We start from the raw sequence: 72089 nt of genomic DNA on the forward strand, positions 1-72089 counted from the left end.
CATTATGGAAAAGCCAGTTACAGAAGGTAGTGCATGATTCCAACCTATATGAGAAATCTAAAATAGATTAATAGAAACAGAGAGTAGAATGGTGGTTGCCAGAGGCTGAGCGAAGTTGCTCTTCAAAGATCTAAAGTCTGAGTTCTGTAAGATAAATAAGTCCTCGAGATCTGCTGTACAATGCTGTGCTTATAGATTACAATCCTGTATTGTAGACTTTAAATTTGTTAAGAGGGTAGATCTAATATGAAGTGTTCTTGCTATAATAAAAACAAATTATGCTTGAAGTAATGTGATTTGGCACAACAATTACATTAATTATTCACTAATATTATTGTCTATCAGTCTGCCTTCGTTTTCTGAGATTTTATCTTGATGGGCCCAATATATTCTTTTAGGGGTACTTTTTAACTCAGGTAGTTCCTATAAACAGTGTTTGGTAATAAAAATTAATATAAAATTTTTAGAGGGCAATTTTCATTTTTAGAAAAGTTCATGTGTTCCAAGACTAACTAGTTTTAATTCTAGAAAAGTTCATATTTTCCAAGACTAACTAGTTTTAATTCTAGACATTCTAAATTTGTCCCCGAAAAACAAACTACTCTATGCACAAAGTTACCCTAAAAAATGAAAAGGATTTCAAAATTAAGTATTGTATACCTTTGGAGTTTTCATTTGATGGTTTGCTCAATTCTTCCCTTGCTTTAGTATGTATACATTTCAATGTATTAATGGTTGCAAGTTCCATTTTCAATAATTGCTATTTCCTAAATCTTAAAACGTGGAACTATTTGGCACTATCTGTTAACAGCTTGGTTGAATATTGCTGATTAATTTTGAACCAAACGCAACCAAAATTTAAAGGTTCTCAAACAGTATAAAATCAAACTGGCTACAGAAACAAAGATAATAATTCCACTGAATTTTGTTATATTCACTATTAGCTCATGATGAAAACAATGGAATTTCGGTAACTCTCCCTGGGTATATATTTTAATTAAGAAGAATGCAACCTTGAAAAAAAATTGTAGATTTTTTTGTTTGTTGAAATGTTTAAGAAGTAACACTGAACTCAGAAAGATGCATTCTTGGAAAATCTGATTAAAGTACATGCGTGTATATGAAAAGTATTCTATTTATGTTAGTTGTCAATATTTAGATAACAGGTTATTTTAATGGACATGGGCATAATATATTTTACATTTTTATTAGGTTATTTTTTTCCAAAAACTGTTTATTTTTGAGAAAGAGAGACAGAGGGCAAGCAGGGGAGGGGTAGATAGAAAGGGAGACACAGAATCTGAAGCAGGCTCCAGGCTCTGAGCTGTCAGCACAGAGCTGGACACAGGGCTGGAACCCACGAACCGTGAGATCATGACCTGAGCTGAAGTCGGATGCTTAACCGACTGAGCCACCCAGGCACTCCTAACATTACTTTTTGCATATGAATTTTCAGATGGAAACATTTTGTGTTTAAAGTTTGCTTATAAATAATAAATATTTCAAAAACACTTAAAGATTAAAGAAAAAAAAAAAAAGCAGAAGCGTGGAAAGAATCCAAGGGTCCAAGGGAAACCACACCAGGGAGAAGAAAAAGAATTTGTCTATAAGACCTAAAGCCACCGGCCTTCAATAAAGAGGCCATCATGCCTCTCTGCCCTATACCAATGGGTAATGTGGGAATTACAATAGGGGAAGGACAACCAGCAGTAGGAGATCTCAAGTTTCTCTTACTGCACCATATATATGTATGTATATATTTCAGTATATGTATATCTCAGCCATGTATATGTGAAAGAGGATTCCGAAGATTCATAAACATTTGGACTGGTTCACTTATCACATCTAAAGCACCAAAACACTTAGGATCTAATAGATCCTGAATTTGAAATATGTCGTAGAGTACAATGTGCGCAAGTGACCCCCTGGTATCGTGCAATTCATTGGACTTGTTAATTACTCCTCCTCTGACCGGAGGAGGTAAATTGTCTGGGGGTTGTGTGTGTGTGTGTGTGTGTGTGGAGGGGTGGTGGGGGAGAGGTGGGTGGCAGGTGACGTGTGTCTTGCACTCCCCCTGGTGGTTAGAGTGTGTTACTAATGAAACTTAATGCTCAACTTTAACCCCAAGAAGATGAAGAACATCCTTATAGTATTTATGAAAACAAACAAAAACGTGATTAGGTATTAAAAAGGCAGAGCATAGGGGCGCCTGGGTGGCTCAGTCTGTTGAACGTCCGACTTCGGCTCAGGTCATGATCTCTCGGTCTGTGAGTTCGAGCCCCGCGTCGGGCTCTGTGCTGACCGCTCAGATGGAGTCGGTTTTGGATTCTGTCTTCCTCTCTCTTTGCCCCTCCCCCACTCACGTTCTGTCTCTCTCTCTCTGTCAAAAATAAGTAAACATTAAAAAAAAAGGCAGAGCATAAAATTTCTATCAGTCAGGGCTAAACCTGGTAAATTACTAAATTCAAACAATGGATTTTTGTGGATTTTCAGTTTGCTACTAAGATGGGTTTATTATTGAATCTTTTTGTTGTTGTTTGATTATATTAAAACACTAGGGGTTACATTTCTAAATATAACAGTATCCAGAGAATTTTTCTTGTATTTGCTAATCACTTTCAAACTCCTAAGGCATTCATGAGCACTCCTTTTCCAAGAATTTTAATATCTTACTCTTCTTTAAAAAAATTTTTTTTAACGTTTATTCATTTTGAGAGAGAGAGAGAGAGAGAGACAGTGTGAGCAGAGGAGGGGCAGAGAGTGAGACACAGAATCTGAAGCAGGCTCCAGGCTCTGAGCTGTCAGCACAGAGCCCGATGCAGGGCTCGAACTTACAGACCGCGAGATCATGACCTGAGCGAAGCCGGATGCTCAACCGACTGAACCACCCAGGTGCCCCCTAATATTTCACTCTTCTTTGTCTCTGTTTTATGTAGGGCAGTACGGAGCATGTACAACAGTGCTCTAGTTGTTTCTTCACTTTACTCAGAGAACAGTTGTGTGAATTGGATGGGATGTGAGAGTTCTTATAAAGTTGTCTCAGATATTCAAATATACTATGTCGGAATTGTGTCTGACTTATGTGTCTTAGGGGTCCCAGATGGAGACTAGGATATGTGACATGCTGGTGGGCAAAGAAATTCTGAGTCAATTTATATCAGAATATTGGCTGGAGATGGTGGGCACGTGTGGGTAGCATCATGGTGGTGAAGATAACAGGGCATCTGTTTCAGATACTGATTACCTACCCACGTCATGTGGATTCATTTTTAAATCTTATAAGCAGAGGGGCCATATGAAGAAGGTGAAGGGCTCTTTGAGATACAGGGCATAAGCCATGTTACATCTGTGCCCAGGTAGTGAAGCAGGATAATGGGGATTCTCCTAACTTCTACTTGGGATATGGCTTCGTGTCCCTCACTATAGCAGATAACATCAGAGCACAGAGCAGCATATCCAGCATCTCAGTAGTCTGCTGTTTTGGGATCATGGAAAGACACCAAAAGCTTCTTTGTCACTTACATCCACTTTCTTACAGAGGGAATAGTCTGCAGTGACAATGAGAAAGTTGTGCTTTCGAGCCTCTTCAAAAAAGGCATAAATCAGCAAAGGGCACCCAGAACCAGATAGTATTAGGTGGAAGTTCATACCTACACATGAAACATCTCTTGGGGAATCCAAGAAACACTTGGTAGTAATTGCATAGGAGAGTGAGTTAATGGTACGTGTCTGGGTGAGAAAGGCAAGTGCCAGTGACGTTTGGAATTTTATTGTGACCTGCTTTGTGTCCACAGACTGGTGAGGTCAAGAGGACATTGGGTCCCAACTCCTACGTGTAATCCTGCATGCAAGAGAAAGGGTAGAAAAACTAGTGGAAACCCTTTTTATGGACATTTTGTCTATAGTTCATGCATATTGCATTTCAGTTAAAAAAAAAACCCATTTTCTACAAGGCTCTTTGTCTAATATCCTGAGAGTATGGTATCATCATGGCCAACTCTGTCTAAGAATAATGGTTGTTAACAAAACATAAAATAATACAAAGGTTTTTTTTTTTAAAGCTGTGAAAGTGTAGGACAAAGAGAATGGTCATAAATGATAATGATTATAATGGTGACCACTGTTTGAGAGTACTTCTACAATAAATGTTCTTTTAAAGGTTTATTTATTTTTGAGAGAGAGAGAGAGAGAGAGCGAGCATGAGTAGGGGAGGGGCAGAGAGAGAGGGGGACAGAGGATCTGCACTAACAGCGCTGAGCCCGATGCGGGGCTTGAACTCATGAACGATGAGATCATGACCTGAGCCCAGGTCAGAGGCTCAACTGACTGAGCCACCCAGGCACCTCTGTGGACTGTACAATTTAACCAAGGCTTTTTTTCCTTTTCTTTTCTTTCCTTCCCTTCCCTTCCTTTTTTTAAGTGTTTATTTAGTTTGAGAGAGGGAGAGAGAGAATCCCCAGCAGGCTTCTTGCCAACAGAGCAGAGTTCCACGCAGGGCTTGATCCCATGAACCATGAGATCATGACCTGATCCAAAATCAAGAGTCAGATATTTAACTGACTGAGCCACCCAGGCAGTCCTTTTCTGTTTTTTTTTTTCTTTTTTCTTTTAGAGTCAGAAAAAGACAAGAGATATTTAGATCACAAACGATTTAAGTGACTGAGAAAAGAACTAATAAATCTGACTTTTACCACAACAGCTGGGAGCTCTGATTTGAAAATCTTCCTTATTGTAAGTGTGTGTGTGTATATATATATATATATATATACACATACACTTCATCCATTCATCAGTCAATGGGCATTTGGGCTTTTCCATAATTTGGCTATTGTTGATGATCCGCTAACCTTCTTGAAAGTGTTCACTATGTTTATATTTTCTTTATGTATGCACACTATTTCACCTGCTTTATTTTGGCTTTTACCCCCCAGATTCCATTAAACATTTTACCAAAGTTATTCATGACCTGCCCTTCTTATGTTCCTTTTCTCAGCCAACATCTCTACCTTTCACTTGGGTTTTCTTTTTCAGTGACTTTTTTTTTATTGAAATGTAATTGATACACAAATTAGTTTTAAGAGTACATCATAGTGATTCAATGTTTTTATACGTTATGAAATGATCCTCATGACAAGTCTAGTTACCATCTGCCACTGCGCAACATGGAAGGCTTCATGAACTTGGATGTCACCCTCGTGCAGGGACCACGCAGATCCTCTTTGCATTGTTACAGTTTTAACACATGTACTGTAGGGGCACCTGGGTGACTCCATCGGTTGAGCGTCTGACTTTGGCTCAGGTCATGATCTAATGGTGTGTGAGTCTGAGCCCCGCATCGGGCTCTGTGCTGACAGCTCGGAGCCTGGAGTCTGCTTCGGATTCTGTGTCTCCCTCTCTCTCTGCCCCTCCCCACTCATGCTCTGTCTGTCTCTCTCAAAAATGAAATAAACATTAAACATTTTTTTAAAAAGTATATGTGCTGCCAAAGAGAGCGCTCACTCAGGTTTATAGACACAGGCTTGATGGCATCCTGAGTCTTCCCTCTTTTCTCCTCACTTCTCGTACCACATGAGATCTAGGTAAATAAAAGAGGTGGAAACTGAATCTCTTGAAATTTTCAAGCATGCCTAACAAGAAGTTAAAATGCTCTAACTTTAAATGTCTTATTACAAGTAGTGATGCTTTATTACCTATTATTTCATGTAGAGACGGAGACAGCAAGGCTCAGATAAGTTGTGACGTGGTCAAAATCACCTGGAAAATAAACTGACTTAGTCAAGACTAGATTTGGAAACCTCTGGATCCTACTTAGGTAATGTTTCATGGTTTAAAGCTATGAATGTGCGAGGGTTTATGGATTCAATTTTTTTTTTTCTAGATGTAAGAAGAACTTTTTTCAGTTCGGTATGGTCATTGTTCATCCTGTTGACACCGTCTCACGTTTCTGGAATGTCAACATGGCACAGTACTCGTGCAGAATGAATGTGTTGAAGATAAGAAATGTGTGATGTACTAAGCACTAATGTCAGGTTATCCTTAGTATCAAGGACATGATTCTGTTTATTGTCTCTCTCAATACTTCTTTCACCTTTTCATTTCTCAAACTATAAATAAAAGGATTCAGGAGAGGGGTCACCACTGTAATGAGGACAGCAGCTACCTTGTCAAAATTCAGGGAATAGTTCTGATTGGGTCTCACATACACAAAGATATTGCTCCCGTAAGCAATGGAAATGACCGTGATATGAGAAGCACAGGTAGAAAAAGTTTTTTTTTTTTTTTTTTTTAATTTTTTTTTTTCAATGTTTATTTATTTTTGGGACAGAGAGAGACAGAGCATGAACGGGGGAGGGGCAGAGAGAGAGGGAGACACAGAATCGGAAACAGGCTCCAGGCTCCGAGCCATCAGCCCAGAGCCTGACGCGGGGCTCGAACTCACGGACCGCGAGATCGTGACCTGGCTGAAGTCGGACGCTTAACCGACTGCGCCACCCAGGCGCCCCAGAAAAAGCTTTTTGACGGCCTTGGGCCGAGGGGATGCGCAGGATGGTAGAGATGATGTAGGTATAGGACGCAGTAGTGAATGCCAGGGAGCTCAGGATGACAAGGGCAGATAGGAGAAAGTTGATCTGCTCAATGAGGTGAGTATCTACACAGGCCACCTGCAGAAGAGGGGCAATGTCACAGAAAAAATGATTGATTTCTTTTCCACAGTAAGGTAGCCTTGTTACTACAATGGTTGGTACCAACACAGACAGGAAGGCTCCTACCCAGCAGCTCAGAACTAGCAGGAGGCAGGTCCTGCTGTTCATGATGATGGTATAGCGCAGGGGGTTACAGATGGCCACGTAGCGGTCAAAGGACATCACTGCTAGGAGGATAAACTCCACTGTCCCCAGAAAGAAGTAGAAATATGTTTGAGTGATACAGCCAGCAAAGGATAGGGTTTTCTTCTCTCCTAGGAGGCAGGCTAGCAACTTTGGTGTAACGACAGTGGTGTATAAAATATCCAGAAAAGACAGATTACTGAGGAAAATGTACATTGGGGTTTGCAGGTGATTATCAGTCCATATTAGGAAGATGATGACAATGTTTCCTATTGCTGTTAATGTGTAAGTCAGCAAAAGAACCACAAAGAGGAGTATTCGAAGCTCCAGGAGAGTAGGAAAGGCGATCAGGGTGAATTCAGTCACTGTGCTCCAATTTCCCATGGGCATGGCTACACAGCAGGCAGGGTCTCCCTTAAGAAAGAAGAAAAGGAAGATCAGCTTGGGAGATCATTTTACAAATATCTGTTGAAAATGTGTTGTAGAGAGTGCCTTACATTGGGAGATGGGTCAGGGGTTTAGCCCTTGATCAGAAAATCATTCTTATGCATCCTAGGGAAAGTCAAAATACCATTTAGACACAACTTTTTCCATAAAATGAAGGGAGAAGACTGGATTAAAAAAACCTCTAAGCTTCCTTCCAGTAATGAAATTCTATTTAGTCTCATTAAATGAAACTTCTCTTCAGTGCAGCCAGCTTCATGTTCCCAGTTAAAAATACGCTATAAAGTACTGACTCACACTTTAGCTAGAACTATTTTTTTGAAGTTTACAGTCACTGAGAGAGAAATCCTTTAAAATACTTTCTAGCTTTTTCTATAACAAATTTTCTTTCACTTTGACAGTTGATAATGATGACCTGCCATGAGTAAGAGATAAAGATTGACTCTCCCTGCCTCCGATACTTGGTGATTTCCAGAGTCTCTCATTTTTGAAAGTCTTTTCTTTACACAAGTAGATTTATGGAAACAGACAAGAAATATCTGAAATGGACAATGGTTCAGGCTTCCTGTTAATCGCTTTAGATGACACATCAGAAGGGAATACTGGATATTTTATCTTTAGGTTATATTCTGTGTCCAAAACCTACCTTCTACAAATTCTGTGAAGTATGTAATAATATATACATCAAATATCTGGCTGATTATTATTTTTTTATTGAAGTATAATGAATATACAATGTTATATCAGTTTCAGGTTTACAACACATTGGTTCAACAATCCTATATATTACTCAGTTTCACCATGATAAGTGTAGTTACTGTCACTATACGTTATTGCAGTATTATTGACCATATTCCCTATGCTGTACTTTTCATCCTCATGACTTATTTATTTTATGAGTGGAAGTTTGGTTCTCTTAATCCTATCTATCTATCATCTATCTGTCTATCTGTCTATCTATCTATCTATCTATCTATTTATTTTTAGCGAAATCATATGGTTTTTGTCTTTGTCTGACTTATTTCTGGCTGATTATTTAAGAGGACGTTATACAATGTGATAAAACCAGAGAGGTACACATTATACACAGGATGGTAAAATGGAGGTAATTTAGCTTACTTCATTTACTTGATCGGTTGAAATCATCAAACTGTACATCAAGATCATACAGTTGTTCTTTATGCCAGTATCTGAGATGTGTTCTTTGGCACAGGTTAAAAGCACCCATTTCAGGTTAAAAGCACCCATTAAGTTCAATGCTTTCCTTGTCTAAATTTTACTTAGCTCTCCCTTAACAGATAGGTTAGAGCCGTTCCCCTCATTTTCCTTTTCCCACCTCCCCTCCTACCCCATCTCTGAGATAAAAAAGTTCCTATTTCATTTTTTATTTGAAGTCCTTCCCATGACAAAAAAACCCTCACATTTTTTCCCAGTGCAAATAACTAGAGCATGCAAATGCAAAAAAAAAAAAAAATTATAATCTGCAATCAAACCTGTTAGGGATACAGTGACCAGATTTTGGTGAATGTATTTCCAGGCCGTTTCAAAATTACATCGTATACATATATATCTAAAATAATTGATGCTGACATACTATTTTGTAGCTAGCTTTTCTTATTTTTCTTTTTTAATAATAATCATTCATCTTTTGGGGCACCTGAGTGGCTCAGCCGGTTGAGTGCCCAACTCTTGATTTCAGCTTAGGTCATGATCTCACTAGTCATGAGATTGAGCCCCGCAACGGGCTCTGTGATGAGTGTGGAGCCTGGTTGGGATTCTCTCTCTCTCTCTCTCTCTCTCTCTCTCTGTCTCTGTCTCTCTCTCAAAAAAAAAATCATCTTTCCATGTCAATTACTAGAACTCTACAAAATCATTTTCTAAATGTTTATCTTTATTTTTGAGAGAGAGAGTGTGAGTGGGGTAGGGGCAGAGAGGGAGAGAGAGGGGGGGACAGAGGATCAGAAGCAGGCTCTGCGCTGACAGCAGAGAGCCCCATGTGGGGCTTGAACCCACGAACTGTGAGATCACGACCTGAGCTAAAGTCGGACACTCAACCTACTGAGCCACCCAGGTGCCCCTCTATAAAATCATTTTCTAAAATCAGATTTTTTCGAGGGACAATTGATACACAAAGACCTACCCATAGGGGTGCCTGGCTGGCTCAGTCAGAAGAGCATGTGACTCTTGATCCTCAGGGTTGGGAGACTGCGCCCCACACTGAGTGTAAATATCGCTTAGAAAGAAAATCCTAAAAACATAACAACCACAAAAAACTGCACATATTTAATATGCATACTTTTATGAGTTTGGACATATACAAACACCCATGATATCATCACCACAGTTAAGGTAACAGACACATCCAACACCTACCAGAGCTTCCTCTGGTAAAAACGCAACACATTTTTAAGGGTTGTGTAGTGTTTGATTCTATGGATGGGACTGTGAGATATTTAGCCATTTGCTTAGCTTTGGTAATTTAGGTGATCAGCATTTCATTCCCACATAGATAATGACTGAATAAATATTCTTGCACATAAATCTTTGTGCAGCTGTTTCATTACTGTGTAGAATACTGTTATTTTCCAATAAGATACTTGTTCTATTTCTATCATAATATTAAAAAATCCAAAAAAGATTTATTCCCATAATATTAGATTTTACCAGCTTACTGGAGTAGCGGGGCCTGTAAAATCACTTATAGATCTCTTTCCTGGGTTCTTTTTCTGAGGTAATCGCAGTACATCACACCTAACTCTGGGTAGCTGATGCCTCAGCGAGGGTAAGCTGCTGTGCTCTCTCTTGCTCTTTTTTTCAAAGCCTCCTTTTGTGTTCTGGACTTCAGTATTCTTTATTTTTTTAATTTTAATTTTAATTTTTAAGTAATCTCAACACCCAGCGTGGGGCTTGAACTTCATACCCCGAGATCAAGAATCGCATGTTCCACTGACAGCCAGCCCAGTGTCCCCGGACGTCAGTATTCTTATCAGAAAAATTAAAATGTTGGACCATACATTTATAAGATCCATTCGGTGTCTTCAAGTCTTATTTCCAGTTACTTTTCAATTTCCTTCCCCACCTCAAAGATTCTAACTTACTCTCCAGTAAACAAGCTCTCAAATGATTCTATAAATTACCACACAGAAGTGGATAATTATGAATACCTATACCAACACTATAGCATGTGAAATCTTGAGTGAACTTTCTGTCGGAGGTACTGTGTTTTCTGTTTTGTGTGTGTGTTGCATTATTATTTCCATGAGGTTGTTCAACAGGCAAATGATAGTTCACACTTTCAGATTCAAGTGTTAGATAATTACAACATTCAAAATGAGCTACTGTGAGATTTAAATTAAGTCATATACATGATGATAACAGATTCTTGCTAAAAAATATGTTTTTGTTCAGAAAGGATTGGGATAAACTTAAAGGAGATGAATAATTACAGCAAACTGTTTCTTGAATGAATAACGATAAACTATGGAAAGTTTAATTGGGACTGAGGGATATTTTTCATGCATACTTAATCGGAAGCCCCCAGATTTGCATCCGACCCCACTAAGAATATGACAGATCAGAGAGGCCACACGCAAGAAGATATGTTTAACAGAAGTAATATATTAGTAATTAAAAGATATGTGGAAAAGTATACTTACATTTCCCTGATTGTATAGATGATGTAAGATTCTCCCAACATGTTTTGTACGTGCAGACATAGTGAGAAGTTCAAACTTCGATTATCATGTGTGAATGATTTACTCCAAATATTGCACTTTGAAACTTTTCTTTTGCCAGTTCCATTTCTAGCTCATAGAAATACCTCTTAAAGATAAGATACAATTGACTAAGTCACTGAACCATCTAACCCAATATGTGTCCTGCTGATTAGCATCCTAACCACATGCCCATCCAGTCACAGCTCGGATGCCTTCAGTGACTTGGAAGTCACTGTCCTGCTTTAGCCCTGGCTGAATGAAAAACTCCTGTCTTGAATGGAAAACTGTAACTTCCAAACACACGTTCATGTTCTGACCTTTCCAACCAAATACTGCCCCTTTCCGCCATGGCAGGTCTTAAACACCTCAACGATCTAGGTCTCTTCCTTGCCCTACAACTTCCTGGTGAGATCCACACCACATGATTCTAGAGTCTGGTTTTGCAGATAGAGAATGTGGTAGTAAAGCATTAAGAGTCTTGAAAATCTTGCAGGAATGAATCAGCTCTACTGGGGTAGATCCTCCCTGACTCCATTAAAACAAATTAGCCCAGAAAATCATTGATTCTCAGTTCACAGGTATTTTTCCCCTTGCAAGAAGGCTATTTTTGGCTCTGGTTAATTCTCAGTCATTCGAATTATTTAGTAACTGGGCTGTTTTGAAGAGAGAGACTCCTACAACTAACTGACTTAGATGTGGCTGACTCAGAATCCTTACGGCATCCTTGCTAAGTGACAGCCTAGGGAGGGGAACTTAGTATAGGTTTTGGTATCTCATTCCACCTTCATGGTTACTAGAATATTAAGTTTTCCACTGAAGATTTATTTTGCTAAATGGTCTTGAATACTCTAAATCGCCAAATTCAAGTATTTGAGTATTTTTTTTTAAGTCACCTTGTTCCTTTTCTCTATAAAGTTTCCTTTATTCTATGAACTTTTTTTTTCATAAGTGGATGAGCTGTGTGTTTTCACAGGCTCATTTGCCTTAGAGACTTAGATGAAAACAGCTCTTGGGGATATGGGTCAAAGGAAGTTAATTAATATTGTTATAAAAGAATGTTGGTTTTGAACTACCTAATCACAATTACAAAGTTTTAGAAGGTGCCAAATAGTCCTGTTAGTGGCTCCTCAGGGATTTCCCCAGGGGTTTTGCGCTATCTACTTAAAGGAAAATGAATACTTAAAAAAACTTTTTGTCTTTTTTAAGTTATTGATAAAATAGAAAATGTCCTCCAGTAATAAATATTCTAGAGTTTCAGATGCCATCCAATACCTCTGTCTCGTATCAGCGTAGGATGTTTTAAAAATGTTTTTATTTAAAATTCCAGGGGCGCCTGGGTGGCGCAGTCGGTTAAGCGTCCGACTTCAGCCAGGTCACGATCTCGCGGTCCGGGAGTTCGAGCCCCGCGTCGGGCTCTGGGCTGATGGCTCGGAGCCTGGAGCCTGCTTCCGATTCTGTGTCTCCCTCTCTCTCTGCTCCTCCCCGTTCATGCTCTGTCTCTCTCTGTCCCCAAAATAAATAAACGTTGAAAAAAAAATTAAAAAAAAATAAAATAAAATAAAATTCCAGAGAGAGACGTAGCAAATTCCATTATGCTTTTCATTCCTGTCATGTTCCTGTTCAGAAAGAGAAGCCCTTGGAGCTGAAGTCAGCCCAGCTCGACTGTGTTCGCCCAACCTCCTGACTTTATCCCCAGCTGCAAGCTTGCCAAAAGTATCCACTGTATTCCCTAATATTTATATTTTTCCAATGAAAATTCCTTTAAACATTCCCCTCTTACCCAAAAACCTAGCACCTTTTTATCGTAACATAAATCTGACTTTCACTGGAGGATACCGATTGCCCTGTGGCTCCTACAAGCGTGTGCGCTCTCGTCCCTTCCTTGTACCAGAGGGCAAGGGGTGCAGGGCTGGAGGACGGGCTCCGTATTATTGTTGCTATTGTTGGTGGTATTTTTTGGCTCCCAATTTCCACTTTCAAATCACCATTCCTCTGGTTTTTGATAGAACTTCTCCAAGGCTCACATTATACAATCCTGTAAGCTTTCTTTATTTCTGCGGTATATTGCCTGAGTTTCAAGAAAGAAGCGAAGAACTTCCGCGAGTGTTCAGAGAAGACAATGAGGGAGGAGTCTTTTATTTTATTTTATTTTATTTTTTATTTTTTATTTTTTTATGAAATTTATTGACAAATTGGTTTCCATACAACACCCAGTGCTCATCCCAAAAGGTGCCCTCCTCAATACCCATCACCCACCCTCCCCTCCCTCCCACCCCCCATCAACCCTCAGTTTGTTCTCAGTTTTTAACAGTCTCTTATGCTTTGGCTCTCTCCCACTCTAACCTCTTTTTTTTTTTTTTTTCCTTCCCCTCCCCCATGGGTTCCTGTTAAGTTTCTCAGGATCCACATAAGAGTGAAACCATATGGTATCTGTCTTTCTCTGTATGGCTTATTTCACTTAGCATTACACTCTCCAGTTCCATCCACGTTGCTACAAAGGGCCATATTTCATTTTTTCTCATTGCCACATAGTACTCCATTGTGTATATATACCACAATTTCTTTATCCATTCATCAGTTGATGGACATTTAGGCTCTTTCCATAATTTGGCTATTGTTGAGAGTGCTGCTATGAACATTGGGGTACAAGTGCCCCTATGCATCAGTACTCCTGTATCCCTTGGATAAATTCCTAGCAGTGCTATTGCTGGGTCATAGGGTAGGTCTATTTTTAATTTTCTGAGGAACCTCCACACTGCTTTCCAGAGCGGCTGCACCAATTTGCATTCCCACCAACAGTGCAAGAGGGTTCCCGTTTCTCCACATCCTCTCCAGCATCTATAGTCTCCTGATTTGTTCATTTTGGCCACTCTGACTGGTGTGAGGTGATACCTGAGTGTGGTTTTGATTTGTATTTCCCTGATAAGGAGCGACGCTGAACATCTTTTCATGTGCCTGTTGGCCATCTGGATGTCTTCTTTAGAGAAGTGTCTATTCATGTTTTCTGCCCATTTCTTCACTGGGTTATTTGTTTTTCGGGTGTGGAGTTTGGTGAGCTCTTTATAGATTTTAGATACTAGCCCTTTGTCCGATATGTCATTTGCAAATATCTTTTCCCATTCCGTTGGTTGCCTTTTAGTTTTGTTGGTTGTTTCCTTTGCTGTGCAGAAGCTTTTTATCTTCATAAGGTCCCAGTAATTCACTTTTGCTTTTAATTCCCTTGCCTTTGGGGATGTGTCGAGTAAGAGATTGCTACGGCTGAGGTCAGAGAGATCTTTTCCTGCTTTCTCCTCTAAGGTTTTGATGGTTTCCTGTCTCACATTTAGGTCCTTTATCCATTTTGAGTTTATTTTTGTAAATGGTGTGAGAAAGTGGTCTAGTTTCAACCTTCTGCATGTTGCTGTCCAGTTCTCCCAGCACCATTTGTTAAAGAGGCTGTCTTTTTTCCATTGGATGTTCTTTCCTGCTTTGTCAAAGATGAGTTGGCCATACGTTTGTGGGTCTAGTTCTGGGGTTTCTATTCTATTCCATTGGTCTGTGTGTCTGTTTTTGTGCCAATACCATGCTGTCTTGATGATTACAGCTTTGTAGTAGAGGCTAAAGTCTGGGATTGTGATGCCTCCTGCTTTGGTCTTCTTCTTCAAAATTCCTTTGGCTATTCGGGGCCTTTTGTGGTTCCATATGAATTTTAGGATTGCTTGTTCTAATTTCGAGAAGAATGCTGGTGCAATTTTGATTGGGATTGCATTGAATGTGTAGATAGCTTTGGGTAGTATTGACATTTTGACAATATTTATTTTTCCAATCCATGAGCAGGGAATGTCTTTCCATTTCTTTAAGTCTTCTTCAATTACCTTCATAAGCTTTCTATAGTTTTCAGCATACAGATCCTTTACATCTTTGGTTAGATTTATTCCTAGGTATTTTATGCTTCTTGGTGCAATTGTGAATGGGATCATTTTCTTTATTTGTCTTTCTGTTGCTTCATTGTTAGTGTATAAGAATGCAACTGATTTCTGGACATTGATTTTGTATCCTGCAACTTTGCTGAATTCATGTATCAGTTCTAGCAGACTTTTGGTGGAGTCTATCGGATTTTCCATGTATAATATCATGTCATCTGCAAAAAGCGAAAGCTTGACTTCATCTTTGCCAATTTGGATGCCTTTGATTTCCTTTTGTTGTCTGATTGCTGATGCTAGAACTTCCAGCACTATGTTAAACAACAGCGGTGAGAGTGGGCATCCCTGTCGTGTTCCTGATCTCAGGGAAAAAGCTCTCAGTTTTTCCCCGTTGAGGATGATGTTAGCTGTGGGCTTTTCATAAATGGCTTTTATGATCTTTAAGTATGTTCCTTCTATCCCGACTTTCTCAAGGGTTTTTATTAAGAAAGGGTGCTGGATTTTGTCAAAGGCCTTTTCTGCATCGATTGACAGGATCATATGGTTCTTCTTTTTTTTTTTGTTAATGTGATGTATCACGTTGATTGATTTGCGAATGTTGAACCAGCCCTGCATCCCAGGAATGAATCCCACTTGATCATGGTGAATAATTCTTTTTATATGCTGTTGAATTCGATTTGCTAGTATCTTATTGAGAATTTTTGCATCCATATTCATCAGGGATATTGGCCTGTAGTTCTCTTTTTTTACTGGGTCTCTGTCTGGTTTAGGAATCAAAGTAATACTGGCTTCATAGAATGAGTCTGGAAGTTTTCCTTCCCTTTCTATTTCTTGGAATAGCTTGAGAAGGATAGGTATTATCTCTGCTTTAAATGTCTGGTAGAACTCCCCTGGGAAGCCATCTGGTCCTGGACTCTTATTCGTTGGGAGATTTTTGATAACTGATTCAATTTCTTCGCTGGTTATGGGTCTGTTCAAGCTTTCTATTTCCTCCTGATTGAGTTTTGGAAGAGTGTGGGTGTTCAGGAATGTGTCCATTTCTTCCAGGTTGTCCAATTTGTTGGCATATAATTTTTCATAGTATTCCCTGATAATTGTTTGTATCTCTGAGGGATTGGTTGTAATCATTCCATTTTCATTCATGATTTTATCTATTTGGGTCATCTCCCTTTTCTTTTTGAGAAGCCTGGCTAGAGGTTTGTCAATTTTGTTTATTTTTTCAAAAAACCAACTCTTGGTTTCGTTGATCTGCTCTACAGTTTTTTTAGATTCTATATTGTTTATTTCTGCTCTGATCTTTATTATTTCTCTTCTTCTGCTGGGTTTAGGCTGCCTTTGCTGTTCTGCTTCTATTTCCTTTAGGTGTGCTGTTAGATTTTGTATTTGGGATTTTTCTTGTTTCTTGAGATAGGCCTGGATTGCAATGTATTTTCCTCTCAGGACTGCCTTCGCTGCGTCCCAAAGCGTTTGGATTGTTGTATTTTCATTTTCGTTTGTTTCCATATATTTTTTGATTTCTTCTCTAATTGCCTGGTTGACCCACTCATTCGTTAGTAGGGTGTTCTTTAACCTCCACGCTTTTGGAGGTTTTCCAGACTTTTTCCTGTGGTTGATTTCAAGCTTCATAGCATTGTGGTCTGAAAGTATGCATGGTATAATTTCAATTCTTGTAAACTTATGAAGGGCTGTTTTGTGACCCAGTATATGATCTATCTTGGAGAATGTTCCATGTGCACTCGAGAAGAAAGTATATTCTGTTGCTTTGGGATGCAGAGTTCTAAATAGATCTGTCAAGTCCATCTGATCCAATGTCTCATTCAGGGCCCATGTTTCTTTATTGACTGTGTGTCTAGATGATCTATCCATTTCTGTAAGTGGGGTGTTAAAGTCCCCTGCAATTACCACATTCTTATCAATAAGGTTGCTTCTGTTTATGAGTAATTGTTTTATATACTTGGGGGCTCCGGTATTCGGCGCATAGACATTTATAATTGTTAGCTCTTCCTGATGGATAGACCCTGTAACTATTATATAATGTCCTTCTTCATCTCTTGTTACAGCCTTTAATTTAAAGTCTAGTTTGTCTGATATAAGTATGGCTACTCCAGCTTTCTTTTGGCTTCCAGTAGCATGATAAATAGTTCTCCATCCCCTCACTCTGAATCTAAAGGTGTCCTCAGGTCTAAAATGAGTCTCTTGTAGACAGCAAATAGATGGGTCTTGTTTTTTTATCCATTCTGATACCCTATGTCTTTTGGTTGGCGCATTTAATCCGTTTACATTCAGTGTTATTATAGAAAGATACGGGTTTAGAGTCATTGTGATGTCTGTATGTTTTATGCTTGTAGTGATGTCTCTGGTACTTTGTCTCACAGGGTCCCCCTTAGGATCTCTTGTAGGGCTGGTTTAGTGGTGACAAATTCCTTCAGTTTTTGTTTGTTTGGGAAGACCTTTATCTCTCCTTCTATTCTAAATGACAGACTTGCTGGATAAAGGATTCTCGGCTGCATATTTTTGCTGTCTAGCACCCTGAAAATCTCGTGCCAGTTCTTTCTGGCCTGCCAAGTTTCAAAAGAGAGATCAGTCACGAGTCTTATAGGTCTCCCTTTATATGTGAGGGCACGTTTACCCCTTGCTGCTTTCAGAATTTTCTCTTTATCCTTGTATTTTGCCAGTTTCACTATGATATGTCGTGCAGAAGATCGATTCAAGTTACGTCTGAAGGGAGTTCTCTGTGCCTCTTGGATTTCAATGCCTTTTTCCTTCCCCAGTTCAGGGAAGTTCTCAGCTATGATTTCTTCAAGTACCCCTTCAGCACCTTTCCCTCTCTCTTCCTCCTCTGGAATACCAATTATGCGTATATTATTTCTTTTTAGTGTATCACTTAGTTCTCTAATTTTCCCCTCATACTCCTGGATTTTTTTATCTCTCTTTTTCTCAGCTTCCTCTTTTTCCATAACTTTATCTTCTAGTTCACCTATTCTCTCCTCTGCCTCTTCCATCCGAGCTGTGGTGGTTTGCATTTTGTTTTGCATTTCCTTTAAAGCGTTTTTCAGCTCCTCGTGACTGTTCCTTAGTCCCTTGATCTCTGTAGCAAGAGATTCTCTGCTGTCCTGTATACTGTTTTCCAGCCCAGTGATTAATTTTATGACTATTATTCTAAATTCACTTTCTGTTATATTATTTAAATCCTTTTTGATCAGCTCATTAGCTGTTGTTATTTCCTGGAGATTCTTCTGAGGGGAATTCTTCCGCTTGGTCATTTTGGATAGTCCCTGGTGTGGTGAGGACCTGCAGGGCACTTCCCCTGTGCTGTGGTGTATAACTGGAGTTGGTGGGCGGGGCCGCAGTCAGTCCTGATGTCTGCCCCCAGCCCACCGCTGGGGCCACAGTCAGACTGGTGTGTGCCTTCTCTTCCCCTCTCCTAGGGGCGGGATTCACTGTGGGGTGGCGTGGCCCGTCTGGGCTACTTGCACACTGCCAGGCTTGTGATGCTGGGGATCTGGCGTATTAGCTGGGGTGGGAAGGCAAGGTGCACGGCGGGAGGGGGGGCAGGCTTAGCTCGCTTCTCCTTAGGTGATCCACTTCAGGAGGGGCCCTGTGGCAGCCGGAGGGAGTCAGATCCGCTGCCGGAGGTTTGGCTCCGCAGAAGCACAGAGTTGGGTGTTTGCGCGGAGCGAGCAATTTCCCTGGCCGGAACCGGTTCCCTTTGGGATTTTGGCTGGGGGATGGGCGGGGGAGATGGCGCTGGCGAGCGCCTTTGTTCCCCGCCAAACTGAGCTCTGTCGTCCGGGGGCTCCGCAGCTCACCCTCCCTTTGTCCTCCAGCCTTCCCGCTTTCCGAGCAGAGCTGTTAATTTATGACCTCCCAGACGCTAAGTCGCGCTTGCTGTTGGAACACAGTCCGTCAGGCCCCTCCGCTTTTGCAAGCCAGACTCAGGGGCTCTGCTTGGCCGGCGAGCCGCCCCTCCGCCCCGGCTCCCTCCCGCCAGTCCGTGGAGCGCGCACCGCCTCGCCGCCCTTCCTACCCTCTTCCGTGGGCCTCTCGTCTGCACTTGGGTCCGGTGACTCCGTTCTGCTAATCCTCTGGCGGTTTTCTGGGTTATTTAGGCAGGTGTAGGTGGAATCTAAGTGATCAGCAGGACGCGCGGTGAGCCCAGCGTCCTCCTACGCCGCCATCTTCCTGCGCCTCTCCGAGGGAGGAGTCTTTTAAATTGAATTTCAAAACAGGAAAACCATGGGTGACACATTGAGTAAAGGCTTTTTTAGTGGTTCATGGTCTTGCACTTCATCCTAAGGGTTGCTATTGTTGTGGGAAACCTTAATTTCCATGTGAAAAGCTAATAAAATATACTAAAATTTGAATTTCTTAATCTTACTTCCAGTGAGTGTCACCTGCGTTCCCCTTTAAATCATCAACTCCATTATTTTAACATGAGTATTGCCATTATGTAGAATTACTCAATCTCTGAAGTCCCAAACTCCAAGGTATCAGTCTTGGACCATAATCTCCCAATTCTATAGTTTTATTTCCTAAACACGTACTCCATGGCCTCACCTAGATCTCCAGCCTATGGAAGATCCCATTTTTCCTTATCAGCCTTTCTGCCTGATATATGTATATTTGTAAAAATGTGTGTGTGTATATATGTTTTTTCAAATATATATTTATAAAATATATTTTGCTGCAAATCTATATGTTTCTGCAAAGGAGAGAGAGAGAGAGAGGGAAGAGAGAGTGAAAGAGGACATATATTTTCTTTTTTTTAATGTTTATTTATTGTTGAGAGAGAGAGAGACGCAGAGAGAGGGGGGACAGAGGATTCCAAGCAGGAGCCATGCTGAGAGAAGAGAGCCCGATGAACTGTAAGATCGTGATTAGAGCCGAAGTCAGATGCCCAACCAACTGAGCCACCCACGCGCCCTGAGAATATATAGTTTCTTTCAGTGGAAGATACATAAAATGGAAGCTGGCATGAAAAAAAGAGCCCGAAGGCAAGATTTTAAAATATATATATATATTTTAATGTTTATTATTTTTGAGAGACAGAGAGAGAGAGCAATCAGGGAAGGGGCAGAGAGAGAGGGAGACAGAGAATCGGAAGCAGGTGCCAGGCTCTGAGCTGTCAGCACAGAGCCTGACACGGAGCTCGAACTCACAGACTGCAAGATCATGACCTGAGCTGTAGTCAGCCGCCCAACCGACTGAGCCACCTAGGAGCCTCTAAAATATATTTTAAGTAACACTGGGGAGATGCATTATAATGACATCTTTGAGCCTCACAGGGCCCCAAATGCCTAGTGAAGTTCCCCTGCTTTTGCCAGATATATCCCCCGCATCAGGAAAGACCCCTGTCTGGCTAGTTCCCTCTCAGCCAGACCAGCTGCATACCCCCCAGTCCTCAGCCACCTGATGAATGGATATAGAAGATGTGGTATATATCTACAATGGAATATTACCCAGCCATACAAAAGAATGAAATCTTGCCATTTGCTCTATCCATGATGTGGATAGAGCAAGAGAGTATTATGTTAAGTAAAATAAGTCAGTCAGAGAAAGACAAATAGCATCTGATTTCACTCATGTGTGGAATTTAAGAAACAAAACAAGCAAAGGAAAAGAGAGAGAGAGGCAAACCAAGAAACAGACTCTTAACTATAGAGAACACACTGCTGGTGACCAGAGGGGAGGTGGTGGGGGGGATGGGGGAGATAGGAGATGGGGATTAAGGAGGGCACGTGTGATGGGGTTGTATGGACGTGTTGAGTCACTAAATTCTGCATCTGAACCTAATATTACACTGCATATTAACTAACTGGAACTTAAATAAAAAATTTTAAAGACGCACAAAAAAACCCAAACCCAAACCAAAACAAACACATGAAAGGAAAAGGGCTTTGGTTCACTGCCAAGCAAACAGTTATTCACTCTGCCTCTGAGGGCATCCCCCACGTGGTCCCATACAGCAGGTGGTGTCCTCCTCCCTGGGCTGTAAGCATATGTGACTAACTAGTTACTGTCAGTCTTATCTGTCCCGTATCAAGAGCCTTGTGGTCAGCCACCCCCAAATCCCTAAGGCAGAACTCGTTTCCTCACCAGTGGGGTGAAGACTGAGTAGCGCAACACTTCACCTGAGCTGTGTGTGTGTGTGTGTGTGTGTGTGTGTGTGTGTGTGCATGCGCGCTGTATTGTGTTGTGTTGTGTTTGGGATACTCAGAAGGACTGTAAGTTGGGACACAGTTTTAGAAGGAGTGCTGGTGAGAAAATATATAAGAAATAATACATGGGAATCGTGGTAAATTAGATAGGATGGCATCTCATGATCGCTTTTAAATAATTGCCAGGGAAACATTTCTTCTCTGTGCTCACCACTTACAGTACCCCAGCCATCAAAACCTAGAACAAATTCCTTATTCTTAAATTTTTTTTAATGTTTATTTATTTTGGAGACAGAGAGAGAGAGAGAGAGCGAGCGAGCACGATCAGGGGAGGGACAGAGAGGGAGACACAGAATCGGAAGCAGGCTCCAGGCTCTGAGCTGTCAGCACAGAGCCCCATGCGGGGCTCCAACCCACAAACTGTGAGATCGTGACCTAAGCCCAAGTTGGAGGCTTAACCTACTGAGCCACCCAGGCACCCCCAAATTCCTTACTCTTACCCTTTAGAAAAACAAAACAGTTTGTTTTTATGGAGCCCAGTGTAATGGGGATAAAACGTGGAAGGGGTGCTCTGTGGTGGAACAGACCTTTTAACTAACTAGCAAGCCAAGGCTGTTCTTTTAATTTATTTTTTATTTTTATTAAAAAATTGTTTTTAAGTTTATTTATTTTGAGAGAGAGAGCATACATGGGGAAGGGGCAGAGAAAGAGAGAGGGAGAGAGAGAATCCCAAGCAGGCTCCATGCTCAGTGAGGAGCCCCACGTGGGGCTCAATCCCATGACCCTGGGATCATGATCTGAGTCGAAATCAAGAGTCAGACACTCAAACAACTGAGCCACCCCAGGCCCCTCACCGAGAGTGTTATTTTAGAACAAACACATTTGACTTGAACACAAATTTTCTGTAGCGTTTTCCTGAATTTTCCTTCTCCTATGTCGACACCATTACAGATTTGTTATAATCTGTTATCTTCTATTTTTTATTTATAGAACTCTCTTCTAACATTTAATACGTGTTTAAGAAATGTGGACTGAATAGGTGGCTTGATGCCATAAAGGAAATAATATTAAACCGGCAACCAGAAAATGACAGATTCTGGTTCTGCCTTTCTTACCACCTAGATCTAGAAAATTCTACCCCATTTGGGTCTCAGTTCTCTCATCTGTAACATGAAATGTTTGAGCAGGATGCTCTCTAAAGTCCTCTCATTCCAAGTCTTCGATTTTACACCTGTATCTGTGGGAGATAGTCACCACAAACGCCTTTCCTGCAGTTTTTTACCACAGAGGGGAAACAGGATGGTGTGGAAAGTTACGAGCATGGGTTTTGAAGTCAGACAGTTCTTGGTTTGATTTCACTTACCAGCTGAGTGCCTTTGGGACAGTTAGCTCAGCTGCTCAGTTAACTCATCTGTAAAGTGGGGATAACATTACCACTGTAGGGTTATCTAAAAGTGAGACACAATGAAGCATGGAAGGTTGCCCTGCATGTGCCCATGGTTAAGGGGTCAGCAGTTTTAGTTAGCTGTGCCGAGGATTAAAGCTCGTCAAGTCCCTGAGGACCAGTGCCTGAAGGAGGAAGTAGCAATGCTTCCTATGTTCCCTAAAATGTGGTAGCTTTGTTCTCGAATCACTCGCCTAGGATGGACTGCTGTTGGATTTTAACAGAGCTTGTGATAGGTCTGTGTCTACAGAGGTGGATGGAGAAATACATTTCTGTCTAGAATTAAGCTACTTAGTCCCAAGTTTATAGACTGCTCCTACCTATTAAAGGAGTCTATGAACCTGTACCTACATGAAAAAATTTAAATTTATGAATATTATTAGTTCATTTTCTTCTGACAATAAGAGTTTCCCAGCAGAACTTATTTGATTTTTGTTTCTGATGCTGTTGTTTTAATTACCTTGTTGGTATCTTGTATTCTGACTCCGAAACTTCAAGAACCCAAACACCACATTTTGAATTCTTGAACTCTTCCACCTTTCCAGGCTATTCCTTGTGGATTTGGGAAGTGAGCCGGAGAACAGTAAGTATGGAAATAATTACCAAGGGAAGAAGGCTGAGAGCAAAAAGGAAAGGGAATCCAGAGGGGCAGAGTCTAACGAAGAAGAAGTTCTACATAATTCTGCCATAACAAATTCAGAACAGTCAGGAAATAGAACCTGTGAAGAATTTTGCAACTTAGGTCATGCTATTTTGTCTCTGAGCGTGCTGCCTTAAATATTCTTAGTTCCCTTAAGATTTCTAGCCAATAATTTTAAGATAGTTTATTTCATTCTTTTTGTTTATCCACTCATTTGCCATTCATGCATTCATTGTGTATTGGGTCTTTTTTTGGTGTCAGACATTACCCAAAATGGACTGTTTCTATGGTATCTTCTGGTATCTTCTGGCTACAGACATTGGACTTACTGCGACTCTTTAAATACATCATTATCCTTGAATAGATTTTCCGTCTTTTTTTAATGAAACAGACAGATGGATTGCGTATATTGAACTTGTTTGGGGAGTATATTGAATTTGTTTGGGAAGGACTCACTAGACGCTGTTTCAATAAAATAGAACATTTTAGGAACAGTTCCCAACCCTTTCTCAAGTTAGAGGCAAGGACCAAGTTTGATTCAAGTTGAATCTTGCCCTAAGGTCAGATGGGCAATAATTCATCTGAACAGCAGTGGCCCTTTTGAAAAATTTAAACACTTTACATAATACATAAACACAGGAAGATAACTTTGAAACTATGAAGGGAAAAATACAATCAATTAAAATCCTTTTACGGAGATACTCAGCGTCAACATACTGATACAGTCACTCTGTTTCTCTCCTCTGTGCTCTACCCTTGGGGAGAATTGGCACTCAACTTTTTCAGGTGGGTCCTTGTGGACTGGTGTTCCTCTTTCTACATGTACGTGATATGGGTATTGCTGCAGAAGTCCGTTTCCATGGTGGAGGGACATGCTGGGTGAATCCGTAGCTTGTGCTTTGGCAATGGGGATTCTTGGTCTCCCTGCTTTGACTCTTCAGCACCAGCCTTCACATTCACTGTTTTAGCCACAAGTCCAATGTCCCTGCTGCTTATCTCAAGTGTGTTAATGGCCAGCAACTCAGACACTCGAATGTCTTTTCCATCTACCCCGAGATGAACTCTGGCTCTCTAAGCACCTTGTGCTCCATCACTGTGAGCTGAGAATTTCTGGGAGTGCTCTCCTGGTTGGGAGCTAAGCTGTTCTTTCCTCTGGTCTCATTTCCCCCTCATTCTGAACCGATACACTTTCCTCCCATTGTTTTAAAATTGATTTTCATTTTAAAAACTAAACAGATTACAGGGGGCGCCTGGGTGGCTCAGTTGGTTAAGCATCTGACTCTCAATTTCGGCTCAGGTCATGATCTTGCAGTCTGTGAGTTCCAGCCCTGCATGGGGCTCTGCGTGGACAGCTCCCCGCTTGCTTGGTATTCTCTCTCTCTCTGCCCCTCCCTCACGCACGTGCATGCACTCTCTCTCAAAATAAATAAATAAACTTAAAAAAAAACAACCTAAACAGATTACATAGTTAAAATTAATGAATATTAAAACTTTTGTCTAGAAAAAGAGAAGTCACTTACTCCTTCCCTTCTCTTAGTCCTTTAAAGGCTTTTGTCTCTTCTTACGTTACCTTCATATTTTAAAATGAATGCTTATATTTTTCTTTCCGAATCTATCAGATTTACACATTGTCTATTAAATTCCTGTTATGAAGATGAGTGTTAAGTTCTTTGGTCATTTTTCTTCTTCCTATATCTCCTGTACCAAGATATCATAACTTCTGATTGAACAAACTGACTTTTTAAAATATTTAATTAATGAATTAATTAATTCATTCATTCATTTATCTTGAGAGCCAGAGAGAGGAGGAGAGGGGCAGAGAGAGAGGTAGTGAGAAAATCCCAAGCAGGCTTCATGCTGTCAGTGCAGAGCCTGATGCAGGGCTTGATCCCACAACTGTGAGATCATGACCTGAGCTGGAATCAAGAGTGGGACGCTGAACTGACTGAACCACCAGGTGCCCCCAAACTGACTTTATATACTATCGTGTTATATTAATACTGTTCACTGTTGATACAGGGAGGATATTTTAAGTATTTCTTTTTCTTTGAAAGATACTTTTTCTTAATGCTAATTCCCTTATTTATTTGAAGGACTTTATTTTCCCAGAGCGGTTTTAGGTTTTCAGCAACAGTGTGAGGAGAGTGCAAAGATTTCCCATATACCCGCTGCCCTCTGCATGTGGGCCTCCCCCATTATCAACATCTCTCACCAAAATGGTACATTTGTTGCCACTGATGAACCTACACCGTCACATCACACACAGCCCATAGTTTATTTTAGGGCTCATTCTTGGTGTTGTATCTTCTATGGGTTTAGACAAATATATAATATGTATCCATCAGTATATGCCACAGAGAGTATTTCACTGTTCTAAAAATCCTCTGTGCTTTCTTTTCCTGGTGATTTCCCTCCATTCACACCACCACTGATCTTTTTACAGGCTCCATACTTTTGCTTTTTCCAGAATGTCATAGAGTTGGAATCATAGAGAAGTAACTTTTCAAGTTGATTGTTTTGTTTGATAATATGCATTGACATTTCTCTCCATGTTTTTTCATAGCTTGACAACTCATTGCTTTTTAATCCTGAGTAATATTCCATTGTCTGGAGATACCACAGTTTTTTATTTGTTGTATTGTATTGTATTGTATCCATTCAGCTGTCTTCTGCTGAAAAAAAAAATAGTTTATGCTGATGTGGTAAATTATAATTCTTGATATTTTAATCTCGAACCATTTTTGTATTCCTGGGATACACTCAACTCTCTAGTATATTTTGTTTGCTGGTATTTTCTTGAGAATTTTTCCATCTAGATTCATGGGTGAGATTAGCCTATACTCTTCCTTTCTCATAAAATCTGGTGGTGGGATCTATGTTAAAGTAACCCTTTTTTTTTTTTTTAATTTTTTTTTTCAACGTTTATTTATTTTTGGGACAGAGAGAGACAGAGCATGAACGGGGGAGGGGCAGAGAGAGAGGGAGACACAGAATCGGAAACAGGCTCCAGGCTCTGAGCCATCAGCCCAGAGCCTGACGCGGGGCTCAAACTCACGGACCGCGAGATCGTGACCTGGCTGAAGTCGGACGCTTAACCGACTGCGCCACCCAGGCGCCCCTAAAGTAACCCTTAAAACCAGTAAGAGAGAATTGAATATTAAAAATCTTTTGGTGAGTTATAAGATTGAAATGACTTGTTCTTTGGTAGTTGGTGAATTCACTTGTAAATTTGAGCCTGAGTTTACCTTGTGTAGAGATATAAGAAAATTGTTTATTGAGGTTTAATTTGTATATAACAGGCACTAAAATTTAAAATTTGGTTCAAAAAGTTTTGTTGATGGTACATGGCCATAAACCACCAGTTCAAACAAGATGCAGAAAATTTTAATTACCCTAGAAAGTTCCCTCATGTCCTTCCCAGTCATTACATACCTGCAATGATTTTCTGATTTCTATTAGCATAGGTCAGATTTGCCTGTTCATGGACTTCACAAATGTAATCATGTAGTTCTTTTACATTGGGGTTATTTCACTCAACATAATGTTTCTCAAAATTCATCTAGCTTATTGCATCGTTGGGTCCTTCCATTTAATGTTGAATAATATCCCACTGTAAAAACATACTATATCTGGGGTGCTTGGGTGGCTCAGTTGGTTGAGCGTTTGACTGTTGATTTTGGCTCAGGTCACGATCTCATGGTTCAAGAGTTTGAGCCGTATGTCAGGCTCTGAGCTGACAGCGTGGAGCCTGCTTGGGATTCTCCATGTCCATCCGTCTCTCTCTAGCTCTCTGCCCTGCCTTTATCTCTCTCTCCTCAAAAATAAATAAATAGACTTAAAAAAAATACTATATCTGCTTATCCATTATCCTGCAAATAGTCATTCGGGTTATTTCTAATTTTGGGATAAGATGAATGAAATGGTTTTGTACATGTAAGTATAGGTTTTTTTCAGAGTCGGTGTCGTGACTGCTGCCCAAGCAAGATGAGATGCGTTTGCCTAAACAAGTAAAATGATACACTGCATTTTTTATACACTCTCCTCAAGTCACGTGATGACTCTGATTTCAGTTCAGTGTCGGGAGGGCATATACATGCATTTCTGCACATGAAGAGACTATATAACTACTAACAGTATTAGAATAACTTGATATTTTATTTATTGGTCATAGATAGTATTCTCTCATTTGACGTGTTATTTCAAGCTCTTCTCTTTTACACTGATTGTGTGGTTATAAGATGGTCAGTTCTTTTCGAGGTCTCAGAATGGCTAAAAAATCTAAAATAGGTTAAGAGTACGGGGCGTCTGGGTGGCTCAGTCGGTTAAGCGGCCGACTTCGGCTCAGGTCATGATCTCACGGTTCGTGAGTTCGAGCCCCGCGTCGGGCTCTGTGCTGACAGCTCAGAGCCTGGACCCTGCTTTGGATTCTGTGTCTTCCTCTCTGCCCCTCCCTTGCTGGTGCTCTGTCTGTCTCTCTCTCTCAAAAATAAACATTAAAAAATTTAAAAAAATAGGTTAAGATTAAAAAATAATTACTGACAATTTTAAAGCTAGAGTTTATACATAATCATTTTCAACATTGTCATCATTTATTGTTTTTTATGTTTTTTAATATTTATTTTTTGAGAGACAGACAGAGACAGAGCATGAGTGGGGGAAGGGCAGAAAGGAGAGAGTCACAGAATCCAAAGAAGGCTCCAGACTCTGAGCTGTCAGCACAGAGCCCCACACAGGGCTTGAACCCACAAACCTCGAGATCATGATCTGAACTGAAGTCAGATGCTTAACCGACACAGCTACCCAGGTGCCCTTCAACATTATCATCTTTTAATTATTATTATTATTATTTAAAAAAAATATTTATTCATTGTTGAGAGACAGAGTGTGAGTGGGAGAGGGACAGAAAGAGAGGGAGACACAGAATCCGAAGCAGGCTCCAGGCTCCGAGCTGTCAGCACAGAGCCCGATGTGGGGCTCGAATTCACAGACCGTGGGATCATGACCTGAGCTGAAGTCGGACGCTCAACCGACCAAGCCACCCAGGTGCCCCAACATTATCATCTCTTAAAAAGGGGACCTTACTTTCTGCCAAATACCGAAAGTAAGAAAGCATATTAATGAAGGAATCCCTAGTTAACTTTAAACAACATCCTTGGGGAGGGCCAGCGATCCTAGATGATAAAAGATGTTTTTAATAAGAGGTTTTTAAAGTTCACAGAAGAAATGCACACTTCTGAAATGTACCACACATGCACACATGCACAAACACAAATTATTTTTCAGTGCATTTTAAGAATGAAGCCAACAGTCATGTAGTTGTACCCCCCTGTTAGTAATTTGTCAAGTTAACATTTCTTAAGTGGAGAAGAGGGTGCCTGCCGAGGGTGAGCTGCAGTCGAACAGACCACAAGAGGAGTTATGATAGAGTTTATTACTCACAGGTCTTGGAGGAGGCACCTGGCATACCTTGGGGGGGCTTCTCTTGGAGGCAGAATGCAGACAGAGAGGAATCACCCGGGGCATATGCCTTCATTAGAACCTGGAGGGCTTTGGGGTTCCCGGGCTAAAGCCACATTGGTCAATTATAACCAAAAGAGTGAGTTTTGGTAAGTTACACTGGGGCCTTATTGAAGGGGCGCATAAAGGGAAGGTGCTGGTGGATGGGGAAGACGGTTGAGCACAAGAACCGTGGGGCAGGTCGGGTCAGAAAGTGACCTATGTCTGTGACTCTGCAGACTGCTATCTAGGGCGTGTGCTTGCATGAGGGGACTAGTGTCAGTTTAAAGTCACAGCAGGCTGCTTGGCCAAATGGGTTGGCCAAATGGGTGCTGGCTGGCCAAATGGGTGCCAAACGGAGTAGCTTATCTAAACTCTTGACTACCGATGACAATAATTTGGTATGTTTTATCGCATTCTTGTGATGTGATTGAGGTGTATGTTCATAGTTGTTGTTGCTGAATATTGTATTACAACTGAGTCAGGAGGAAGGAGCACGTGAGAATTACCTGGCAAGTGGAAGGATCGGTGAATTCATTAAACTCATTACATTTGACAGTGTTTCCCTGGTTGGGATGCCCTTCATCCATAGTTGGAGGAATAGAATTCATCTAGCAAGTGGATGTGCTTTGGTTTGTTCCTCCTCTTTCCTCCATATTGAAAAAGAGAGTAGTTTAAAATATCTAGTCATAGTTGCAGATGGGAAAAGTAAGGAACCTTCCAGGTGTCCCAAAATTTGGGAAAAGTAACTCAACTAATTTGAATCAATGTAGAAACTGCTATGATTATCTTTTATTATAACAATATTGATCATAAGAATAATAACCAACATCAAAGTAAAACAATATATTTATGTTATTTTTCAGAGTTTATGAACTTTTTAAAATATTTGCACTTTTAAGCCTGGCTCAACCTGGGGCCAGCCCCAGCTGGGTACCAAAATCATGCTTAAATTCACTATTTGCTTGGGTTTTTCTTTTCTGTGTTAATGATACCAGAATAGGGGCTTTGAGTAACATGGGAATTCATTAAAAAATTAAAACAGCAGAAAGGGAAAACTATATTCACTTTTAGCAAACAATGATTTACATAAAAACAAACATAGCTAATTCATATATGTATTTTTGAACATTGCTGCTTTTCACTAGTCTTTTGTATTCTGGAATTTGTAAATTCTTCTGGTTTTAAGTGATGAAAGATAAAGTTAAGGATGTAATAATGGCTTTAAGAAATCCTGCTGTGCTCTGTTCTTTATTCTTCCTTTCTTGGATCATTACCACTAGCAACATAACGCTGGCAAGCAGAATAATGGCACCTAAAGATATTCATGTCCTAATCCCCAGAATCTGTGAATATGTTACTTTACTTGGCAGAAAGGACTTTGCAAATGTAGTTCAAGAAAAGGACCTTGAGGGGCGCCTGGGTGGCGCAGTCGGTTAAGCGTCCGACTTCAGCCAGGTCACGATCTCGCGGTCCGGGAGTTCGAGCCCCGCGTCGGGCTCTGGGCTGATGGCTCAGAGCCTGGAGCCTGTTTCCGACTCTGTGTCTCCCTCTCTCTCTGCCCCTCCCCCGTTCATGCTCTGTCTCTCTCTGTCTCAAAAATAAATAAACGTTGAAAAAAAAATAAAAAAAAAAAAAGAAAAGGACCTTGAGTTGGTGATATATATATATATATATATTTAATTTTTTAATGTTTATTTATGAGAACGAGAGAGAGAGACAGAGACAGAGAACGAGTGGGGGAAGGGCAGAGAGAGCGAGACACAGCATCCGAAGCAGGCTCCAGGCTCTGAGCCATCAGCACAGAGCCCGACGCGGGGCTCAAACTCACAGATCATGAGATCATGACCTGAGCTGAAGTGGGATGCTTGAACGACTGATCCACCTGAATTGGTGATATTATCCTGGATATCAAGGTGGGCCCACTCCAGTCAAATGAGTCCTTAAAAGTGGAGAACTTTGTCAGCCAAGTCATAGGGGAGATGGAAGAAGGAGAGATTTGAGACTTGAGAGGTACATGTCCTGCTATTGTTGGCTTTGAAGGTAGAGGAAGGGGGGCCGTGAGTCAAGGACTGAAGCATCTTCTAGAAACTGGGAACGGCCCTTGGGTGATAGCCAGCAAGCAAGAAAACAGGACCTTGGTCCCACAGCTTCAAGGAAGGGAATTCTGTCAACAAGTCAGATGGATAGGGAATGGATTTTCCCCTAGAGCCCCTGGAAAGGAATGCAGCCTGCTGAATTTGGGCTGGGGAGGCTTGTATTGAACTTGTGACCCACCGAACAGTCAGATGAAAAATCTGTGTTATTTTAAGCCGCTAACTTTGTTATGGCAGCATTAGGAAGCTAATATAGTAACTTTCTAAATCCTATCTCATTTAGTGTCTGGTAATGAGTGCATAGCAGATCGTTATATGAGTGCTTCATTCCTGGTGATATTGTTCTAGTTTCTTCTGATCTTTAGACATTTGTTTGCCGCAATCTCTTAGGATGGATGGTGTTCCTTTATGACATTCTGAATCCATCCTTAAGGCAGCACTTTCTCTGCCTGTTTTCCCAAGATAGAGTCACGTCAATTCTTAAGGTGTCAGTCGTTGTTCATGCAGCTAGAAGGTTAATGACCACACTGGTAGGGACTCTTTTTGATCTTAGAGATACCTACTGTTTTCTCCCTGTTCTTATGCTGTGCTTGTCTCCATGGCACCTGCTCAGTGGCTGCATGAATAGAAGGCAATTTAACTCCTTGTGAACCTTTCCTGTCGCAAATCAGTGAATCAGGAGAGGGCATCTCACCTCCAATGGACCAATTGGATCTTCCTTCCAGGAACTTGGTTTTTGACCTGAGATCATTTTAAATATATATCCAAATAAATTCTCTGTCTACATGTATATCAATATATTTAAGTGCATTCAATATATATGCTTGTATATATGAATATATATCTATGACTGCCTATAGGCATTATTTACAAATGACTGAAGCAGCCATTACCTTCTGTGTGCACGGAGAAGTGAAGTAACAAACAAAGTTAGGGGTCTTAAAACGGCACTAAGATATTTTATCCCAGTCTGGAGACCAGAAGTCCAAAATCGGTTTCCACGGGCCTGAATAGGTGTCAGTGGGCTGTGCCAGAGAAAAGAACTCATTTTCTTGCCTTTTCCAGCTTCTAGAAGTGCATTCCTTAGCTCGTGGCCCCTTCCTCTGTCTTCCAGGCAACAGCACAGCATCTTCAAATTTCTCTCTGCTTCTGTTATCAAATTACCATCTCTTGTGTGGTAAAATCTCCCTCTATTGTCTCTCACATAATGACATTTATGATTATAATGAGGACCCATCTAGATAATCCAGGATGACCTCCCTGTCTCAAGATCTTTAAATTAATCACCTCTGCGAGGTCCCTTTGCCTTGTGTACCTTATTTGTTACTTACGTTCATGGGTTTTAGGGATTAGGACCTGAATATTTTGGGGGACCATTATTCAGCGTACCTCAAGACACGTGGAGAAAAATAGTAATATAGAGATCATATAACTCCAGAGAGAGCAAGAGAAGGATCAGAGATTCTGAGGCGAAGAGGGCACCTGCCTTGGTTCCTCAAGGTTTTTTAATTCCTGATTCTCATCCCTTACCAGGTCTTCCTGTTCCTTATCTTGTGGGATTCTATATATGTTGATTATTATTATCATAAACACAATTTTACTAAAGCAAGCATGATTAGTTGCTTTTGTTTTCTCCCAACCAGAGGAATTCTAGGATGCTTATTTTTTCTGGATATGGTTGCCACATCGGTCAGCTGCCACAGTTGATTAGTCTAGACTCCCTGGTCCATTTATGGTCTCAAGATAACTGGTTTTCCTTCCAAGCCAGTTGCCTCTCACAGTCTATTCTTTTTTTTTTTAATTTTTTTTAATGTTTATTTTATTTTTTTTTCAACGTTTTTAATTTATTTTTGGGACAGAGAGAGACAGAGCATGAATGGGGGAGGGGCAGAGAGAGAGGGAGACACAGAATCGGAAACAGGCTCCAGGCTCCGAGCCATCAGCCCAGAGCCCGACGCGGGGCTCGAACTCACAGACCGCGAGATCGTGACCTGGCTGAAGTTGGACGCTTAACCGACTGCGCCACCCAGGCGCCCCTAATGTTTATTTTTGAGAATGAGACAGACAGATCATAAGCAGGGGAGGGGCAGAGAGAGGGAGACACAGAATCCGAAGCAGGCTCCAGGCTCTGAGCCGTCAGCACAGAACCCAACACGGGGCTCAAACCCACAAACCCCCGAGATCACGACCTGAGCCGAAGTCAGACGCTCAACCGACTGAGCCGTGCAGGCGCCCCTCTCATGGTCTATTCTAACTGTATCTTGGTCTGCCCTTATCTGCAGGTCTTCCAGAAAGTTAGGGCAGGCAGGCAATGCCCTGGTTTCGGAAAAAAGTGGATAACTTCCAGGTTAACTCTTTTCCCTCTAAAGTTTCTTCCTGGTACAGTGAGGTGTAAAGTAGACTGAAATCTGCATTCTTTAAATTTGTGTCACCCTCCAGGGTATGGTTTGGGGCAAGAGGCTTAACCTCTGTGGACCTCGGTTTTGGAGATAATAGTATCAGCTTCTCAAGGTTAAGAGGATGAGGTGAGATACACAGATGTACATATTTAAGTATGCTGTACAAACCTGGGGTATTCTTCTTCCTTGTTTCTGTTAGTATCTACAGTCTTTAGCTGTCTAAAGGGATGAAGCCAGGCATCTCAAACATCTGAAAAGAACCAGTTAGAAGTGCTCACTATTAGTTACCCATGGCTGTATTTCTTAGACTATCTTGGTTGGGCCTCCAATAACAAAGGGAAAAAGGAAAATCACCAAATGTATTTCCCACATTACTGTTGAAAAAGCTAAGGTTCAGATATGCTAAGTGCCACGTGATAAAAAAAAAAGCAATAGACTCAGGCCTAAAATTCAGTGTTTTCTGACTTCAGTTAAGTATGTTTCATTGATTCATGATATTCTGTGTGTGAGATGGTCTAATAATAGAATTCAAAATGTGTTATTTTCTCTATGTTTGAATTGCCTCCCTTGGATCTTGACTACAATACTTTGTATCTGATGTGACATGAAGCCTTTTCATATCTTCCCACCTATCTTTGATTTTGTGGTTTCAAGCATGCATATCTCCATATAGAGTCCAAGGGTTGAAAATAGCCATTCTTAGCAAACGAACTTACAAGTTCGCCTAGGCAAGAGAGTTCAAGTTCTCCTGTGTAATAAGGACATGATTTTGCTGATTGCTTCTCTCAAAACTTTTTTTACCTTTGCATTCCTTAGACTATAAATGAAGGGGTTCAGAAGAGGGGTCACCATAGTGGTGAGAACAGCAGTCACTTTGTCAAAATCCAGCGAACGGCTCTGGCTGGGCCTCACATACATGAAGATGTTGCTCCCATAGGCAATGGAGACGACTGTGATGTGAGAAGCACAGGTGGAAAATGCCTTCTGACGTCCTTGGGCTGAGGGGATGCGCAAAATGGTGGAAATGATGTAGGTGTAAGACACAATGGTGAGTACCAGTGAGGTCAGGAGGACGAGGGAAGATAAGAGGAAGTTTATCATCTCAATGAAATGAGTGTCTATGCAGGCCACCTGTAGCAGAGGGGCAATGTCACAGAAAAAATGACTGATTTCTTTATAACAGTAGGGCAGTCTGGACACTACAATAGTTGGGCACAGCACTGAGAAGAAGGCTCCTACCCAGCATCCCAGAACCAGTAGGAGACAGACGTTGCTGTTCATGATGATGGTATAGCGCAGGGGGTTACAGATGGCCACGTAGCGGTCAAAGGACATCACCGCTAGGAGGATAAACTCCACTGTCCCCAAGAAAAAGAAGAAGTATGTTTGGGTTATGCAGGCAGCAAAAGATATGGTCTTCCTGTCCTCTAGAAGACAAGCTAATAGCTTTGGGGTAACTGAGGTAGTGTATAAAATGTCCAGAAATGACAAATTACTGAGGAAGAAGTACATTGGGGTTTGGAGGCGATTATCAGCCCATATTAGGGAAATGATGACAATGTTTCCTGTGAGAGTTAACATGTAAATAAACAAGAGGACCACAAAGAGAGAGATCTGAAGCTTCCGGATAACAGGGAAGGCAGTCAGGGTGAATTTAGTCACTGTGGTCTGATTTTGCATATCCATGGCATGCAATACTTAGTGGGCAGCACATCTCTGAAAAAAAAAATTACAGATATGAAAATCAGCTTAAATGAGTTTCTACTCTCAGTATCAGTGATAAATGTAAAGTAGTAAAAGCTTTGGACCAAGAGTCAAGAGTGATTTCATCCTGCCACTCACTCTAATAAATATAGGACCTTGATAAGTTACATGACATCTTCTAACCTTGGTATTCTCACATTTAACATTTTTGGTTGAATGACATTTTCTCCATGGTCTCATTAAGCTCTAGCCTTTATGATGGTCATCTCTTGGACCCCATGCTCCTTCCCTTCTCTCTTTCATTTTTCCTGATCTACTGTTTCCCTGGCTAAGTTCTGTGCTTGAGAAGAGAGAATCCTTAACTGAGAATCCCATCAGTCCATTTGCAAAATGGGAAAAGGGAATGTTAAGGAAAGTTGAGTTACTTTTCTCCAAGTCATTTCAACCCTTCAGGTATCATCTACATAAAGGAGCAGAAACTATGAAACTGACCAAGAGCATCAAATGAAAGAGAACCTGTTTTGGTCTCTCCTCGCATTTGTGATTGGTATCGCATGAGTCTTAAGGTGATCTCTGGTTGTCCCTGAGTTGTTCTGTTGTGATAATAATTGATCTCCATAAGGCTGCATTGCTTTCTTTGTTTTTATTTCTTATATTGATATAAAGGTTTTGATGTCTACACTGTTAAAGAACAGGTAGTTGTGGGGCGCCTGGGTGGCGCAGTCGGTTAAGCGTCCGACTTCAGCCAGGTCACGATCTCGCGGTCCGTGAGTTCGAGCCCCGCGTCGGGCTCTGGGCTGACGGCTCAGAGCCTGGAGCCTGCTTCCGATTCTGTGTCTCCCTCTCTCTCTGCGCCTCCCCCGTTCATGCTCTGTCTCTCTCTGTCCCAAAAATAAATAAACGTTGAAAAAAAAAAAAATTTAAAAAAAAAAAAAAAGAACAGGTAGTTGCATGATATATGGTTCATCATTTGCATAATCTATTTCAGACATTTGAAAAACCTCTACTGGGAAAATGATCAGTGTGTTTCTTTTTTGTTCCCTGCAATGCCATGTGTATGGCAGGATCCAAAAGAATACCAAAGCTTTTCCCTTCCATTCCTTGACTGGGGATTCTTGCAGGTTGTCTTAAATTGGTCTCATACCTCACATTGTTTTCAGCAATTTGAACAATCAGCTTGTTAACAGTAGTGAAAGAAAAGATGATGGAGTTTGCAACGCTCATCTTGGACTACGGCTCAGGTTTGCTGAACATGTACTGCATGTCTGTATCCTTCAGTGAAGCTCTGCCTTTTGGTGTTTTATTTTGTAGCTAATCCTTTAGTTTTATGCTAAAATGACCAATTTATTAACTGAGCTAGGTTGTCTCTAGGTTTGGAACCCACTGAGTTCCTCTTGAAAGAAGGTCTTTTTCCTCAGGCGCTCTCTCTCTCTGAAAAGTAATTCCTAGGAGTCTTCTTTTGCCTTAAAGACTTTTTTGGGGGGAGTGGATTTCCATTTGAAAAGTTTGCTGTGACTTTTCTGGTCCTTGTAGTTGCTCATTATTTGTTTTCACCATTCATTTATTTCAAGACCAAACTGCTTTTAAGTAATCACAGGACCTTAAAGGGTCTGATCTATTGAAATAGGGTCTTGGTACCAGCCGGTGCGTTTCCACCACTAATACGATAATATTGTTCCCTCCCCCCACTGCTGCTGCATCCAGGTAACAAACTTCCAGACTGATTTCTACAGCACAAGAAGGCATAACCATATCTGGGTGGACATGTGTTAATGTTACTAAGGTCTAATACAAAGACAGAATAGAGCATGGTATGTGTACAAGTAGAAGTGCTTTGAAATTCCCTTTCATTTCCCCCTTCCCGCCCTCCTTACTGACAACACCAGAGATGAGTGGGTGTTAAGACACACTGATGTGCATTCTCACGAACTGCCTGTCATCTACTCCATTGTTCCTTCCATTCATCTAGCCAATTGTTTCACAACATCTGTACTGTCATCGTTTTCCTTCTTGCCTCTGTAGTCTTTGATGAGCCTGATGGGAGCTTGATTCCTGTCTGGTATTGTAAGAGTCAGACAGTTTGGGATCTTCAAAAACACCGTGCCAGGTTTTAATAACAAGAATCTGGGAGGGTTGGACACAAATAGAATTGCTCTTTGCCGTGGTTGTCATTGGGTCATATGGGAATGGAAAAAAGAGGCCTGGAGAGCTTTCTGTTCTGCTGAATAAGGGTCAAATAAACTTCTCTGAGACGAACTAAAGCTGTAGCATTGCTCTCCTTTGGGCAGTCTCTTCAGTTCATGATAGTGGAAAAGAACTTGGCTTCTCTAGAAACCAAGTTGGTCTTCTCTAGATGACCTCTGTGCTCTCCAGGGCCATCATGTCTAAGGGGAAATGGTTGTGGATTAGACCATCTGTGTCTGACAATTTAATTATAAGTTTGCCAACTTAAGGCTTCATTGGGGGAAGGGAGTTTTTTTCTTCATTACCATTTGTGGATCCTTAAAAAATGGCATTGAATTGCATATTTGCATGTTTCAAGATGCCGGATTTAGTGAGATAAATGTGGACTAATGGAAAAATCATAGCAGATTTTCAGTCGGAGAACCTGTGTGGTTTACTTTTTTCTCTTGTGGCCACTTGAGTGAGTGGCCTTTAATGAGACTCGTAAGTACCCTGTCTTGACTGTTTTCTCTCTAACGTGAGGATGATGACACTCCAGGTTCCGGTCCTCAGCTAGGGCCCAGCCCAGTAATGTTTATATACTTGGCGTTCAGTACATGTTTGTTAAGAACATGGGGATGGGGAAGCAGAAACAGAAAAGAACTAAGATGTAGTGGGGAATGGGGGTGAGAGATAATTGGGGATCTTTGCTGCTGTCAGTAAAATGTGACAAAGTTTAATTGTAACTGAAGTACATTAAAAACTTTCATCTTCAGACTTAGGGTAGAGCTCTAATACTTGATGTCTGCTGACAGTAGGAGTTTTGGGAAAGCAGTAATTACACTTTAATTCGTCAAATATACATGTAAACAAATGTAGTGAGACCCAAACTGCTTAACATATAAATACGGATAATTGCATATTATAGGATACTTACATCACGCCGACTGTCGCACAGTTGGTATTTTCTCCATTCAAGTATGTTAACAAACTAGAAATCTGGGTGTGTTTTTCCTCCTGCATCCCATCCGTTTTTCTTTAAATTCTGTTATTGCTTCAGTGTTGGATTCTGTGTAAATCTCAGTCTTAGCCTGAGTCTGTTTTCCCACGTGGTACTTAACCGCCCTTTCAGAACCACACCAAATGGTTATTCGCTGTTTGCTGAAGTGTTCCATCCGTCTTCCTCTGAATGGAAAACAGTCCTTTTTAGTAATTTCTATCAGTTTTTTTCAGTTCTTTTTTGTATTTCCACAGAAAAATTTAAATCTTGACTTACACCAGGATGAATCCAAGTGGTATATTATCATTTAATCTTTCATGTTACACGTCCAGTGAGTCTCCATCTCAGGTATTCCTGAGTTTCAAGTAATGTGGACTCTGAAGCACGTTTTTGCCAAGAAGAGCAGAAGAGTGAGGTTTGGCGATGAATGGGGGAGTCCCACCCAACCGAATCACGAGCAGGTCCTCTGACTCCTATTTTGGATCTCTGGCAAAAGTGACCAAAAGCTTCTCAAATTTCAGTTGGGTTTTTGTTTCTTTGTTTGGTTTTCGTTGCAGGAATGTAATTTCCTCTCTATTTAGTGAATTTCTCTTTCTTCTGTGGATGCACCCAGAAACGTGGAATTATTCAAACACAGGACGTTAGAGCAGAAGAGAACTCCACAGGCGGATGAGTCAGCCGGCCCCCAAATGTCCTGCAATGTCTCCACCAAGGTACCGTCCAGTGATGCTAAACTCACTGTTTCTTGAGGCAACGCATTCTACCCTCATGGGCCTGATTGTCAGGAGAATTCATATTTGCTTTCACTGAAACATCTCTCTGAACTGTCACCCTTTGTTAGGTCACCCCTGTTCATTCATTGGGGATTTTGTGACTTGATTGTAAATGTAACCGTCTTTATTTACTCTCTCCAGAAAATAACATTACTCTGCCTCTATTGAATATGAACTTTGATAGTTAATGAGATTCTGTGTTCACCTTCAGAGATTTGGTTTACAATGGCACCTGGGATTATGGCATAAAAAAAGGTTAATTATGACTACTGCAATCACAGAACATGAGAATTGAAGTAACGAATCTGTTATAAAGTTAAGGTCTCCTGGGAGAATCTCTTGGTTGTTTATTTTATTTATTTAGAGAGAAATTTATAGAGCTGGTTTAAAGCCTTAGGGAACTAGAAACTTGGAAAACTTAAAGCATGTTTTTTCTGAAATGACCATAATGTACTGAAATAAGCTTTAAGTTGCTTTCCAAACAGATCATTTACATAGATTTTTATGTCTATGTACATATTTTAAATCTATTTTATTGCTGTGTGATGTACACATAATAGAAAATTCAAGTGTACAGTAGGTTGAGTTTTGACACGTAGATACACTCATTTAGCCACCAGTACCTTTATGATGGTTAACAGTATTTCATTCTCCTAGAAAGTTCCCTGTGCCCTTAGTAAATGCACTCCCCTCCCCACCTCTGCTCCTGATAACCACTGATGCATTTTCTGTCAATGTAATGTTGAATTTTCTGGAAATTTCTCTAAATGCAGTCTTACTGCATATAGTTTTTTGCATTTGTTTTCTTTCACTTAATCAGATGCTTTGAGATTAATCCAAGTGTTTCTGGTATCAGAAGTTTCTTTCTTTGTATAACTGAGGATTATCTATAATATAGATTGTGTAGATACATCACAGTTTGTTTCTCTAGTCACTAGATGATGGATACTTGAGTTTTTTTCAGTATTTGGCTATTATGAATAAAACATCTATAAAGAGTTCATTTTTTTAATGTCTATTTATGTATTTTCAGAGAGAGAGAGAGAGAGTGAGAGAGAGTAAGCACACACACAAGAGCAGGGGAGGGGCAGAATGAGAGAGGGAGAGAGAGAATCTCAAGCAGGGTCCCTGCTGTCAGCTCACAGACCACCCAGTTTGAGGTTCGACCCCTTGAACTGTGAGATCATGACCTAAGCTGAAATCAAGGATTGGAAGTTTAACTGACTGAGACACCCAGCTGCCCAGAAGAGTTCATGCATTATCTGAGCATCTGCTTTCACTTCTGTTAGATACATCCTAGAAGTAGGATTCCTATGTTTCATGGTAAGTAAATGTTTATTTATAAGAAACTGTCAAGATGTTCTCCAAAGTCATTGTGCCATTTTCATTTGTACTGGTAATCTATCAGACTCTCCTAGTCCCATACCCTTGCGTGTTGGTGTCAGTCTTTTACATTTTAGCCATTTTAGTGCACGTTTGGTGGCATAATCTAATGTATTACATTAAAAAAATTTTTAAGCTTTATTGATGTATGATTGATAAATGAAATGCATCTATTTGAAGTGTACATCATGAAGATTTGACGTAAATATATATTTTGGAAAATTATTGTCACATCCTTCACCACATACAGTTTCCTTTCCTTTCCTTTCCTTTCCTTTTTCTTTCCTTCCTTCTTCCTTCCTTCCTTCTTTCCTTCCTTCCTTCCTTCCTTCCTTCCTTCCTTCCTTCCTCCCTCTCTCTTCTTTCTTTCTTTCTTTCTTTCTTTCTTTCTTTCTTTCTTCTTTCTGCTTCTTTTTGGTGAGCATCTTTAAGGTCTACTATGTTAGCAAATTTCAAGCACATTGTACAGCATTACTAACTGTGGTCCTCATGCTGTATGTTAGATATACAGAGCTTATTCATTTTATAACTGAGGGTTTTGTATCTCTGCCTAGCACCTCTCCATCTTCCTTTATTCCTTAGCTTCTGATAACCACCATTCTACTCTCTGTTTCTGCAAGTTTGACTTTTTTTTATTGCGTGAAAAGGTGAGAGCACATATAGTATTTTTTTACGTGTTCTATTTTCACTTAGCATAATATCCTCTAGGCTCATCCATGTTATTGTAAGTGGCAGGATTCACTTCTTTTTTAGGCAGAATAATATTTTATTGTATATATACTGCATCTTCTTTATCTACTCATCCATCAATGGACACTGAGGATGTTTCCCTATCTTGGCTATTGTGAATCATGATATGATGAACATGAGAGTGCAGATATCTCTTTGAGACACCGATTTTGTTTCCTTTGGATATATACCCAGCAGCGGAATTGCTGAATCTTATGGGCTTTCTATTTTTATGTGTTTGAGGAACCTCCACAGTGTATTCCATAGTACCTGAACGATTCATATCACCAACAATAATGCTCAAAAATGCCATTTTCCCACATCCTTGCCGCCATGTTATCTGTTGTCTTTTTGATGACAGCCATTCTTTTTTTTTTTAATGTTTATTTTTATTTTGAGAGAGAGTACAAGCAGAGGAGGGGGAGGGAAGGAGAGACAGAGAGAGAGAGAGAGAGAGAGAGAGAGAGAGAATCCCAAGCAGGCTCTACCCTGTCAGCCCAGAGCCCAATGTGGGGTTGGATCCCACGAACCATGAGATTATGACCTGAGCCGAAATCAAGAGTCAGATGCTTAACCTACTGAGCCACCAGGAGGCCCTTGATGACAGCCATTCTAACAGGTGTGGGTGATTTCTCATTGTGTTGTGATTTGCATTTCCCTGATTAGTGATATTGAACACTTTTTAGTGTATTGACCATTTGCAGGTCTTCTTTGGAGAAATGTCTATTCAAATACTTTGCCCATTTTTCAATGGGTTATATGTTTTTGTTTTGTTTTGTTTGTTATTTGTTTGCTTCGCTATTTGAGTTGTATAAGTTCCTTATGTATTTTAAATATTGAACCCCTATCAAGATATATAATTTTCAAAGATTTTTCCCATTCTGTAGGTTGCCTTGTCACTCTGTTGGTTGTTTCCTTTGCTGTGAAGAAGCTTTGTAGTCTGATGGTAGTCTCGTTTATTTTTGTTTTTTTGTTGCCTGTGCTTCTGATGTCATATCCAAAAAAACAAAACAAAACAAAACAAGACAAAAAACAAACAAACAAAAAAACCAAAAACCAAAAACACACTGCAAAGGCCAATGTCAAGGGGCATTTTCTCTATGTTTTTTTGTTTGTTTGTTTTTTTCTGGGAGTTTGATGATTTCAGGTCCTACATTGAAGTCTTTAATCAATTTTGAGGTACTTTTTGTGATTGGTGTAAGGTAAGGGTCCAGTTTCATTCTTTTGCATGTCGATGTCCAGTTTTCCTATTATCATTTGTTTGAAGAAGCTCTCCCCTTTGTGTGTTCTGGACACTCTTGCAAAGGATGGATTGATGACATATGCATGGGTTTATATCTGGGCTTTGAATTCTCTTCCACTGGTCTATGTGTCTATTTTTATGTCAGTACTATATTGTTTTGATTACTAGAGCTATATTTATAAGATAGCTTGAAATCAGGAAGTGCAATGCCTCAAAATTTGTTCTTCTTTCTTAAAATTTCTTTGGCTATTTGGTATCTTTTATGGTTTCACATGAATTTTAGGATTGTTTTCCTATATTTGTGAAAAATGCCCGAAGAATTTTAAGAAAGATTGCATCGAATCTGCAGATCACTTTGGTTAGCATGAACATGTTTGCAATGTACATTCTTCTAATCCATAAACAGCTTTCCTCTCGTCACTGATTTCCACATATTTGTAGTTTTTCCAGTTCTCTTCTTGTGATTGATTTCCAGTTTCATACCATTGTGGTTAGGAAATTCTGGTGCCTGGTATGATTTCAGTCTCCTTGAATTTCTTAAGACTTGTATCGTGACCTGACATAGTCTCTGTCCTGAGAATGTTCTATGTGTGCTTGAGCATAAGATGTGTCCTGTTGCTGTTGGATGCGATGTTTTGAAGGTGCTAGTTCTGTTCAGTCTAACGTATAGTTCAAGTCCAATGTTTTCTTACTGATTTTCTGTCTGAATGATCTTTCCATTGTTGAAAGTGGGAAATTGAAACCCTCTATTATTTTACTGTATTGTTGTCTACTTCTTCCTTCAGATCTGCTAGTATTTGCTTAATTTATTTAAGTACTCTGATATTGGGTACATTTATACTTATAATTGTTATATCCTCTTGATGAATTGACAGCTTTATCACTATTATCAGCCACTCTTTCTAATCTCCCTCCTCCAACCATGTCAACACTGGTTATTGTCTTTATATTTTGAGATTATCTGAGTTGATCAGGGTAAGTTGTCTTGCTTCTCACGGAGATCTCTGTCTCTGAACACTTACATCTTAGCTTAGCTTAGCTCTGAGACAATAGTAAACAGTTCTTTATCCTCTAAATATTGTTATAATCTCTTATCACTTTAAAGAAGCCATTGCATCATATACTGGCCTCCTTTGTCTCTTCTTTAAAAAAAATTTTTAATGTTGATTTGTATTTGAGAGAGAGAGAGAACAAGCAGGGGAGGGGCAGAGAGAGAGGGAGACACAGAATCCAAAGCAGGCTCCAGGCTCTGAGCTGTCAGCACAGAGCCTGATGTGGGGCTCGAACTCACAAGCTGTGAGATTGTGACCTGAACCGAAGTTGATGCCTGAGCCACCCAGGCGCCCCATGGCCTCCATTATTTCTGATGAGAAGTGAAGCATAATGCTTTTTGTTGTCTATTTTTTAATATTGTCTCTTTGTTTTTGCATTTCAGCAATTTCTAGTGATTTCTTTTTTTGAATTTATCCTAATTGGGCTTCCTAAGGTTCTTAGACCTTTGCGCTGATATGTTTCATTACATTTGGAAAATGTTTTCTCTTCTCCTTCTAATAGTCTTCTGTCCTGTTTTTTCTCTATTCTATTCTGGAACTCCACTTACACATGTGTAAGACCTTTTGCTATTAGCCCATATGTCTTGGATACCTTTAAAAACTCTTCTTTTTCTTTGTATTGTAGTTTGAATAGTTTATACTAAGTGCTATTTAAGGTTACTGATCCTTTCTTCTTCTGTTAACACCATGGAATGACTTGTTGGGATGAGCATTGGGTGTTGTATGGAAACGAATTTGTCAATAAATTATCTTTAAAAAAACCGCCATTGAATGGATTTGTTATTTTTCATAGTATAGCTTTTGCTTCCAGCCTTTCATTAAATTCATTTTATATTCTTTTTTTAAAGTTTATTTATCTTGAGAGAGAGAGTGTGTGAGTGGGGTGGGGGGCAGAGAGAGAATTTCGAGCAGGCTCCACACTTGAGCCTGACAATTGGCTCGAACTCACAAACCTCGGGATCATGACCTGAGCAGAAACCGAGAGCTGGATGCTTAACCAATGGAGACACCCAGGTGCTCCCATTAAATTCATTTTAATATTGCCCATATCTCTGAGTAAATTTTACATCTTTTCATGGTTGTTTTCCACCCTTTTCACTAATTTCTTTAACAGATGAACTGTAGTGAGTTTGAAGTTCTTGTCTACAAATTGTAGCATCTGGGAGTATGCTCTCATTGACTAATCTTTTCTCTCAATTTGGGATTATTCTCTTGCTTATTTGCATATCTCATACTTTTTTTATGTTCAACGTTATGATAAAAGATCATGACAGACCAAAGTAGATCACACATATCCAAAAAAGACCATTTTCCTTTCTGTCAGGTCACCAGGAAAGACTTCCGGTTTATTGATTTTCTTTGTGATTTTTCTCTATTAATTTTACTGGTTCCTCGTTTTTGCGGTTTCTTTCCTTTTGAATTAATTTGTTCTTCTTTTGCCAGATTATTAAGGTGCAAGCTTAGGTCACTGATATGAGACTTCACTTCTTTTTGAATCTAAGCTTTATATAAAAATTAATTGATTAATTCTTTTAATTTACATCCAAGTTAGTTATCATATAGTGCAATAATGATTTCAGGAGTAGATTCTAGTGATTCATCCCCTATGTATGACACCCAGTGCTCATTCATCCCAACAAGTGTCTTCCTTAATGCCCCTGACCCATTTAGACCATCCCACCATCACAATCCCTCCAGCAACCCTCTGTTCTCTGTATTTAAGAGTCTCTTATGTTTTGTCCCCCTCCCTGTTTTTATATTATTTTTGCTTCCCTTCCCTTGTGTTCATCTGTTTTGTATCTTAAATTCCTCATATGAATGAAGTTATATGATATTTGTCTTTCTCTGACTGACTAATTTCATTTAGCATAATACCCTCTAGTTCCATCCGCATTGCTCAAATGGCAAGATTTCATTCTTTTTGATTGCAGGCTAGTACTCCATTGTGTGTGTGTGTGTGTGTGTGTGTGTGTGTATACCACACATCTTCTTATATATATATATACCACATCTTCTTTATTCATTCATCCATTGATGGAAATTTGTGCTCTTTCCATACTTTGGCTATTGTTGATACAATGTGGTGCTATAAACATTGTGGTGCATGTGTCCCTTCGAAACAGCACACCTGTATCCCTTGGATAAATACCTAGTAATGTGATTGCTGAGTTGTAGGGTAGTTCTATTTTTAATTTTTTGAGGAACGTCCATACTATTTTGCAGAGTGGCTGCACCAGTTTGCATTCCCACCAGCAGTGCAAAAATGATCCTACCAATCTAGGCTTTTAATGCTATATTTTTCTCTTTAAACTTTCCCTTCGTTGTGTGCTACTAATTTTGTTATATTGTGTTTTTATTTTCTTTGTCTTTTCCTTTGTCTTTTTTAAGATTTTGTTTTTAAAGTAATCTTTACACCCAACGTGGGTATTGAAATCATAACCCCGAGATCAAGAGTCACAGGCTCCCCCGACTGAGCCAGCCAGGTGCCCCTGTGTTTTTATTTTCATTCAATTCAAAATATTTTAAAATTTCCCACCCAACCCCCTCTTTGGACGATAGATCATTTAATGTCTTTGTTTTATAATTTCCAAATATTTTGGGATTTCATACATACCCCTTTTATTAGTTTAACTCTGTTTTGGTCAGAGAATATATTTTGCACAATTTTGAATATATGATCTTTCTCCTTTTTAGTATGACTATTGCTATTTTAAGTTGAGTGTATTGCTGCCTGAAAAAAAGAGACTATTTCCTTAATCTTTAATTTTTTTCACATAGGTGAAACTATGTGACTAATTCTAGCCTAACAGATGCAAATAGAATTTTTGAGTGGGTCTACTACTAAGGTTTCTTAAAAGAGAGGGAATAATCCTTTTCTCCTTTATTCCTTCTTGCATGTTTGGGGGTTAACATATAATAGCTAGAGTGCCAACAATCATTCAGGACCACAAGTTGACCTTGAGGATGGAAGTGGTTTGTAAGGGTGACAGAGCAAAAAGATAAGAGTTTTCCATTCATGTTACGCTTGAATCTTGCAAAACAGTCTTACTTTTTCTTCATTCCTTATATCTTTTAATTTTTCTTTTTTCTTACTCCATAGGCTAGGCTTTAATGGATGATATTTAATATTTAATAGAAATGGTGATATGTTTTCTCATTTGCTATTTTATTTATTTATTTATTTATATTTATTTTATTTTATTAAGTAGGCTCCATGCCCAACGTGGAGCCCAATTCAGGACTTGAACTCACAACCCTGATATCAAGACCTGAGCTGAGATCAAGAGTTGGATGCTTAACCAACAGAGCCACTCAGGCACACTTCATTTGTTATTTTAAGGGGGAATATGTATCATTATTAAAAACGATATTTTAAAAAAAATTTTTATTTTTACATTTATTTATTTTTGAGACAGAGAGAGACAGAGCATGAACAGGGGAGGGTCAGAGAGAGAGGGAGACACAGAATCCGAAACAGGCTCCAGGTTCTGAGCTGTTAGCACAGAGCCCGATGCGGGACTCAAACTCACAGACCACAAGATCATGACCTGAGCCGAAGTTGGACACCCAACAGACTGAGCCACCCAGCGCCCCAAAAATGATAATTTTTGAATGTGTTAGATATAGATACTGTTTATCATATTAAGACAATTTTCCTCTAGACTTAGTTTGCAAAGAAGTTTTATAATTAATGGAGGTTGAATATTATCAGCTGTATTCTGCGTCTCTTACGAAGAAAAACAGTTTGTGTTGGCATGGTAAATTGTGGCTTTTGATTTTTTGATGTCAAACTATTTTTGCATTCCTGGCATACACCCAACTCTTGCACATATCTGAATCCCGTTTGCTAGTATTTTCTTGAAGATTTTTTCATCTGGATTTATGGGTGAGATTAGCCCATACTTTTTCTTTCTTATATAATCTGATGTTGGGATCTAAGTTAAAGTAGCCTTTAAAACTTTACATACTGCTTTGTTAGTCAAGTTAACAATAAATTATATTAAAAATTAGTAAGAGTTTTTACATTAAAAAGTTCTCTTGGTGAGTTATATATTTGATAAATTCACTTGTAAATTTATCTGAGCCTGGAATTTTCCTTATGTGGGGATATAAGAAAAATTTTTATTGAGGTTTAATTTATACATAAAAGGCACCATACTTTAAAATTTTGTTTGAGGGGCACCTGGGTGGCTCAGTCGGTTAAGCGGCCAACTTCGGCTCAGGTCATGATCTCATAGTTCATGAGTTCGAGCCCTGCATAGGGCTCTATGCTGATAGTTCGGAGCCTGGAGTCTGCTTTGAATTCTGTGTCTTCTTCTCTCTCTGGTCTTCCCCTACTCATGCTCTGTCTTTCTCTCCTTCAAAAATAAATAAATTAAAAAAAATTAAAAAAAATTTAGTTTGAAAGCTTTGATGATGGTATATGACCATAAACCACCTACCTGTTCAAAGAAGATATAGAACATTTTATTTGTCCTAGAAAGTTCCTTCACATCCTTCCCAGTCATTGTATACCTTTCATTGCCTGCAATAATTTTCTGATTTCTATTAGCATAGGTCAGAATTGCCTGTTTGTGGACTTCACAAAATGTAATCATATGGTTCTTTTGCATTTGGGTGATTTTGTTCAACATAATATTTTTCAAAATTCATGCAGGTTATTGTATGTCTCAGTAGCTTCCTCCATATTAATGTTGAATAATATTCCATTGCCAAAACATACCACATCTGTCTATTCAGTATCCTGTGGATAGACATTTGGGTTATGTTTAGTGTTTAGCTATTATGAATAAATATGTTTTGTACACTTAAGTATTTTTTTATAGACCTATGTTTTCATTTCTCTTGGTTAAATTGGATACAGTACTAGATATAGTATTGTCAGCTCATAGGGTAGAGAGGTATGTTTAACTTTACCAAAAAAAGGCTGAATTTCCAAAAGTGATTGTACTATTTTATACTCATGCCAGAATTTTATTTATTTATTTATTTATTTAAATTTCTTTATTTCATTTATTTTTTTTATTTTTTATTTTTCAATATATGAAATTTATTGTCAAATTGGTTTCCATACAACACCCAGTGCTCATCCCAAAAGGTGCCCTCCTCAATACCCATCACCCACCCTCCCCTCCCTCCCACCCCCCATCAACCCTCAGTTTGTTCTCAGTTTTTAACAGTCTCTTATGCTTTGGCTCTCTCCCACTCTAACCTCTTTTTTTTTTTCCTTCCCCTCCCCCATGGGTTCCTGTTAAGTTTCTCAGGATCCACATAAGAGTGAAACCATATGGTATCTGTCTTTCTCTGTATGGCTTATTTCACTTAGCATCACACTCTCTAGTTCCATCCACGTTGCTACAAAGGGCCATATTTCATTCTTTCTCATTGCCACGTAGTATTCCATTGTGTATATAAACCACGATTTCTTTATCCATTCATCAGTTGATGGACATGTAGGCTCTTTCCATAATTTGTCATGCCAGAATTTTATATTTCAGATTCTCGTTGTCAGCACTTAATGTTGCCTGCTTCAAAAAAAAAAAAAAAGTTTTAGCTAATTTAGTAGATGTAAAATGTCTCCATATGATGTTAATATGCATTTTCCTGATGCCCAATAATGCTGAGATTCTTTTCATGTTACTAGTGGTCAAAAATAAGTCTTCTCTACAGTTCCTGTTCAAGTTTATTGTGCATTTTAAAAACTTTTTTATTGTTGATTTGTAGGAGTTCTTTGTATTGAAAACGAGATTGGTTTTAAAAATTGTGTTTTTATTGTTGATTTGTAGGAGTTTTCCATACAATCAAGATACGTATTTTTTGTTAAATGTGTGTATCGCAGATATTTTTCTAAGTCTTTATCTTACTGATTCATTCACTTAACTTTGTATCTGGACTAGAAGGAAATTTTAATGTTGATGGAATCTATTCTATAAATTGTTTTTTGAAGGTTAGCATTGATTTTTTTTTTTCTTTTTTCCTTTTCTAAGAAGTTTGTTACTCCAAGGTCACAGGTTTTTTTTCCCCTGTGTCTTCTCCTACGAACTTTGTGGTTTTAGCTTAGTTTATGTATGGGCAGATGCAATTGTGATTTTTTTATGTGAATATTTGGTTGTTATAGCACCATTTCTTGGAAAAGCTTGGATTTTTGATTAGGCTTGTCACCTTTGCAAGAATATCTGTGGGTTTATCTCTCAATTTTCTGTTTTGTTCCACTGATTTTAACCTATCCTTATGCTGATCCCATGTACTCCGTATTTATAAAAAATCTGGAAATCTTGAACTCAGTTGTAAATGCCCTCAACTTTATTCTTTCTTTTTGATGATTTTGTCAGTTTTATTTTATTTATTTATTTTTTAATGTTTTTATTTATTTTTGAGAGAGAGAGAGAGAGAGAGAGAGAGAACATGAGCAGGGGAGGGGCAGAGAGAGAGAGGGAGACAGAATCTGAAGCAGGCTCCAGGCTCTGAGCTGTCAGTACAGAGCCTGATGCAGGCTCAAACTCGTAAACCAGGAGATCATGAGCTGAACTGAAATCAGAAGCTTAACTGACTGAGCCTCCCAGGTGCCCTGATTTTGTCAATAGATGTTTTAAAATTCTATTATCTGGAATATTTTCTGTAAGATAGGAATTATTTGCTTACCCAAATTTGTCAGAAGTCATCTATACGGTTTTCTGCTCCTCGTTTGCTGGGAGTTTTAAATGATTATTTTAATATACATAAACGCTAATTTGCCTGTTTATGTTTTCTATTTCTCTCAGTACACCTTTTGACATTTTGTATTCTTTTGGGAATTGGTGTATTGAATCTCAGGTTTTAATATCTTTATTTAAAACTCATCTGGATTTTAAAATTTATTCCATGCTTGTATCTGTATTTTCTACTTTTTATTCTATATTTCATTTATTTTTTTATCTTTTCTCTCTTTACTTTCTCTCTACCACTGATAAATCTTGACAGGGGTGTACTTATGTTAGAAAGCTTTTCTCAGAACTGGGTTTTGGTTTGTGGGTTTTTGTTGTTGTTGTTGTCATTTATATATAGTCCTATTTCATTTATATCTGAAATTATCTTTATAATTTCCACTTTTTTGTTGTTGTTTATTTGTTCTATCCCTCTTTTCCTATTCTGTTGAGTTTAATGTTCAGTTGTGTTATTTTAAAGTTTATAAAAAATTGTTCATAAATGAATTTAAATGTGGAAATTATTCCACAGGCAGTAATTAGCTGTGTTATATTTTCATTGTTACTCAATTTAAAATATTTCATACTTCCCTTTGAAATATCAGTAAAAAAATTTCTTTTAAAGTTTATTTATCTTTGAGAGACAAATTTAGACAGAACATGAGCAGGGGAGGGGCAGAGAGAGAGAGGAAGACACGGAATCCGAAGCAGGCTCCAGGCTCTGAGCTGTCAGCATAGAGCCCGACGCAGGGCTTGAACCCACAAGCCATGAGACCATGACCTGAGCTGAAGTCAGACGCTCAACCCACTGATCCACCCAGGTGCCCTGAAATACCATTTTAAATAAAAAGATGATTTAACATTATTTACTTCAAGGCTAGGAGATTTTGTTTAGTCACCTTTTATCATTGATTTGCAGTTTGCCCCTGCATGACAAGAGAATACAGGGACAAGTTGTTATAGCTTGTATTACCTACTCAAGAAAAGGGGGCAGTGAGGGTATACTGTATGCCAGGGTCTAGCAATCCCAGACAATTTTTTCCACCAAGCTGTTTCTTGTTTTTTATCATTTCATTTCCACCTTTTAATTCATTGCTATAACCATAGCAGAATAACCTCTTTCTTGGATTTAATGGGATGAACGTAGTAAGTGTAAGTACTAATGAGGGGAAACTAATTTCCAGGATTCATGCAGAATATAGCCTTGCCCAAATCAGGCGTATTCTCTGTGGCCTACATGGGATGAGATGTGTTTGCCTACACAAGTGAAATGATACACTGCACTTTTTATATACTCTCCTAAAGTTAGGTGATGACTCTGAATTCAGTTCTATGTCAGGAGGGCGTATGCATGCATTTCAGCACATGATAAGACTATATAATTATTAATAGCAATAGAATAACTTGATATTTTATCTACTGGGCATATATAGTGCTCTCTTATTTACCGTGTTATTTGAAGTTCCTCTTTTTTACAATAATTGATGGTTGGGGAGCCTGGGTGGCTCAGTTGGTTAAGCGTCCGACTTAAGCTCAGGTCATGATCTCATGGTCCGTGGGTTTGGGCCCCACGTCAGGCTCTGTGCTGACAGCTCAGAGCCTGGAGCCTGCTTCAGATTCTGTGTCTCCCTCTTTCTCCACATCTCCTCTGCTTTTGGTCTCTCTCTCTGTCTCTCAAAACTAAATAAATGAACATTAAAGAAAATAAACAAAAAAACCCAATAATTACATGGTTATATGATGGTCATTTCTTTTCAAGGTCTGTGCTCAGAATGGCTAAAAAACCTAAAAGAAGGTAAGATTTAAAAAACTATTCATTACTATAAATTTTGTAACCAGAAAGAACTTACACATTATTATTTTTGACATTATCATATTTTAAAAAGAGGAGCCTTATTTAGTGCCAAATGCTGAAAATCAGAAAGCATCTTGGGGCCCGAGGGTGGCTCAGTAGGTTAAGAGTCTGACTTTGGCTCAGGTCATGATCTCACGGTTCATGAGTTTGAGTCCTGTGTGGGGCTCTGTGCTGACAGCTCGGAGCCTGGAGCCTGCTTCAGATTCTGTTTCCCTCTCTCTCTTCCCCTTTCCCACTTACGCTCACTCTCTCTGTCTCTCTGTCTCTCTGTCTTTCTCAAAAATAAATAAATAATAAATAAATAAATAAAACATTAAAAAAAGAAAGTGTGTTACTGAATGAATCCCTTGTTAACGTTAAAGAACATCCTTGGGATAAGCCAGCAATTCTAGATGATAAATAATTGTTTTTAATAAAGACTTTTTAAAGATATCAGACAGGGCGCCTGGGTGGCGCAGTCGGTTAAGCGTCCGACTTCAGCCAGGTCACGATCTCGCGGTCCGTGAGTTCGAGCCCCACGTCGGACTCTGGGCTGACGGCTCCGAGCCTGGAGCCTGTTTCCGATTCTGTGTCTCCCTCTCTCTCTGCCCCTCGCCCGTTCATGCTCTGTCTCTCTCTGTCCCAAAAATAAATAAACGTTGAAAAAAAAAATAAAATAAAGATATCAGACAAAATACATACCTCTGAAATGTACCACGTGTACACACACACACAACACACACACACATTTTAGTATATTTCAAGAATGAAGCAAACACTCATCTGTGGTTGTACCCCCCTGTTATTAATTTGTCAAGTTAACATTTCTTAAGTGGAGAAGAGGGTGCCTGCCAAGGGTGAGTTGCAGTCGAACAGACCACAAGAGGAGTTATGATAGAGTTTATTACTCACAGGTCTTGGAGGAGGCACCTGGAATACCTTGGGGGGGCTTCTCTTGGAGGCAGAATACAGACAGAGAGGAATCACCCGGGGCATATGCCTTCATTAGAACCTGGAGGGCTTTGGGGTTCCCGGGCTAAAGCCACATTGGTCAATTGTAACCAAAAGAGTGAGTTTTGGTAAGTTGCACTGGGGCCTTGTTGAAGGGGCGCATAAAGGGAAGGTGCTGGTGGATGGGGAAGATGGTTGAGCACAAGAACCGTGGGGCAGGTCGGGTCAGAAAGTGACCTATGTCTGTGACTCTGCAGACTGCTATCTAGGGCTTACATGAGGGGACTAGTGTCAGTTTAAAGTCACAGCAGGCTGCTTGACCAAATGGATTGGCCAAATGGGTGCTGGTTGGCCAAATGGTTGGCCAAATGGGTGCCAAACGGAGTAGCTTATCTAAGCTCTTGACTACCGATGACAATAATTTGGTATGTTTTATCGCATTCTTGTGATGTGATTGAGGTGTATGTTCATAGTTGTTGCTGAATATTGTATTACAACTGAGTCAGGAGGAAGGAGCACGTGACAATTACCTGGCAAGTGGAAGGATCAGTGAATTCATTAAACTCATTACATTTGACAGTGTTTCCCTGGTTGGGATGCCCTTCATCCATAGTTGGAGGAAGTTATCTAGCTTATCCAGCAAGTGGATGTGCTTTGAATTTTCTACTGGCTCTTTTGATCTATTCCTCTTCCTTCTCTCATATTGAAAAAGGTAAAATGCCTTGTCATGGTTGAATATGGGAAAAGTAAGGGACTTTACAGGTGTCCCAAAATTTGGGACAGATCTTGAGCCAGAACTAACCCAAACAACCATAAATTCAACTAATATTAGACAGTAAAAGAAAACATTGTTACCCGCCAAGAAACAATTATCTCAAACTGACATTGACTGTCAATCCAAACTCTTAAACTATCACTAAGTTTTAAACTAGACTACTTCTCAGTCATCTTTGTACTAACTTAACTTATTAGAATCAATGTAGAAACTGCTATTATTATCCTCTCTTATAACAACATTGATCATGGGGTGCTTGGGTGGCTCAGTTGGTTAAGTGTCCAACTCTGGTTTTGGCTCAGGTCATGATCTCACGGTTTGTGGGACTGGACCCTGTATCAGTCTCTGTGCTGACAGTGATGAGTCTGCTTGGGATTCTCTCTCTCCCTCTTTCTCTGTCCCCCCCCCCCCCACGGATGCTCTCTCTCTCTCTCAAAATAAATAAACATTAAAGAAGTGTTGATCATAAGAATAATAATCAACATCAAAGTAAAACAGTATATTTATGTTATTTTTCAGAGTTTATGAAGTCTTTTTATATTTGCAGTTGCAAGCCTGGCCAACGTGGGGCCAGCCCCAGGTGGGGACCAAAATTATGCTTCATTTCCCTTATGCACTCCAGTTTCTCTTTTCTGTATTAATGATACTAGAATAGGGTATTGAGTAACATGGGAACTCATGAAAAACAGGAAAACAGCACAAAGGGACACTATATCATCTCTGCCTAACAATAATTTAAAGAAAAACAAACATGGTTAATTTAAAATATGCATTGCCCAGATATTTTGCTGATTTTTTTCTAGTCTGTCATTATCTGGGGTTTATAAATACTTCTGGTTTTAGGTGATGACAATGAGAGAGTTTAGGATTTAATATTGGCTTTAAAAAATCCTACTGTGCTCTGTTCTTTATTTTTCCTTTCTTGGATCATGACCACTAGCAACATTATGCTGGCAAGCAGAATAATGACACCTAAAGATATTCATGTCCTAATTCCCAGAATCTGTGAATATGTTACTTTACTTGGCAGAAAGGATTTTGTAAATGTAATGCAGGAAAAGGACCTTGAGTTGGTGATATTATTCTGGATATTAGGGTGGGCCCACTGCTATCCAATGAGTCCTTAAAAGTGGAGAACTTTGTCAGCCAAGTCATAGGGGAGATGGAAGAAGGAGAGATTTGAAACTTGAGAGGTACATGTCCTGCTATTGTTGGCTTTGAAGGTAGAGGAAGAGGGGCCATGAGTCAAGAACTGAAGCATCTACTAGAAAGTGGGAATGGCCCTTGGGTGGTAGCCAGCAAGCAAGGAAACAGAACCTTGGTCCCACAGCTTCAAGGAAGGAAATTCTGTCAACAAGTCAGATGGATAGGGAATGGATTTTCCCCTAGAGCCCCTGGAAAGGAATGCAGCCTGCTGAATTTGGGCTGGGGAGGCTTGTATTGAACTTGTGACCCACCGAACAGTCAGATCATAAATCTGTGTTATTTTAAGCTGCTAACTTTGTTATGGCAGCATTAGGAAGCTAATATACTAACGTTCCAAATCTTATTTTATTTAGTGTCTGAAAATGAGGGCAGAGAAGATCCTATATGAGTGCTTCATTCCTGGTGATATTGTTCTAGTTTCTTCTGATCTTTAGACATTTGTTTGCCGCAATCTCTTAGGATGGATGGTGTTCCTTTATGACATTCTGAATCCATCCTTAAGGCAGCACTTTCTCTGCCTGTTTTCCCAAGATAGAGTCACGTCAATTCTTAAGGTGTCAGTCATTGTTCATGCAGCTAGAAGGTTAATGACCACTCCAGTCATAACCTATTTTGATCTTACAGATGCTTATTGTCTTATTCCTATATTTACACTGTCTTTCAGAGTACTTGTCCCATAGCACCTGTTCAGTGATGGTAAGAACAGAAGGCAATGTAACTCTTTGCCAATCTTTCCTCTTACAAAGAACCGAATCGGGGGAGGACATCTCACTTCGATTGGGCCAATTGCATCCTCATTCCAGGAATTTGGATTTTGAACTGAGAGGAGTTATAATATATATTCTTATAAATTCCATGTATATCGATACATAAGTTCCTATTTAGGCACGCTATAGAAACCCTGGGATATGTTACAGCTCTTCCTTATTTTTGTATTACTACTCCTACTACATTTTTCTATAGTATTTAGCTGTCAAGAATGAAGCCAATCATCTTTCATCATCTTAAATACCGAGAGGGAGCATTATTTTATATTTACCTGTGTTTGGTTTCCTTAGGCTATCTTGGTTAAGCCTATAGTAAAAAGTAAAAAAAAAAAGAGAAAGGAAAAGCATAAACTATTTCCTACTTTACCGATGAGTAAACTAAGGTTCAGATAGGCTAAGTTTCATGGGATAAAAAAAGAATAGAGCCAGGCTTAAATTTCAGATTTTTGACATAAGTATTTGTCATTAATTTATGTTATCCTGTGCATGAATTGCCCAAAAAGGGCTCAAACATATTATTTCCTCTATGCTCGAATTGTCTGCTCTGCACCTTGACTACAATACTTTGTATCTGATGTGACATGAAGCCTTTTTATATCTTCCCACAAATCTGTGATTTTATGGTCTTCAAGCATGCTTTTCTCCACAGAGTCCAAGAGTTGAAAAAAAAGCCATTCTTAGCAAACGAACGTTCAGGTTCTCTTGTGTAATAAGGATATAATTTTGTTGATTGCTTCTCTCAAAACTTCTTTTACCTTTTCATTTCTCAGACTGTAAATGAAAGGGTTCAGAAGAGGGGTCACCATTACAGTCATGACAGCAGTCACTTTGTCAAAATCCAGTGAACGGCTCTGGCTGGGCCTCACATACATGAAGATGTTGCTCCCATAGGCAATGGAGACGACCGTGATGTGAGAAGCACAGGTTGAAAATGCCTTCTGACGTCCTTGGGCTGAGGGGATGCGCAAAATGGTAGAAATGATGTAGGTGTAAGACACAATGGTGAGTACCAGCGAGGTCAGGAGGATGAGGGAAGATAAGAGGAAGTTTATCATCTCAATGAAATGAGTGTCTATGCAGGCCACCTGTAGCAGAGGGGCAATGTCACAGAAAAAATGACTGATTTCTTTATAACAGTAGGGCAGTCTGGACACCACAATAATTGGGCACAGCACTGAGAAGAAGGCTCCTACCCAGCATCCCAGAACCAGTAGGAGACAGACGTTGCTGTTCATGATGATGGTATAGCGCAGGGGGTTACAGATGGCCACGTAGCGGTCAAAGGACATCACCGCTAGGAGGATAAACTCCACTGTCCCCAAGAAAAAGAAGAAGTATATTTGAATCATGCAGGCAGCAAAAGATATGGTCTTCCTGTCCTCTAGAAGACAAGCTAATAGCTTTGGGGTAACTGAGGTAGTGTATAAAATGTCCAGAAATGACAAATTACTGAGGAAGAAGTACATTGGGGTTTGGAGGCGATTATCAGCCCATATTAAGGAAATGATGACAATGTTTCCTGTGAGAGTTAACATGTAAATAAACAAGAGGACCACAAAGAGGGAGATCTGAAGCTTCCGGATAACAGGGAAGGCAGTCAGGGTGAATTCAGTCACTGTGGTCTGATTTTGCATATCCATGGCATGCAATACTTAGTGGGCAGCGCTTCTCTGAAAAAAAATTATGGAAATGAAAATCAGCTTAAATGAGTTTCTACTCTCAGTATCAGTGATAAATGTAAAGTAGTAAAAGCTTTGAATGAAGTGTCAGAGTGATTTCATCCTGCCACTCACTCTAATATAGAACCTTGGATAAGTTACATGACATCTTCTAACCTTGGTATTCTCATATTTGACATTTTTGGTTGAATGACATTTTCTCCATTCATCTCTTGGACCCCGTGCTCCTTCCCTTCTCTCTTTCATTTTTCCTGATCTACTGTTTCCCTGGCTAAGTTCTGTGCTTGAGAAGAGAGAATCCTTAACTGAGAATCCCGTCAGTCCATTTGCAAAATGGGAAAAGGGAATGTTAATAAAAGTTGAGTTACTTTTCTCCAAGTCATTTCAACCCTTCAGGTATCATCTACATAAAGGAGCAGAAACTACGAAACTGACCAAGAGCATCATATGAAAGAGAACCTGTCTTGGTCTCTCCTCACATTTGTGATTGGTATCGCATGAGTCTTAAGGTGATCTCTGGTTGTCCCCGAGTTGTTCTGATGTGATAATAATTGATCTCCATAAGGCCACATAGTTTTTCTTTGTTTTTATTTTTTATACCGGTATAAGGTTTTGATGTCTACACTGTTACAGAGCAAGTAGGTGCATATATATATGGTTCATCATTGGCATAACCTATTTCAGACATTTGAAAAACCTCTACTGGGAAAATGATCAGTGTGTTTCTTTTTTGTTCCCTGCAATGCCATGTGTATGGCAGGATCCAAAAGAATACCAAAGCTTTTCCCTTCCATTCCTTGACTGGGAATTCTTACAGGTTGTCTTAAATCGGTCTCTTATACCTCACATTGTTTTCAGCAATTTGGACAATCAGCTTGTTAATAGTAGTGAAAGAAAGTGAATGCAGATGATGTTGTTGGAAATGCTCATCTTGGAATACGGCTCAGGGGTGCTGCACATGTACTACGTGTCTGTATAGTTCAGTGAAGCTGAATTTATTTTGTAGCTAATCCTTTAGTTTTATGTTAAAATGAAATTGGTTCAAATGACCAATAATGAACCTGAACTAGGTTGTCTCTAGGTGTGGAACCCACTGAGTTCGTCTTGAAAGAAGGTCACTTTCTTTTTCTGAAATGTTATTCCTAGGAGTATTTTTCCTTTTTTTCTTTTTTCTTTTTTGTTTTGAACTTGTTTTATTTTTTATTTTTTTAAATGTACATCCAAATTAGTTAGCATACAGTGCAACAGTGATTTCAGGAGTAGATTCCTTAGTGCCCCTTCCCCATTTAGCCCACCCCCCCTCCCACAACCCCTCCTGTAACCCTCAGTTTGTTCTCCATATTTATGAGTCTTTTCTGTTTTGTCCCCCTCCCTGTTTTTATATTATTTTTGTTTCCCTTCCCTTATGTTCATCTGTTTTGTCTCTTAAAGTCCTCATATGAGTGAGGTCATAATGACTTTGGGCTTTCTCTGACTAATTTCACTTAGCATAATACTCTCCAGTTCCATCCAGGTAATTGCAAATGGCAAGATTTCATTCTTTTCATTGCCGAGTAATACTCCACTGTATATATATACCACCTATTCTTTATCCATTCATCCATCAATGGTCATTTGGGCTCTTTCCATACTTTGGCTATTGTTGATAGTGCTGCTATAAACATGGGGGTGCATGTGTCCCTTTGCAACAGCACACCTGTATCCCATGGATAAATGCCTAGTAGTGCAATTGCTGGGTCGTAAGGTAGTTCTATGTTTAGTTTTTTGAGGAACCTTCACACTGTTTTCCAGAATGGCTGCACCAGCTTGCATTCCTGTAGGAGTATTTTTCCTTGAAGACTTTTGTTTTTGATGGATTTCCATTTGAAAAGTTTGCTGTGACTTTTCTGGTCCTTGTAGTTGCTCATTATTTGTTTTCACCACTCATTTATTTCAAGACCAAACTGCTTTTAAGTAATCACAGGACCTTAAAGGGTCTGATCTATTGAAATAGGGTCTTGGTACCAGCCGGTGTGTTTCCACCACTAATACGATAATATTGTTCCCTCCCCCCACTGCTGCTGCATCCAGGTAACAAACTTCCAGACTGATTTCTACAGCACAAGAAGGCATAACCATATCTGGGTGGACATGTGTTAATGTTACTAAGGTCTAATACAAAGACAGAATAGAGCATGGTATGTGTACAAGTAGAAGTGCTTTGAAATTCCCTTTCATTTCCCCCTTCCCGCCCTCCTTACTGACAACACCAGAGATGAGTGGGTGTTAAGACACACTGATGTGCATTCTCACGAACTGCCTGTCATCTACTCCATTGTTCCTTCCATTCATCTAGCCAATTGTTTCACAACATCTGTACTGTCATCGTTTTCCTTCTTGCCTCTGTAGTCTTTGATGAGCCTGATGGGAGCTTGATTCCTGTCTGGTATTGTAAGAGTCAGACAGTTTGGGATCTTCAAAAACACCGTGCCAGGTTTTAATAACAAGAATCTGGAAGGGTTGGACACAAATAGAATTGCTCTTTGCCGTGGTTGTCATTGGGTCATATGGGACTGGAAAAAAGAGGCCTGGAGAGCTTTCTGTTCTGCTGAGTAAGGGTCAAATAAACTTCTCTGAGACGAACTAAAGCTGTAGCATTGCTCTCCTTTGGGCAGTCTCTTCAGTTCATGATAGTGGAAAAGAACTTGGCTTCTCTAGAAACCAAGTTGGTCTTCTCTAGATGACCTCTGTGCTCTCCAGAGCCCATCATGTCTAAGGGGAAATGGTTGTGGATTAGACCATCTGTGTCTGACAATTTAATTATAAGTTTGCCAACTTAAGGCTTTCATTGGGGGAGGGGAGATTTTTTTCTTCATTACCATTTGTGGATCCTTAAAAAATGGCATTGAATTGCATATTTGCATGTTTCGAGATGCCGGATTTAGTGAGATAAATGTGGACTAATGGAAAAATCATAGCAGATTTTCAGTCGGAGAACCTGTGTGGTTTACTTTTTTCTCTTGTGGCCACTTGAGTGAGTGGCCTTTAATGAGACTCGTAAGTACCCTGTCTTGACTGTTTTCTCTCTAAAGTGAGGATGATGACACTCCAGGTTCCGGTCCTCAGCTAGGGCCCAGCCCAGTAATGTTTATATACTTGGCGTTCAGTACATGTTTGTTAAGAACATGGGGATGGGGAAGCAGAAACAGAAAAGAACTAAGATGTAGTGGGGAATGGGGGTGAGAGATAATTGGGGATCTTTGCTGCTGTCAGTAAAATGTGACAAAGTTTAATTGTAACTGAAGTACATTAAAAACTTTCATCTTCAGACTTAGGGTAGAGCTCTAATACTTGACGTCTGCTGACAGTAGGAGTTTTGGGAAAGCAGTAATTACACTTTAATTCGTCAAATATACATGTAAACAAATGTAGTGAGACCCAAACTGCTTAACATATAAATACGGATAATTGCATATTATAGGATACTTACATCACGCGGATTGTCGCACAGTCGGTATTTTCTCCATTCAAGTATGTTAACAAACTCAAATCTGGGTATGTTTTTCCTCCTGCATCCCGTCCGTTTTTCTTTAAATTCTGTTATTGCTTCAGTGTTGGATTCTGTGTAAATCTCAGTCTTAGCCTGAGTCTGTTTTCCCACGTGGTACTTAACCGCCCTTTCAGAACCACACCAAATGGTTATTCGCTGTTTGCTGAAGTGTTCCATCCGTCTTCCTCTGAATGGAAAACAGTCCTTTTTAGTAATTTCTATCAGTCTTTTTCAGTTCTTTTTTGTATTTCCACAGAAAAATTTAAATCTTGACTTACACCAGGATGAATCCAAGTGGTATATTATCATTTAATCTTTCATGTTACACGTCCAGTGAGTCTCCATCTCAGGTATTCCTGAGTTTCAAGTAATGTGGACTCTGAAGCACGTTTTTGCCAAGAAGAGAAGAGTGAGGTTTGGTGATGAATGGGGGAGTCCCACACAACCGAGTCACGAGCAGGTCCTCTGACTCCTATTTTGGATCTCTGGCAAAAGTGACCGAAAGCTTCTCAAATTTCAGTTGGGTTTTTGTTTCTTTGTTTGGTTTTCGTTGCAGGAATGTAATTTCCTCTCTATTTAGTGAATTTCTCTTTCTTCTGTGGATGCACCCAGAAACGTGGAATTATTCAAACACAGGACGTTAGAGCAGAAGAGAACTCCACAGGCGGATGAGTCAGCCGGCCCCCAAATATCCTGCAATGTCTCCACCGAGGTACCGTCCAGTGATGCTAAACTCACTGTTTCTTGGGGCAACGCATTCTACCCTCATGGGCCTGATTGTCAGGAGAATTCATATTTGCTTTCACTGAAACATCTCTCTGAACTGTCACCCTTTGTTAGGTCACCCCTGTTCATTCATTGGGGATTTTGTGACTTGATTGTAAATGTAACCGTCTTTATTTACTCTCTCCAGAAAATAACATTACTCTGCCTCTATTGAATATGAACTTTGATAGTTAATGAGATTCTGTGTTCACCTTCAGAGATTTGGTTTACAATGGCACCTGGGATTATGGCATAAAAAAAAGGTTAATTATGACTACTGCAATCACAGAACATGAGAATTGAAGTAACGAATCTGTTATAATGTTAAGGTCTCCTGGGAGAATCTCTTGGTTGTTTATTTTATTTATTTAAAGAGAAACTTATACAGCTGCTTTAAAACCTCAGGGAACTAGAAACTTGGAAAACTTCAAACACATTTTTTTTTCTGAAATGATCGTAGTGTATTAAAATAAGCTGTAAGAGCGATGAACCATTGGAATCTACCCTAACAGCCAAGAGTACACTTTACTCACTGTGTGTTAGCCAATATGAAAATAAATTATATTTAAAAAATAAAGATTATGCAACAAAAATAAAATGAAATTGACAAAAAAGCTTGCGGTTTCTTTCCAAACATAGATTATTTATGTAGATTTTATGTCTATGTACATATTTCAATTGATGTGTGATGTACAAATAATAACCAGTTTAAGGGTACAGTGGTTGAGGTTTGGCACATCTTCACCAGAAGATACCACCAGTGCCATTATGACGGTTTACAATATTTCCATTATCTTAGAAACACTCCTGTACCCTTTTGCAGCAAAAATGTTCCCCTCCCCACCTCTGCCCCTGATAACTACCAACGCATTTCCTGTCAATGTAATTTTGAATTTTCTAGAATTTTATCTAAATGCAGTCTTACTGTGTATAGTCTTTTGTGTTTCTTTCCTTCACTTAATCAGATGCTTTGAGATTAATCCATGTGTTTCTGGTATCACAAGTTTCTTTTTTTGTATTCCTGGAGGATTATCTATTATATAGATTGTGTAGATATATCACAGTTTGTTTACCTAGTCACCAGATGATGGACACTTGGGTGGTTTTCAGTATTTGTCCATTTTGAATCAAGCTCCTCTGAGCAGTGGGTCCATGTTTTTATGTGAATATTTATTTTCATTTTTCTTGGAAACATTCCTAGGAGTAGAATTGCTATGTTTTATGGTAAGTATATGTTTAACTATATAAGAAACTGCCATGGTGTTTTCCAATTTTATTTTCATTTCCTTTTCATCTTATTAGTTGTTTTTGGCTTTCTAAAAAACATTTTTAACATTTATTAACTTTTGTGAGAGACAGAGTGCAAGTGGGGAGGGACAGAGAGAGAGAAGGAGACACAGAATCTGAAGGAGGCTCTAGGCTCTGAGCTGTTAGCACAGAGCCCGACACGGGACTCGAACTCACAAACCATGAATGATATCATGACCTGAGCTGAAGTAGGACGCTCATCTGACTGAGCCACCCAGGCTTCTCTGTTTTGGCTTTTTATGGTTCCCTTATGCCTTTCTTCCTCCCTTGGTGTCTTACTTTGTGAACTGATGGTTTTCCATAGTGGTATGCTTTGATTTCCTTCTCTTTGTGTTTTGGATATCCACTGTTGGTTTTTGCTTGGTGGTTACAATGAAGTGTATGTAAAATGTCTTATAGTTAGATCCAACTATTTTATGCTGATAACAACTTAACTTTGATCACATACAGAAACTCTACCCTTTTATTCCCTACCTCCTCCCTGATATTTTATGGTTTTGATATCACAATGGACAGTTGACCCTTGAACAATGTGGGAGTTGGGGGTGCTGACCTCCCGCACAGTTGAAAATTTATGTAAAACTTTTGACTTCCCCAAAAGTTAACTACTAATAGCCTACAGTTGACCAGAAGCCTTACCATTAACATAAAGCCATTTAATACACATTTTGCTTATGTATTGTGTTTGTATAGACTTGAAACTAGGTAACATTGTGTGTCAACTGTATTTCAATTAAAATAAAAGTCATTTAAAATATCAGATTAATCAGCATTAACTATTTGGGACATTTCCTTATAGCCTTTAAGAGATTCTGAAGTGTAAAATAACTATGAATAAATTCAGAATTGTTGAAAATCCCTTTTCTAAACACTTACATATTTACCTTATATAGACTTTCCTTTGTATACCAGTGAAAGCATTTCACTTCTCATGTGAACATAATTTTGCCTCCTCCAGACCTCCACTGTGTAAGCTGAATAGAATGTAGGTCTTCTTAAAGCAAATCCTGGAAATTTAAATACTTGGCTGAAATCAGTTACCGCTACTTAAATCCAATCTTTACCAGGATGTCAAAAATGTGTGCATAAATAGAAAAAACATTATTAACATATAAATAATTTCAACTTAGCCTTTTAGTTTATAGGCTATAAGCTTGTGTTTAAAGAACAGTTCTCCAAGGGATTTGGGGGTGGTTGTCAGTCTGCTTCCTCTTAGACCAATGATAATGGCGAAAAGAAAACAGAATGAAAAAGACATTTAAAAAGTAGTAACTGATTTTATAACCGGCAAGTAACAGTACCTTCCAATTGTCGCAAAATTGTATGAGAAGATCTAGGGAATGAAAGGAATTTAGTAAGTTGGATTCATAAATGAATTCAAACAGATCTCTTTGGGTGTAGGGTCTGGACCCATGAGCAAAAGACAATAGGGTTTAAAAAGTGGGCTGTTCCAAAGGAAAAAAAATCAAAATCAAAATAGGGTTTGGGGAAGATATAATGAAAAGATGGCTCTTCTGATTACAAAGTGTGACTCAGACAGATCTGTCTGCAATTGTATATGGGGCCATTTGTTTTGCATATTGTCTGGGTTGCAAGTGTTCCTGTACCTGACGCCTTCATAGGCATCTGGCACAAAAACCATAAATGAATACTGGTTGTGCTCACTTATATTTGCATGTTTCGCATGAACAACACCTGAATGGAGTTCTTTAACCCAGGGATTTAATAACATAGGTATTATTGATAACTGACAGCACAAAACCAATTTTATGGGTAAACAAAACCCAGCTTTGTATACACTTTATTTAGGCATGCAAAGACATAACAAAATCTAACTCTGATCTCATTTAATCATCTATCTCTTCTCGTCAGGGACTGTTAGACTCATTGGGTGATGAAGTGCCTGAGGTACATTCTTGGTCCTTTTCCTGGTCCCTTTTTGCAACTTACTGTTTTTGTCCACTGTTTCTTATTTTTGGGTTTCTCAGATATCCTGGAAACTGGATTGTTCTGCTTTTCATCAGGGCCTTATGACCCACTCTGCGTCATTGCCCTTACCCCAAAGTCTACCGGGAGTATATCTATAGTTGAAGAAATTGGGTTTATCATTCATTGCAGTGAGGGAAAACCCAAACTGTGGAGAGAGTGAAATGTCTCACTAAGTGTACTTATCATAGGATTTATCCTTTCTTTGGGAACTTTTGGGGAGGGTCTATGGAAGCAGCAGCCTGTTCTGGATTGAGTGCTCTCAGAAGGATGGGGACAGAGTAAGGTAAAGCTGTAATTAGTAAAGAGATAACGGCCATTCAATTTGGTAAGGCAGGGGATTGCTTGGTATTTTGTGTTGCACAGTGATCCTGTATGAAATGGATGTTCAGTGAAACTGTTTACGTCCAATGGGAGAAAAACATGACTTATCTGTAAGTATCACATCAGTTTGTAATAATACCAAGAAATATCTGTGAACACCAGATCCATTCTGGATGTTAGGGGCTCCCTTCTTTGGGCTGAATCCTGCTTTATTTCTTAAGATTATAGTTCATTGTTGAACACCTCATCCCCCTTTGATGTAAATCAGGCTTTTTTATTCTCTCAGGCAACAAGATCTGAATTTCCATGGTTACTTCCCTCTTTGTAATCTTGCTTCCTAATAACCCTCTCCTTCCTACCTCTTCCTGGATATGCTGGGCATAGAGTTCGGTTGTCCTTTGTCACCTGGGAAGACCCAGCAGAATATAAAAGTTTGAAGAACTGTGCTATGCACATAGTTATAGAAATGATAATAACACTAAGGGATTCTAGGGCACCTGGATGGATGGTGTCCAACTCCTGATTTCATCTCAGGTCATGATCCCAGGGTGGTAGGATCGAGCCCTGAATTGGGCTCTGCGTTGAGCGTGGAGCCTGCCTAAGGTTCTCTCTTTCTTTCTCTCTCTCTCACTCCCCCACCTCCTCCCCCCATGCTCATGCTCTCTCTAAAATAAACAAACAAATAAATAAGTAAATAAAAATAAAAGGTGATTCTGCCTTCTAGATATATACCTTGTAGGGTCATATTATGTTGATAAATTCAGCACATTTCTATTTATCATCACAATGAATCTGAGATGAGATTCACATTAATCAAAAAGATAATAGTAATTAATTTACAAGAACAAAGACAGTATTTCATGGCTAGACAACCTTTGCCATGAGTATTTTCTCCAACTAGGCAAGCTAGATGGGAAGGCAAAAACAGATACAAAGGTGCTTGGTGAACTTAGAGTCAGAACAAGGAAAAGTTAGTAATTCAAATAAAATGCTTAATGGGATCAGATAAAGATAAAGGTAACCTGACTCTGCCAGTGCCACAGCAGGCACAATACTAATTTGTGTGCAGGACAGACCTTCTTCCTAGAGCAACATTTGATAGTCTTTGCATTTGCCAGTCTTTTAAACTTTTTTCGTCCATATTGACTAACAGAATTAAAACTCTTGCCTCTTATCTAGTCAAGATCATCAAAGGAGAAGCATCTCGGTGGGGGTGGGCTGGTGAAAATGTCTCACTTTCTACTTACCAATATCTATGTGTGATGACAATATTACTTTCATACAGATGATCTCATTTTATTTATTTATTTTAAGTTTTTTCTTTTTTATGTTTATTTATTTTTGAGAGAAAGAGAGAGTCAAAGTGCGAGTGGGGGGAGGAGCAGAGAGACAGGGAGACACAGAATCCGAAGCAGGCTCCAGGCTCCAAGCAGTGAGCACAGAGCCCAACGTGGGGCTCGAACTCTCGAAACGTGAGATCTTGACCTGAGCCAAAGTCGGACGCTTAACCGACTGAGCCATCAAGGCGCCCCTTAATGATCTCATTTTATAGCCACAAGTGCCCTGGAAAATAATCAGAGCAGACATTCCTGCCACCATTTTGCAGATGGGCAGGTGGAATCTTGGAGAAATCATGCAACCTAAGTAACTAAGTTCCCAAGTCCATTGAAGTTAGTGCCTAAACAAATATTAGACATTAGCTCTTGTGACTCAGGGCCTGGAGTGTTTCCATGATCCTATGTTACTATTTGAAAAATATTTCAAAGACTGAACAGACATAGAATTCTTTTTTTTTCCTTCTGGTTTTCCATACTTCACTGTTGATGATGTGTGATGGTTAATCATCCTGCTGACAGATTCTGAGGCTTCAGTTGTACTTTGGTGTCAGTCTTCATACGGCACAAGGTGCTATAGAGAGAAAGCATAGCTTACATGTCCTGAAATTGCTTAGTGTTATGTTCCCTTGGAATGTGGTGGAACTATCCTGCTAACTGACTCTTTCAAGACTTCCTTTACCTTTTCATTCCTCAAGCTATAAATGAAAGGATTCAGAAGAGGGGTCACCACTGTAGTGAGGACAGCCGTCACTTTATCAAAATCCAGTGAATGGCTCTGGTTGGGCCTCACGTACATGAAGATGGAGCTTCCATAGGCAATGGAGACGACTGTGATGTGAGAAGCACAGGTGGAAAAGGCCTTCTGACGTCCTTGGGCTGAGGGGATGCGCATGATGGTAGAAATGATGTAGGTGTAGGATGTGGTGGTGAGCACCAGTGAACTCAGGACCACTAGGGAAGATAAGAGGAAGTTTATCATCTCAATGAAGTGGGTATCAATGCAGGCCACCTGCAGTAAAGGGGCAATGTCACAGAAGAAATGACTAATTTCTCTATGACAGTAGGGCAATCTGGACACCACAATAGTTGGGCATAGCACTGAGAGAAAGGCTCCCGCCCAGCAGCCCAGAACCAGCAGGAGACAGACCCTACTGTTCATGATGATGGTATAGCGCAGGGGGTTACAGATGGCCACATAGCGGTCAAAGGACATCACCGCTAGGAGGATAAACTCCACAGTCCCCAGAAAGAAGTAGAAATAAACTTGAGTGATGCAGCCAGCAAAGGATATGGTTTTCTTCTTTTCTAAGAGACAAGCTAGCAACTTTGGGGCAATAGTAGTTGTGAACAAAATGTCCAAAAATGACAAATTACTAAGGAAGAAATACATTGGTGTCTGGAGACGATTATCAGTCCATATTAAGGAAATGATGACAATGTTTCCTGTTATGATGAGCATATAAACCAGCAGGAGAATGACAAACAGCAAGACTTGAAGCTCCTGGATGACAGGAAGGGAGACCAATGTGAATTCACTCAATGTACTCTGGTTTCTCATAGCCATTTCAACTGGAAGGGGGAAGAAACAAACAAAGAAAAGCAGAATAGTTGAAGACATCTTTCAGGTTTTTCTATGATCTTATTAAATATAGATTTAATATAAATATTAAATATAGAGGGTGTAGTCCTAGTGTTTTCTCTGACCATATCATGTGGCCTCAGGCAAATCAAATGAGCCTCTTGGCCTCAGTTGTCATCTTCACAGTTGATGGGTTGGAAAAAAAATGTCTATGGTTCCTTTAAACTTTAACTTTTCAACTTCAATGACATGCATATATTTCTTCTCTTTCCTTCCTTAAATCCAAATCTGTTCAAGTTAACTGAAGTGTATAATTAACTGAAATTCACTCAAGTCATTTTGATCATGTTATACTTTAATCTTTAATAATATGGGTATCTTAGCTGATAACGTCATATCATACTTTATTGGGGAAAGAGAAGTCATCAGACAAAAATTCTATTATCATTCCTGTATCAAGGCTGACCAGCATATTATGATCTGAAATGAAGAATCCTCTTAAGCCACAACAAGAATTGGATAAGACACACTCTCTGAGACATTGCTGGTTGCATCAAAAGTTAGGAGAGTATCTGGATCCATTTGATAAATAACAAATAAAGAAACAGTAGGAGGGGCTGAGGCCAGGCAGTCAGGTGTCAAAGCTTCAGCGGCTGGCGTTGGAGCGCCAAGAGCCAGTAGCCAAGATCAGGGTGGCTGGCATCAGAATCAGCCAGAACAGAGAATTGGTAAGGGAAGCACAGAGAACTGAAGGGGCAGGGAACCAAAGCAGGAGATTTGTACTAACAAGCGTCAGTGAGAAGGGTTGCCCTGTGATCATACCTTTATGGAGACATTTCTACGGGACATCCGGCACTGGAATATCAGTGAAGCTGGAAAAGCAAATCCTGAGACTTTCTCTCTGAACCAAATCTTTGAGAAGGTGAAGTGTTCCTGGGTGAGGCATGCTGAATAGGGGAAGCAAATCCCTTCCAGAAGAAAAATTCCCCAACTTAGGCACCAAGAACTCCCAGATATTAAGAAGAAACAAAGAACTTTTGGACAAAGATTTCCAAACATGATAACAATTGTGCTACTATAAATGGGAGTGGAAGAAAAGAAATGATGCAATAAGAGATTTAGCACAAGGACAACAGAATTTGGAATGGTTAGACGTGTTATATAGTACACTTATATATGGAATATGGATGCAATTTTAAAAGTGAGAATGCCACAGAAATCAGGTCTTTTAAAAACTACCAAATTGACTTTTAAAAAGACTCAGTGTTGGGAGCCTGGGTGGCTCAGTCCACTGAGCATCTGACTCTCGGTTTCAGCTCCCATGGTTGTGGGATTGAGCCCGGGCATCAACCTGCTTCAGATTCTGTGTCTTTCTCTCTCTCTCTGCCCCTCCCCATTCACACTCTGTCTCTGTCTCTCTCTCTCTCTCTCTCTCTCAAAAATAAACATTAAATATATAAATAAATAAATAAGAAAAATAAAAAAGCTCCGTGGACCTTACAGAACTAAAAAAAAAAAGATTATTGTTGAAGTAACAACTCAATTGTTTCAAGTGAGGTGAGAGGGGATAAACAATGGATTAGATAGAATTTAAAACACCATGTTATACACCTGAAACTAACATAACATTGTGTGCCAACTGCACTCAAAATAGAACAAAACAAAACAAAAACCCCTCTTACTAGGTTATCTCATGCACCCTAAAATTAAAAAAAAAACCAGATTAGTAAATAGGAAGATATATCTAAAGAATTCCTCTTTAATGAAACAGAGATAAGCTTGCAAAGTATGGAAGAGTGTTCAAAGGAATGGAATTTTGTTAAAAAAATAGAAACAATGGAATGGGAACATTTATATGTGTATTCTGTGTCCTGCAGGAGAGAACACAGGAAGTGACGCTGGATGGTATTTACAGAGAAACAGAGCACCAAAGGGAGGATATGAAAAACAGCAAGAAAGCGTAGATCACTTTTACAGGAACAGCAGTGAGAATGACCCATTGGCTTCTCCACAGCAGCAATGAAAGCCAAGAATTAGTTAAATAACATCTCTAAAGTGTGGCAAGAAAGTAACTGCCAACGCAGAATTAGATATCCAGTAAAATTCTCTTCCATCGTAAAATAAATATAGTTCAGATAAAAACTTCAGGAATTTACTGTCAAGGGACAAATGATAAAGTAATTTCTAAATATAATTCAAGAATAAAGAAAATAATGGAGATCATTTAAGACATGAAGAGGAATAATAAAGAAATGAAATGCTAAACATGTACATAAATCTAAGTAGAAATTCTCTGTAAAAGGTACTAACAGTGTTGGGGCGCCTGGGTGGTTCAGTGGGTTAAGCGTCCGACTTCTGCTCAAGTCATGAGCTTGTGGTTCGCAGGTTTGAGTCCTGCATTGGGCTCTGCGCTGACAGCTCAGGGTTTGGAGCCTGCTTCAGATTCTGTGTCTCTGTCTCTCTCTGCTCCTCCCCCTGCTTGTTCTCATTTTCTCTCTCTCTCTCTCTCAAAAATAAATAAACATTAAAAAAATTTTAAAAATGTAATAATGGTTGAATTTCTGGAGTTAATCTAGAATTGGCACATGGATGATGACAGGAAAAAAATGTGGAGAAGAAAATTGGAGCCAAAGACTTCTTGTATCATTTGTGAGGGGATGAAACATTGTTTTCTTTAGTTTTTGTTTGTTTGTTTGTTTGTTTTGTTTTAGTAGGCTTCATGCCCAGTGCTGATCCCAAAGTAGGGCTCGAACTCACCACTCTCAGCTCAAGGCCTGAGCTGAGATCAAGAGTTGGACGCTTAACCACTGAGCCACTCAGGCACCTGTCTTTTAGGTTTTAAGTTAAAAAACCCCAATAAATTTTCTAGGATACTCACTGAAAGGATAGTAATAGAATAGATAATTTTCAAATTTATAGAAGGGAAAAAGTGATATAAGGGAAGCAAAACTCAACTATAACAAAGATATAAATAAATACCAACAGTCAAAGCAGTCCATCAATTCCAAAAAAAAAAAAAAAAAAAAAGAAAGAAAAGAAGAAAGAAAGAAAGAAAGAAACAAAGAATAAGAAATTGTGGAAAAAGAAACATAGAAAAATAGGAAATTGGGACAAATAAAAATAAAAAGCTGTATAAATCAGTTCTAATATATCAATTTTCACAATAAAGAAAAACTAAATTCTTTAAAGACATACATTTGTAATATTGTACTAAAAAACAATTCCTGGTGTATTCTATTTATAAGAGATATAAAAGGCAAGAACATGGAAAAATTGAAAATAAAAGGATTTTTAAAAAAGTATATGCCAAACATATACTAATCCCCAAGAAAGTTAATGTGGCTGTGCAAGTAGCCCCTGCTGTTTGAAAGTTCCCATTTTGCCACTTCATTTTCATGGCCAATGTATCGTTACCTGTTTTTGCTGTCTTAGAGGAGCCAAGAAATCCCGTGAGAATTTCCGTGTGTGTTTTGCAGGGAGCCAAGCCATTGCAGAGGCAGCACCCAGCCTGAGCAGAGCGTTTTTCCCAAGGAACTACATTCAGTGTGTCTGTATTGAGCTCAGCTTTGAACTGGGTCTGCCAGTATCTGTGTTTTATCTTGATTTATTTTGTGCATCTATCAGCAAAATGTGTCCTGAAGGTATCAAAGAAGCCTAAGAGAGGTTATTTTTGGCGTCCTGGAATGCTCAAAAAGTTTTCCGTATAAATTAATGGCAATCGCGTCTTCATTTTCTGCCATTTTGCTTACGAAACGTTTCATAGGAATGTTCTATTTCTGCATAGTAGAGAAATATGCATTAATAACTGGTAAAGCAGACAGTAAGACAAAATCATTAGGGATTGACAGGGCCGCTGTTGGATTTTAAAAATTTCAATTCATCATTATCGTCTAAATATGTATATACCTAATAACCAGCTTCAACACATATAAAGAAAAAAAAATATCACAGAACTGTAAGATCAAAGTATCATCATAGTGGAAGAATTCAGTAAATAGACGTATTTTATCATATTTTTAAAGGTTTATTTATTTTGAGAGAGAGCGTGAGTGAGCGGGGGAGGGGCAGAGAGAGAGGGAGACAGAGAATCCCAAACAGGCTTCATGCTGTCAGCACAGAGCTCCATGTGGGTCTTGAACTTATGAACTGTGATATTATGACTTGAGCTGAAATCAAGTCAGATGCTTAACCAATTGA

General features: G+C 39.5%; 4 protein-coding genes and 1 non-coding gene across 5 annotated transcripts; all 5 read right to left on the reverse strand.

The window, feature by feature from the left end:
• Positions 1-5156: 5156 nt before the first annotated feature.
• Positions 5157-5259, reverse strand: LOC115526606. Its single transcript, XR_003972661.1, has one exon. It is a non-coding gene; the product is annotated as a U6 spliceosomal RNA (small nuclear RNA).
• A 766-nt stretch (positions 5260-6025) lies between these two features.
• LOC115524540 (olfactory receptor 6M1) lies at positions 6026-7217 on the reverse strand. The gene is made up of 2 exons (XM_030330896.1): positions 6512-7217; positions 6026-6267 (listed from the first exon to the last, which is right to left on the reverse strand). The coding sequence occupies exons 1-2, from the start codon at positions 7215-7217 to the stop codon at positions 6026-6028; spliced, it is 948 nt and encodes a 315-aa protein (XP_030186756.1).
• A 26643-nt stretch (positions 7218-33860) lies between these two features.
• On the reverse strand, positions 33861-34808 carry LOC115524527 (olfactory receptor 6M1-like). Its single transcript, XM_030330872.1, has one exon. It carries the CDS (start codon positions 34806-34808, stop codon positions 33861-33863), a length of 948 nt encoding a protein of 315 aa, XP_030186732.1.
• Positions 34809-56077: 21269 nt separating this feature from the next.
• On the reverse strand, positions 56078-57025 carry LOC115524586 (olfactory receptor 6M1-like). Its single transcript, XM_030330991.1, has one exon. The coding sequence runs from the start codon at positions 57023-57025 to the stop codon at positions 56078-56080; it is 948 nt and encodes a 315-aa protein (XP_030186851.1).
• A 9904-nt stretch (positions 57026-66929) lies between these two features.
• Positions 66930-67877, reverse strand: LOC115526196 (olfactory receptor 6M1-like). The gene has a single exon (XM_030333679.1). It carries the CDS (start codon positions 67875-67877, stop codon positions 66930-66932), a length of 948 nt encoding a protein of 315 aa, XP_030189539.1.
• Positions 67878-72089: the final 4212 nt, after the last annotated feature.

The sequence above is a fragment of the Lynx canadensis genome, chromosome D1 (genome assembly GCF_007474595.2).
Source record: "Lynx canadensis isolate LIC74 chromosome D1, mLynCan4.pri.v2, whole genome shotgun sequence".
Lineage (NCBI taxonomy): Eukaryota > Metazoa > Chordata > Mammalia > Carnivora > Felidae > Lynx > Lynx canadensis.

Coding starts and splice junctions, on each gene's coding strand:
- LOC115524586 (XM_030330991.1), bottom strand. CDS start 57,025: ATGGATATGCAAAATCAGACCACAGTGACTGAATTCACCCTGACTGCC.
- LOC115524527 (XM_030330872.1), bottom strand. CDS start 34,808: ATGGATATGCAAAATCAGACCACAGTGACTAAATTCACCCTGACTGCC.
- LOC115526196 (XM_030333679.1), bottom strand. CDS start 67,877: ATGGCTATGAGAAACCAGAGTACATTGAGTGAATTCACATTGGTCTCC.
- LOC115524540 (XM_030330896.1), bottom strand. CDS start 7,217: ATGCCCATGGGAAATTGGAGCACAGTGACTGAATTCACCCTGATCGCC. Junction 6,268..6,511: donor GGCCCAAGGCCGTCAAAAAG/CTTTTTCTGGGG, acceptor AAAAAAAAAAAA/CTTTTTCTACCTGTGCTTCT.